At 33.4% G+C, this 68606-nt stretch overlaps 11 protein-coding genes and 1 long non-coding RNA gene across 18 annotated transcripts in view; 6 read left to right on the forward strand and 6 right to left on the reverse strand.

Annotated features, from left to right (window-relative positions):
* Positions 1 to 630: 630 nt before the first annotated feature.
* On the reverse strand, positions 631 to 6850 carry LOC146720392 (alpha-tocopherol transfer protein-like). Its single transcript, XM_085488525.1, has 6 exons — positions 6541 to 6850; positions 3650 to 3788; positions 2984 to 3143; positions 2794 to 2905; positions 2122 to 2485; positions 631 to 1260 (listed from the first exon to the last, which is right to left on the reverse strand). The coding sequence occupies exons 2-6, from the start codon at positions 3786 to 3788 to the stop codon at positions 1109 to 1111; spliced, it is 927 nt and encodes a 308-aa protein (XP_085344651.1). The 5' UTR covers positions 6541 to 6850; the 3' UTR covers positions 631 to 1108.
* A 2557-nt stretch (positions 6851 to 9407) lies between these two features.
* On the reverse strand, positions 9408 to 14281 carry LOC114934662 (uncharacterized). The gene is made up of 8 exons (XM_085488522.1): positions 13141 to 14281; positions 12405 to 12817; positions 11819 to 11972; positions 11482 to 11676; positions 10767 to 11044; positions 10212 to 10502; positions 9833 to 9865; positions 9408 to 9625 (listed from the first exon to the last, which is right to left on the reverse strand). The coding sequence occupies exons 1-8, from the start codon at positions 13214 to 13216 to the stop codon at positions 9476 to 9478; spliced, it is 1590 nt and encodes a 529-aa protein (XP_085344648.1). The 5' UTR covers positions 13217 to 14281; the 3' UTR covers positions 9408 to 9475.
* Positions 14282 to 14410: 129 nt separating this feature from the next.
* LOC146720393 (uncharacterized) lies at positions 14411 to 41280 on the reverse strand. Its single transcript, XR_014926072.1, has 2 exons — positions 41200 to 41280; positions 14411 to 16631 (listed from the first exon to the last, which is right to left on the reverse strand). It is a non-coding gene; the product is annotated as an uncharacterized LOC146720393 (long non-coding RNA).
* Positions 14847 to 22977, forward strand: Orco (odorant receptor co-receptor). The gene is made up of 9 exons (XM_029307356.2): positions 14847 to 15129; positions 15610 to 15744; positions 15902 to 16285; positions 16458 to 16712; positions 16953 to 17212; positions 20033 to 20132; positions 20311 to 20415; positions 20593 to 20748; positions 20877 to 22977. Exons 2-9 carry the CDS (start codon positions 15610 to 15612, stop codon positions 20925 to 20927), a joined length of 1446 nt encoding a protein of 481 aa, XP_029163189.1. The 5' UTR covers positions 14847 to 15129; the 3' UTR covers positions 20928 to 22977.
* LOC114934661 (ras-like protein family member 10B) lies at positions 27383 to 36125 on the forward strand. The gene is made up of 5 exons (XM_029307357.2): positions 27383 to 27573; positions 29897 to 30057; positions 31394 to 31630; positions 32642 to 32845; positions 34284 to 36125. Exons 1-5 carry the CDS (start codon positions 27504 to 27506, stop codon positions 34407 to 34409), a joined length of 798 nt encoding a protein of 265 aa, XP_029163190.1. The 5' UTR covers positions 27383 to 27503; the 3' UTR covers positions 34410 to 36125.
* Positions 36707 to 41142, forward strand: LOC114934568 (citrate synthase, mitochondrial). Its single transcript, XM_029307221.2, has 8 exons — positions 36707 to 36748; positions 36883 to 37095; positions 37703 to 38041; positions 38838 to 39043; positions 39378 to 39510; positions 39586 to 39780; positions 39878 to 39979; positions 40911 to 41142. The coding sequence occupies exons 1-8, from the start codon at positions 36707 to 36709 to the stop codon at positions 41106 to 41108; spliced, it is 1428 nt and encodes a 475-aa protein (XP_029163054.1). The 3' UTR covers positions 41109 to 41142.
* Positions 41281 to 41644: 364 nt separating the features above from the next.
* Rnft2 (ring finger protein, transmembrane 2) lies at positions 41645 to 45313 on the forward strand. 2 transcript variants are annotated; one of them, XM_029307282.2, is made up of 5 exons: positions 41645 to 41870; positions 42217 to 42472; positions 42558 to 43256; positions 43351 to 43566; positions 43639 to 45313. In XM_029307282.2, exons 2-5 carry the CDS (start codon positions 42224 to 42226, stop codon positions 43870 to 43872), a joined length of 1398 nt encoding a protein of 465 aa, XP_029163115.1. In that variant the 5' UTR covers positions 41645 to 41870; positions 42217 to 42223; the 3' UTR covers positions 43873 to 45313. The 2 variants fall into 2 exon arrangements, with proteins under 2 accessions (XP_029163115.1, XP_029163117.1); XM_029307284.2 differs by having other exon boundaries at positions 41645 to 41753.
* On the reverse strand, positions 43191 to 50638 carry LOC114934604 (mediator of RNA polymerase II transcription subunit 25). 2 transcript variants are annotated; one of them, XM_029307281.2, is made up of 15 exons: positions 50264 to 50638; positions 49846 to 49971; positions 49630 to 49675; positions 49436 to 49560; positions 49084 to 49303; positions 48354 to 48942; positions 47974 to 48272; positions 46919 to 47100; positions 46680 to 46842; positions 46405 to 46596; positions 46134 to 46325; positions 45474 to 45659; positions 45319 to 45378; positions 45121 to 45240; positions 43191 to 44961 (listed from the first exon to the last, which is right to left on the reverse strand). In XM_029307281.2, coding segments are annotated over exons 1-15 (2646 nt in total). In that variant the 5' UTR covers positions 50266 to 50638; the 3' UTR covers positions 43191 to 44817. The 2 variants fall into 2 exon arrangements, with proteins under 2 accessions (XP_029163114.2, XP_029163113.2); XM_029307280.2 differs by having other exon boundaries at positions 47974 to 48275; positions 50264 to 50637.
* A 207-nt stretch (positions 50639 to 50845) lies between these two features.
* On the forward strand, positions 50846 to 54080 carry Tango14 (transport and golgi organization 14). Its single transcript, XM_085488678.1, has 4 exons — positions 50846 to 51424; positions 52763 to 52882; positions 53508 to 53757; positions 53870 to 54080. Exons 1-4 carry the CDS (start codon positions 51127 to 51129, stop codon positions 53958 to 53960), a joined length of 759 nt encoding a protein of 252 aa, XP_085344804.1. The 5' UTR covers positions 50846 to 51126; the 3' UTR covers positions 53961 to 54080.
* Positions 53870 to 57324, reverse strand: Bap60 (Brahma-associated protein 60). 5 transcript variants are annotated; one of them, XM_085488676.1, is made up of 7 exons: positions 57174 to 57324; positions 56667 to 56792; positions 56325 to 56497; positions 55704 to 56034; positions 55427 to 55624; positions 55077 to 55335; positions 53870 to 54948 (listed from the first exon to the last, which is right to left on the reverse strand). In XM_085488676.1, the coding sequence occupies exons 2-7, from the start codon at positions 56778 to 56780 to the stop codon at positions 54542 to 54544; spliced, it is 1482 nt and encodes a 493-aa protein (XP_085344802.1). In that variant the 5' UTR covers positions 56781 to 56792; positions 57174 to 57324; the 3' UTR covers positions 53870 to 54541. The 5 variants fall into 5 exon arrangements, with proteins under 5 accessions (XP_085344802.1, XP_085344800.1, XP_085344801.1 ...); XM_085488674.1 differs by having other exon boundaries at positions 56667 to 56818; positions 57174 to 57323; XM_085488675.1 differs by having other exon boundaries at positions 56667 to 56896; positions 57174 to 57323.
* A 6175-nt stretch (positions 57325 to 63499) lies between these two features.
* LOC114934634 (ATP synthase, subunit G) lies at positions 63500 to 64481 on the forward strand. Its single transcript, XM_029307322.2, has 2 exons — positions 63500 to 63646; positions 64142 to 64481. The coding sequence occupies exons 1-2, from the start codon at positions 63607 to 63609 to the stop codon at positions 64399 to 64401; spliced, it is 300 nt and encodes a 99-aa protein (XP_029163155.1). The 5' UTR covers positions 63500 to 63606; the 3' UTR covers positions 64402 to 64481.
* Positions 64390 to 68606, reverse strand: part of LOC114934631 (tRNA (guanosine(18)-2'-O)-methyltransferase TARBP1) — a 5903-nt gene continuing 1686 nt past the window's right edge. Inside the window, exons 2-11 of the mRNA XM_029307319.2 lie at positions 67199 to 68606; positions 66902 to 67131; positions 66587 to 66806; positions 66343 to 66495; positions 66059 to 66223; positions 65785 to 65970; positions 65519 to 65696; positions 65125 to 65456; positions 64818 to 64954; positions 64390 to 64743 (exon numbers count right to left, since the gene is read on the reverse strand). The exon at positions 67199 to 68606 is cut by the window's right edge and continues 1498 nt beyond it. Of these exons, the coding sequence (XP_029163152.2) occupies positions 64590 to 64743; positions 64818 to 64954; positions 65125 to 65456; positions 65519 to 65696; positions 65785 to 65970; positions 66059 to 66223; positions 66343 to 66495; positions 66587 to 66806; positions 66902 to 67131; positions 67199 to 68606 (3163 nt within the window). The 3' untranslated portion in view covers positions 64390 to 64589. The remainder of the gene's footprint in view (positions 64744 to 64817; positions 64955 to 65124; positions 65457 to 65518; positions 65697 to 65784; positions 65971 to 66058; positions 66224 to 66342; positions 66496 to 66586; positions 66807 to 66901; positions 67132 to 67198) is intronic.

Consider the following 68606-nt stretch of genomic DNA (forward strand, 5'->3'; position numbering starts at 1 on the left):
AGTCTTGAAGTGGAATATCAATAGATATCTCAAATTGAAAAATATCGCTTGAACGCGATAAGTAATGTTTGCGTGCTACATTTTGCACGTCTGCACGCAATTCATATGGATTTATCAAACAAAATGAATGTAGAGAGCTATTATCTTTTCCACATTACATTCGTTTAAATAGAAACTGACTATCATTTAATTTTTAAACATTTATACATATTTCAATAATGACACAATCACATGTCGATGGTAATAATAAACTTGATAGCAATGTAGGACTTGGACATACTTTTGTAAAAGATCTCAATATATTATATATGCATATGTCTATTTTATGAGATGCTCTCTCTCTCTCTCTTTCTCTCTCTCTATGTGTGTGTTATAAATTTATTAATAAAAACTTTTTTTCAAGTATATTAGTTATATTCATTAACTGAATAAATAAAAGATGCTTTTGGTATTTTATCATTAATATATAATCTCACACATAAAAATATTACATATCAATCACATAAATTTCTCAGAGAGACGTGAAAATTTCAAATTATTATAATTTTATACATTTAATCAGAAGTAATCTCGGTATTGTTTGAGACTTTAAGGAATATAAAATTATATATGACAAGAAATAGACTTAACTATATAAAAAATACATTTTATTTTTACGTGATTTGAAGCAACGCTTTATAAAATTATCATCAATTTTAATTAGCGGGTCTCTAATTATAAAAATAAATAAACTATTTTGTCAATAATAAAAAAGTGTAAAATATAATCCATTAGCGTTTCGTTATTTCTTTTGTCAGAATATGTATTCGCTATCTCTATATTATTCTCCGCAAACGAGCTTTCCAATTAAATTATCTTATTGAATGTCGCTGTAAATTACTTGGAAGAAACTCGATATCATGTATAAATTCTGTACAAAAGTTTCTAATTCGATTATGATCGTTTGAAGGCAAGTTGCATTAAAATATTCATCACACGAGAATAACGTACGACCGATCCATCGAAGTTTCCTGCTCCTAACGCGAACGAACTTCCCAATTAACGGTTGCCGATCGGCGGTGATTACATTGAATTACATTGGGGCACACTCCGTGACGCGTTAATCAGTTTAATCGATGGTCAGTTGCCGGAAGGATCCGTCGATTCCGAATAGATCGTCCTGCGTCTTTGGTTTGTCTGGTCGTAAGGCTTCGTTGGTTTTCACGGATTCCTGCTCCGCGAACCACGGCCCGTATTCCGTCAATTTCTTCATCCACATCTCTAAAAGAAGAAGCAATAATTGTTAGAGAAATTTGTTTCAACATTACAAATATTTTTATGTATTTTCTGCGCATCCAAATTTATCCGTTTTATCCAAATTATTCCGATTTACAACTGCATGTCTTGTATAAATCGAAAGTCTTTTTGGAAGATGTTTAATGATACAAAAAGAACTTTGCTCATTTTTATAGGGGTTTTAGGGATCCTCCAGAGATGAGATATCAAATTGTATTACTGGTATATAAATTCATTCATTATGTATTAATTTTATTATCTGTGCTCATGCTTTTTATTTTGTAGTTGAACATGATTCCCGCAGAATTCTTGTTTTTGTATTTATCTTTTCCTAAAGATTTCTTTTTAATGTCCAAAGTATATTTATCTCGTGGAGGTATCTTGGATGTAAAAATGGTGCTCGTGTCGTAGACTCTTATTTCTCCATATCATATCGGTTATTTGATATATTAAATATTTTTTCAAAGGTTTATAGGTACTTTCTGAGAATGCATTTGCCATCAAACGAATAAATGATCTCTACCATTATAAAATTATATTGTGATTATATGACTGGGGGGTCCAAAATGGGCTCTTATTTCTTCATATCATATCGGTTATTTGATATATTAAATATTTTTCCGAAGGTTTATAGGTACTTTCTGAGAACGCATTTGCCATCAAACGAATAAATGATCTCTACCATTATAAAATTATATTGTGATTATATAACTGGAGGTCCAAAATGGGCCAAGTTCTTTAGTAGGAAAAATAGGATCTAAATATTGAGAAAATTCGAAGAAATTCTTAAAAATTCAACGGGGCAATTTACGTAATTTCGAATAAAATAAATATAAGATATCGTGCCGTGTATATCTCCGATGGATCCGGCGTCTCCGCCATATTCGGACGGCATTATCTCCTTGGGTATGTAATCGTATAGCGTCTCGATGTTGCTATGCGTGAAGATGCGATTGCGTATCTTTTCCTTCAGGAACGGCTTGACGAAGTTGAGAATCGTGTCGATGAGCGGACTGATGTTGATTATGTGCACCTCTTTCAATTTCGCTGGATATGCTTCCTGCGCGCAGACCAGAAACTTTTTCACTAAGGTAGGGGTGAACTTGGCGAAGTACACGGGCGTCGCGATGGTAGCGTCGAAGACGTAAACGTCCCCGGCAACGCCGTGGGTCTCCTCTTTCAGGCGTATGTCGCCGATCATGAACACCATCTTTAATAACAAGATTTTTTTTATTATTATATTTTTAGATATTTTGTTATATATATTTTTCTTAACTTGAATATAAGATATGACGATAAAATATTGACTCGATTAAGTTTCACATTGATATAATTTCAGTGAGTTTTGATACCAAAGATATTAAGAAATATAATAATAATAATATGATAAAAAATATATATATAATAAATATACTATAAATATATATATAATAAATATACTATAAATATATATATATATATATATATATATATATATATATATATACTACTAATAAATATCGAGAAGGAAATTCGTACCTTCATAGCTTCCGTGATGTGGGAAACGGTTATTGGCTGGTCTTTAATGAGACCTCGCATTAAGATCACACGACGTCCATTTTTTGTTAAACCGGGCAAAGGAGGTATCTGTCTGCAAGAGAAATATCAAGCAAACTAAATTAATATTTATCTTCTATTATTTTCTCTGATTCAGCACATATTTCCTTACACATGTTTCGCTACTTCTTGCATCGACGGCCTCGTCACGTCACGATTAGAAAAAAATTCGGGAATCACCGCGCGCATTGTAAAATACATATCCAGTTTTTGTTTGCATCTTTCCAAGGAGAATTTGCATCCGCGTAAAAATGTCATTATTCTTTGGTCATCTGAAAAGAAATCAGATTGCATTGTATCTATATAATTTATTAGTGATTAAATTATATATTTATTAAATTTATGCGAATCTTTTGTAACATTTTTTTGGGAATAATTGAAAATTTTAATTATTAAAATTTAAATATATAATCAAGTACAAAATATATATATTTTTATTGGCTCTCATGCAGTATTAATAGTAATAATATAAATATGATATTTAAATATATAAATTAATATAAATAATTATATAAATATGATTTTAACTATATAAATTTTTAATAATTATTTTATTATTTTTTTAATTATTAATAATGTATCGTACGATTTCAAAATATATACTGTCTTATACATATTTTATTACTTTCGATGACTTTGTATCGGGCATTTATTATTAAATGCCATGATAACCCGAATCAAACGTTTGTATCATATTCTAACACGCATAAAATCACGGAATTCTATTCTGTTTATTTAATGTTTCACTTCTATTTATTGAATTATCGAAAAATAATACCATCAAAGTGAGGTAAATGAGGTTGTTTAGCGAGCCACTCTTTAATCATCTCGAGGTCTTTATCGCGAGTCGCTGGATTCTCATTCAGCTCGACTTGTATCTGCTTAGACATTTCATCTTTAGGTTGTACGAGCAACATCTGGAAACGAAGATTATAATAAAGAAATATTACGTATGCAAATGTACTCGAGAATTCTCACATAATAAAAAAATATTATTAAATTATGACTTGAACGGTCTCCTTTTTTCTAAATTAGAAAGCGTAAAATTAAATTACTAAATAATAAATCGGACACACACGCACACGCACGCACACATACGTATTCTCACGCATACAGTTTTGCAGGTGCATAATGTCTATGTAATTCCTTCTCGGTTTGCACGTGTTCGGTTGCATGTAATGTGCACTACATGGATTACGCAACCGGTTAAGATACCCATCGTTCTTATGTCAGGAATTAATGCTGACCAAAGCGACTTGCTCAACCAAACTTTCTCTAAACTCGTCGCGGCTTCGCGGCTTGAGAAGCAAAGAGAATGTTTCTTAGCCTTTATCTTTTCTCGTTTTGGAAGCGATGACATTGTTCTCTCTTTCTCCTCATATCTTTTTTATCTCTTTTTTTATCTCATTTTTTTAGATGCGAAAAAGTTTACAATATCTCATTATTTTTTGCGTATAAAAAATTTTGTTATGATTTTTACATAATTTCATTTTAATATCCTTGTTAAGAGAACAATTGTGCGTAAAGTTCGATAACAAAATTATTGTCGCGTTAAAAAGTCTAAAGTTGAAAAACAAAAAAGAACAAATGTGAAAAAGTTTTAAAACGTTTATTATTTTCTACAATTACTTTCTCAATTTCTCTATAACGTAACATAATCTTCTCTCTTCAGAATAATTACACACACCATATAAGCATCCTTGGCCACAAGATAAAACGCGGAGAATTTGGCAAGCGTGAAAGTTTACGAGGGTTTTGAAAGTGACAGAATAAAGTTTGTAATATTGTAACCTTGCGACGAAAATATGTAAATTCAAGAAATTCAATGGCAATATCTATTTTTCAATTATATAATGTAAGATATTTATGCTAATTTTAACTTTTAATTAACTTAAAAATTTTAATCATTAATATATTCTATTATTATTATTATTATTATTATTATTATTATTATTATTATTATTATTATTATTATTATAAAACAGCAGCAGTTACAAAATAGTTTTTTATGATTTACATTCTGCATAATAATTAAATCACTAAAAGCGATAAAATTTAAATTGACAATGAAAATAACATACTGAATTTTAATGCTTTAATGCTTCATTAATCATTAAATGTTTTGACTCTAAAATTAATCAGAATGTGTAAATTTATTTGTTACAAGTAAATATTAATTGTGCTAAAAAGGAATTTAAATACGATTTAATAAGTTATAAGTTATAAAGCTTTTGAATTTTCAGATCTATAAAAAATGTTTAATATTTAATGTTTTATATGCCTGTTTGATATTTCTATATTGTGAAACAAGTTGAAAGCGTAACAAAAACACAGCAAATTCTACATCTTTGCATTATATCATATGAAAAATGGTTTGAAATTGCTAGTCATCTTGCGTGGTATTAGAAAGTTACAAGAAGGATTCCCTCAAAGAGTTACATCAAGATTAAGGATATATGAATGACTGCAATCTCTTAGATTTTTTAAAATTAATAAGATAATTTAATTAATAAGACATTTTGTATAACATGTGTAGTAGATCTCGATATTTCCAACAAGATAAATAAAATCTAAGATCTCCAAAACGTTAATAATTATTACAAGACATTTTTATTGTGACAATATAAAAAGACAAAATTGAGTGCAACGTTTTATTTATTTATCTGTATAATAATATATTTCTTTTATTGGAAGAGTTATATTATTGTTAGAAAAATATTATGTCAAATATTATGTCATATTTATGTTTTATTTATTTATCTGTATAATATAATTCTTTTATTGGAAGAGTTAAATTATTGTTAGAAAAATATTATGTCATATTTAAAATGTCCGAAAATATTTTATTATGTGCGTCCAAGTCTTCTTTAATGTAATAAGAAGAGAAAATTAAAATTAATTAATGAAAGGCTCGTATAAATTAACAAAATTTAAAAAAAGGTAAATATTGTAGGCCAACTAAACGAGCAATTAAATAAGATCTAAAGATTTATTAATAATTAAATAGTTAAATTCTCATTCCGTTAGAGAAACAATATACAGCGTAAACGTTTCGACTGCACTACAGTCTTTTTCAATACATAAAAATCAAATATTAAAATACAAAGTTGGTTAAACATTAAAATACAAAGTTAAACGATTCTTCGCTGATGACCAATAGATGAGTAAGACGATTGGTCTGAGATTCCAAGTTTTGTGACGTTTAATCATGCTGTGGATATTTTAAGAAGAGGAAATACTTTTACGAGCATTTTAAGCAAATTTTTAATTTTAATTTTAACTATTTACGTTTTACGATCTTCACACTCTTTGGTCCATGCAAAATATAGATGATACTATCTATTTCAATTTGAGAAAAATTAAAATTTTAATCAGTTAATACAGAATTAATATTTTACATTGGCATATATCGAGATATTATTCCTAAGTTTTATGCAAACACAAAAATGGAGCGCGACATCGGAAGCAAATATATATATTTGATAAGAATAAATGGTAACATCATGTACACACGCGCACGCACACGCACACACACACACGCGCGCGCGCACACATATGAAATTTAATTTATTAATAACATTTAATTGTTTAAATTTAATATAATGGTATAACGTAAAATTGCGACATAATTTGAGAAAAAAGGAAAAAAACCTTTTTTCCAAAACTTACCTTGACTGATGTTCAACACAAATCAGACGCACAGACACACTCGACGTGCGAACGATCGCGACGACGATGACTTTCGGATTGTTGCGGAAAGAGAAATGAACGGAGCGGCAAACTCGAGAGACGGCAAACGAACAACAGAGTGGGAACCACGATTACCTCGTGGACCGGTTCTCCTTTATACACCGTAGGGATACCCCACTCTCGCTTCTCTTACCGTTATGATACGCGGGAGAAAGAAAATCTGATCAATAAGCGATTTTTCGGGGAACTCCTAATTAATGATCGCGCGTTCGTTACTTTACAGTGAGTTAGGACAGATTTTCAGCCGTATTCGCATCTAAAATGGAAAAGGAGCAGTAAACTACGCGTAGTGCAGATCTTGGAGAGTACAGATGTCTCATAGATTGCAACAAAAAATTGATAACGTGTTTGCAATAATTTTAATAAAAAAAATTAATTGCGAAGCAGCTCATTATAAAATCAATTCAAAGAATTTTCATATTACATGAGAAAGATTTTTTAGTCCTTGAAGGATTTGTTTTTAATTCTGCTTCTTTTCGAAAAAGAACGATTACTTACTACATATGTATTATAAAATGTATTTTTTAAGAATAACGAAACAATAATATAAGGTTCACACTTTTTTTCTTTTGCTTGATATATGCAGCGATAATTAATTATGAATGCGCATCATGAAAAATAATTAAATATCAGGAGAAGAATATATTGTGCTTTTTGCATAATAAATGGCGCGATGTGCGTTCGTAATATAGTCAATTCATAATAATTACACCAATACAATCTCTCGTTATGTAAATGCGTATTACTTTTTGTGGCTGGGAAGATAAGCAGAAGCATTGAAAATAGCTACTTAAGAACAGCTGAGAAAACAAGGAAATATATGGAATCGACGCACTCGCGAATTCGCACTCGCTGTCACGTCGTAACGCAACAGCAACGATTTCGCAATCTCAATCTCTTTGCTTTCCAGCGAAACTCAGCGATAGCGACTGTTGCATTTAATATAATTCCGCGATTTTAGAAACTTTATGAAATTGTACGCTTGCGTAACGCGAAAATTCTCGCCCAGGTGAACGCGCACAACATATATCTTGGTCACTCCGCTCTGATAAACAAAATCAAAAACTTTCTTCTCAAGGGGGATCGATCTATGCGCCTTCAAACGCCTCACCTGTATGTTGAGACAGTGGAAAATAATATTCAAATCGGACATGTTGAAACGATTTACGATAAAAGAACTTATTGCAACTCACGCTCTTTTTTTTGCGAATAATATTTTTTGCGCGGTTTTATCATTCTAATTATCTCATATTTATCGAGCGAATTATTTATTGTTATTTATTATTATCGAGATTTATGATGTATTTTATTCTTCCAGTAAGCTCAATAACTGATGCACGAATATGTATAATATGTGATTAGATAATACATAGTCCTGGTTTCTGTTCGCGTGATGCGAGAAATAATGACTTAATTGGCAGCAATTTAAATATTGTATGTCTCCACTAACTAACGAAGATGATGATCGCGATATTCTCTCGATTTTTCGTACATATACTCGTATATGCGCACTTCCGAAGTTCCGAGTGCATATAGAAATGCATGCTGACTAATCGCGGTCAGCGCCCAATGCCCTCGTCTTACTTTCTTTCGCGAGTATAATAAACCGTGTACGTGTGTTGTTGGTTGCTACCTGTCGTTGTTGCACCAGCGTAAAATTACGGCGAACGTCATAATCGAAGGAATTCGCGTGTGCATAAAAGTCAGCGGTTGCAATCGCGCGATTTTGAAACTGATCGAAATGAGCAAAAAATTGCCGAGTAACACACACGTGGTAAATGCTGCAATTACATCACAGTACGAGATAGATATTACACGCGTCGTGTGTTTATTTTTCTCTATACTCGATTTAATTTTAGTATATCACGGATTTTGTGCTCCGGCGAATTTATGCCTCTTCAACATGTAAAATTGTAACGTCGGAGGCAAGAAAATACACGTTGAAAATTTTTGCGCGCCATTTTTAGATCAAAAGTTTTTTTGATGAAACACAACTTTATATATTTTTAAAATATTCCGAAAACTAATCTTTCTCCTTTATAATCAATCAACAGCTATAAAATGATTGCGACAAGAGATCTGATCCGTATATAGCCTTTTTAATTATGTTATAGTTTTTGATTGACTGTCAAGGGAAAAAAATAATTTTCGGAATATTTTTAAAAAATGTGTTAAAACCATATCATATTTAACATGGCCGCAGTGAAAACTAAGGAGTCTTAAAATTAATTTTTTTTTCCTTTAAAGGGAACATCGCAGAGAGATGGATTACTTTCCTAACACGCTTACATTAAAAAGGTTTTGCGAGCAACTGGTAAATTAAACTCTTGCCGAAATAAAGTTGTTGGGAAATTCAACGAAGAGTATAAAGTTTCGTTATTTGTTCGAGCCAAGTTAATTGCTCCGTTATTTAAATGCGAGTCGACAGAAATTGAATAACGCTTTGTATATATGAATAAACTAATTGTGATGCAATAGGGACAACAATACATCAAATGTATACCGTATTAAGGTTTATTTGCGAATTTGGTAATAAATATATCATGATATCGCATGACATATTATTATAATTTCCCTGAATGCTTATTCGTTATATATTCCCGCTCGAAAAAAATGACAAGAATACGAAAAAATTACTGATATTACAATAGTTCTTTAATAATACATTATCGATATACCAGTAATTTTTTTGTATCTGTAGTTTTTTTCGTTAAGGTTCTTTCTCGTAATCGATACATTTCTTTCTCTTTGACAAAAAAAATGATCAAAATTATCAATTGGCACATTTGTTGAAAGTGATTTCTTCGCATGAGAAATAGAAATATCAATAATAAAAATAATTGTCTAGCTGTCTTCACGAAGAAGCCCAGACGGCTGCGACGACCGAGGCCGCGACACTGAACATTGTAGCAAAACCACATGGCATTGTCTTGGACGAAGTCGAGGAGAAACTGGCTTCTTTCTTTTTCTCGATAATTGTTGTCTCTACATTGCTCACAGTATCCTAAGAAAAAGATACAGATACCATAAAATGCTCGTATTTATGTGTTCAGGAATGAAAGATTTTTTTTAGATTAAATTTTTTTCTTTCATCTTTGCAAAACTGATTTTTTGTCGATGAAAATTTTTATTGCGAAACGATTTTAAATTCAGAATAAAATCAATTTAATGTTAAACAATTAAATTCAGAATAAAATCAATACAAACTTACCTTGACATTTGTGTCAGTCGATTTATTTGTCTCCTGCGCAAAGATAAAATGATTTAATGATATTAACATTGAAGTTCTTATACATATTTACATATTTTTTGCAAATAATCACTTATAATAGCTAATAATATACATAATTAGTTATCCTAATACAAGTCGAGTTTTATTTATATTTAATATATGTATGTAATTCAATACGTGTTGCTTTACGTGAGAAAAAAAAAACGAGATTTATATTAATAAGCGTTACCAGTTCCTGGTATCGAAAAAAAACGCCGATATTATAAATGTATGCAGTTCATAATATTATAATAAAGTAGTGAGATTTAATAAAGTAGTTCTTCTTGTAATTATTTATTATTACGATAATCAATCTCACCGATTGTTCCACGGCATCCTTGTCTCTGGTAAATCGTTTCCGCACTGGCAGTTGTGAGAATATCGCGATGGGCAAATGCGAAACAATGGGAATATCGCGTTTATATCGATTTGTGCATCCCGAACCGATGCAATCGCTCGCGATCGCTTTTCTAATCGCGATCGGAAGCTGCTCGATCGTCGCTGCCTCTCGAAGAATTTCCTGATTCGGTCCTTGCGCGACGAACGGTACAGATTCTTCATCCCCGGCACGGATTTGCGTCACGATTAATAGAGTATCTTTTAGAGAAATCTGCGCCAATTGTGCAAATCATATTTAATGTGTATGCGCATTTTTATTAATGTGTAAAAAAATAATATGTTTTTTTATCGTTTTATTTGCAATATTTATATTAACTTTTTTGCATTTATTATAAGTTGATATAACTGTTTTTTAATGTAGATATTCTAGTAATTACTAAAGTATAGAGGCAAACACATTTCTTATGTTTTAAAATTATTCTGACCCAGATTTGAATAAATTATGTTATTATAACGTTAATGAAACAAGGATTACCTCACGCGTCACGAGATCGACAGCGATGATTCCCTCATTTCTCGGCACGATAGCGATTAACATATAACCATTGTTATTTGGAATGGACTTGAGACTCTTGATAGTATTTTCGATTAAATTAGTTACAGTTGGTTTAAGAGGAAATGATTTGTGTAATGAAAAATCGTCTTCGATTGCACTAGGGTTTCTACTCCACGATTCGAGCAGAGACCGGAAGATGTCCATACCGACTTTGGAAAACATATCGAAAACATTCCACGCGCCGTCATTATTCATCGCTAAAAGATCAAAAAAGATCAAATTCTTTAATAATTTTGTATGTTTCCTTATATATTAAAAAAATTACAAAATTTTTCTATTGCTTAATGTTTTATGTTTAGAATTGTTGTTATATTATCTGAATGAATCATATTATTGGTTTTCACTTAATTATTTCATTTTTATTTTCTTTCATGTCCTTTTTCAGTTTTGGATATATTTCTAATATATTAAAATAAATTAAAATTTAAATGTTTTATACGAATATTATCAAAACTGAATTAGAATTTAAACATTAAAATTTTTGAATATATTTTAATATATTAGAAATATATCCAAAACTGAAAAAGACATAAAAGAAAATAAAAAAGTAAATAATTAAGTAAAATACAACCAATAACATGATTAATTTTTTTTATTTCTTTATTTGTTACTTGTTCCATCTTGAGAGACTCACTCTCTGTTTTAGGATCAGCTGTACCCAAAGAAGAAATTGATTTCTCTCGGTTGGAGTGATCGCCAATGATTTTCCAAATGTCATTTAAATCACGTTTGTTCTTATGTATATCTGACTTTATATCGCTTTCGTTGGATACATTAAACTCTTTAGGGTATAATGGAGAGATGAAGAAGTTGCTATTATGCACTACACCTATAAAATCGATTATATGAAATTATAGCTATATGGATATGAAAAATATATACATAATAGTATATTTTATAGCTATATATATTTTTAGATATTGAATTTTTTTATTTAAAATTTTCTTATTTTAAACGAAATATTAAAAAACCTGTTGTCATTCCTCTCGTTTGTCTCGCCCAGGTCACCAATTCTCCGATATTCGCACGAAGAATACGCTCACGATCGCAATCTTTTCCTTTGTTTTCAGAGATTAACGCACCATCCAAGGAGATACTAGGAGTCTCTATCTTGCTACGGCATCTCTAATTAATATTGTACATGACATACATAAACATTTATGGACATACATAGGCAGAAGATATTAATTTCGTAAATAATTCAAATCTCAAATTAAAATCATGAAATATGAACAAAAACTTTAATATATATATATAATTCAGATTTCCCACAATGCAAACATTATATTATAATTCTTTCTTAAATATCATGAACCAAAAAATGAATGTATTTTTGATTATTTCCTTAATTTATGAATATTATATTTTTATCACAAAATATATAAATTTCGCTATTATAATTAAAAGCGTTTAAATATATTTTTGCAAAAAATAATATATTTTATTTTAATTATTGTAAAATGTTAGAAAAGAGTTGAATAATAAAAGAAAAGCCCAAGTATATTTATTTTTTGTCATTCTTTTTAGAAAATATAGTTAATATGATTAAGGAAGTACTTGAAGAAATCCTTCAATCGCGAATCTGTCAATCGGTAATCTGTTTTTGTAGTGTTCCCATAGACTTTCTTCCCTTTTCTCATCCTGATCCCTCTCGTCGATCAAAAGCAGCATGACATTTCGCGGAATAATATTAACTTTAGTGTTCTTTTCCGAGGAATTAGACGTGTCATTTCTCATTGTTGACGCCGCTGTATTATTGACGAATTTGATCTCTGTACTCTCAGTCGTCGCTCTCTTTTCTCGCGTCCCATTTTCTGCTATTCCTTCCAGATTTGCCGACACTTTCGCATCCGCAGTTTGCAATATTCTGTCTGTACCTGTCACTTGCATCTTGTCATTCAACGCGGTGTCGACCCTTTGATAAGTGTCCAAAGACGGTGCTGTATCCCATGTAGACGGCACAAGTGCAACTTGTCAAGTGGAAAATAAATCATTAGTCAATAGTAATCAATCATTCAATCATTAGTATAACAGTTTAGTTTTCTAAGAAAAATCTATTTAAAAAACGCGCATTACGCATTTGTATAATATACATATTTTCTCGGAAAAAAGGGAGGAGAGATATAAGAAACGCATAGAAATGCGATCTGACATAAATATTAAAGATGCTAAGAGTCAACTGAATGATTATAATTTGTGTAATTAATGCACTCTGTATTCTTTCTTGTTGTTAATTATAATTACAAATGTGGCTATTCAAACGTTGCGAAGACGAGAGCAAAGATTGACGTACCTGAACGATCCATCGTAAATCCAAAGGAACACGTCATCACCGACCATAACACCGCAAAGACACCAGGATGAAACATGGTGTTTTCTTTTCAATTTCTGTATTATATCAATCAAATAATAATTTAACGTGTTTTTATTACTATTTAGCAACGATATGTAGGACGGATTTCCTTGTCGTGTAATTTAATGTATACATAATTTAATGTATACGTAATTTAATGTATACATCACTCACCCCGGGTAATCAATTTCTGACAAAAATGCAAAGTTGAAGCGATTCTTTGCTTTTGGATCGTCGATCTCTGCAATTACGTGAGAAAATATGTCCGACTTGTTTTTTTCTTGAAAAAAAAACAACTAGGCTATACTATTGTCAGTTATCAAAATCGGTTGCCTGTACAACCAAACAAATTATTATCTATATGGTAATCAAAAAGTATACTACATTTTGCCAAATTTTTCGATTACATAATTACCGCTAAATTTAGATTTTTAAGCATGTATATACTTTTATAATAAATCAAATCGTCTGATTTGTTACGATAAATTTAAACCAAAGGATAAAATAATATTTTTATACTTTAGAGAACAGAATTGAAATACGAGATTTTCGTGTTAAACACTTGACATTGAGCGAATCTTGTGATTTCATAGGACAAGAATTCATAATAAATATAATTAACTATAAGTAGTTGGGATGGGAATTATCGTCCTAAATAATAAAATATTCGTCGGAATATGACTTTCGCGATCCATGTTCATAAGTTGTAGCGCAACCCCTGTTTCAAGTCGATATGTGACATATTTAACCGTTGAGACTTACATAGGTCAGTTGACGGTGAACTACGCTCAGCCGATTTATACTATTTGTTTTACGTCATTCATTTCGTATGCATCCACACGTTACACACAAATCATTTATCTCCATCGATTAACCCCGACTTACGTACGTGATGACGGTACTACAGTAAATTGCCACTCGTCCGTAAGCATTTGCACGTGGAATTTTTTCGACGCAAAATCTTCTGTATACATTTTTAAAAAATATGACAATTTATCGATCTATTTTTTACGGAAAAAATTGATTATATATAATCTTATTTAAAACTGATCATTGAAATTAAGTTTGGCTGTTGTAAAAAATATAAATAGACATAAAGAAAAAATGATAAATTGTCATTAAATTCTGTTTGCAAGATATGCTTGCACACGAGTCGCTTAACAAAAAAATATACATAGTAGGAGAAAATATCAATATTATATCGAAGGGGTAAAAATGAAATTTTTTATTCTAATGATACAAGCATGAGATATTAATCACGTCCTTCGGTCTACATCATTATACCCTGCAAAGTATTTCGAAATAATTTTACGTATACAATCGAGTCTACGCGCCGAATCTCCGATAAGCGGAAGTTTCATTCTCACCAGTTGCTGCTGTAAGGCATCTTGGAACTTTTAGAATGTTTTTCTTCGGTAAAACTTTCTTTATGTTGAAAACTGCATGGAGAGCACACGACAGCGTACGGTCTGAATTATTAAGAAGATTATAGACCCTCGGGGATGGTGCAAGAAGCGACATGGCGTCGGAGGAACGTCGCGCAGCGCGCGACCAAGTGGTCTGCGCCTGGTTACCAAGCCGCGATTGGTCCACGTTTGGTAGCTACCCTACTGGAAGGGGTTTCCTGCCGACGGGGGTGGTGGCGGTGGCGATGGTCAGGTCATAGCCATAGGGGATTGGAAGAATACAGGGTAGGAGCAGAGGGCACCTTGGGTCTCAGTCGGAGAGACGTCCGTTCACAAATAACGAGGATCTGTCGCAAAACGACGACTGATGGGGGGCCGGTTAGTTAGTTTGCTCTTCTTCGTTCTTCTCGTATATTTGGCACGATTGCTGCAACGTAATCGCGAGGCGCTGAAGGCCGCGTCATAATTCATCAGCGGAACCGAGTTCTTGCCGAGTGATCTTGGACACATCGAAGCTACCAAGGTAGGACTTAACCTTCGAAACAAGTGCTTGAAGATTGTTTGAAAAACACTTAAAAATTGCCGGAAACTTTTAGAGTATTGCACTTGCATTGTCTAGAAAGCTAAAAGTATGTAAATGTCCAAAGCAATCGTCGTAAGCATCGCGAAAAGTCTTCGCTAAATCTTGTGAACGTTTTATATCGTCTGTCAGGAAAAAAATGTCTAAAGATTGCCTAAAATATCGAGAAAATCTTCACATTCCCAATTCTTTAGTAGTATACACGTTTTTATTGTTTGCTGACTAAATATTGAAAAAAATTTGAATTAGCGACATATAATTTTACACGAAAGAAGAGTCGCTTCTAGAAGTTTCACTAACTACTTTATGTACGTCTAGTGGCCTTGCGATAAATAACGCAGGTCACGAAATGTGGGCGTTAACGTAAACGCTAGTAACTATGGAGCTGCTAACAAATTTTAACGACGATCCATTTCCCCGCAGATGATGAAGATGAAGCAGCAGGGCCTTGTGGCCGATCTAATGCCCAACATCAGGGTTATGAAGATGTTTGGGCATTTCGTATTCAACTATTATGACGATAATTCGTCCAAATATTTACATAAAATATTTTGCTGCGTAAGTAATCATGCGTTTTCGTTCGATCTAATTAAAAATGTCGAGGTTTGTTGGTTTAACAAATTTAATTGAGCTAATCATGGAAAGCGATATTATTACTCGTCCACCTTCAAGTATTTGCGGCTCAGCCGGAGACACGTAACATTATTCTTTCTAGGTGAATCTATTCCTCCTGCTGTTGCAATTTGGTCTGTGTGCTGTAAATCTAATAATCGAGAGCGCCGACGTCGACGATCTCACAGCCGACACGATCACCCTTCTCTTCTTCACGCACAGCATCGTCAAAATCATCTACTTCGCTGTCAGGAGCAAATATTTCTACAGAACGTGGGCGATATGGAACAATCCGAATTCCCATCCGCTCTTCGCCGAGAGCAACGCCAGATACCACGCGATCGCTTTAAAGAAGATGAGGCTGCTGCTCTTCTTAGTCGGCGGCACCACCGTGCTCGCCGCGGTAGCTTGGACCATTCTCACCTTCTTTGAGCATCCGATCAGGAAACTGGTAGATCCCGTCACGAACGAGACGACAATAATCGAGGTAATAATTCAGACTTGTAAGAAATTATTTTCCAATGCAAAAAAATTGAGACTCGATTTAAATGATAATGCTAAATACATAACTAAGAATTATGCACAAAAGTCGCGTTCGTTCAATTTTACTTTACATGTATAATAAAATGATTTTTTTTTTTTTTTTTTACACATTCTAGCTACCACAATTGTTGGTCCGTTCGTTCTATCCGTTCGATGCCAGGAGAGGGGTGACGCACATTTTGATACTCATATACCAGTTCTATTGGGTGTTCTTCATGCTTGTTAACGCCAATTCGTTGGACGTTCTCTTCTGCTCATGGTTGCTATTTGCCTGCGAACAACTGCAACACCTGAAACAGATCATGAAACCTCTCATGGAGCTGAGCGCGACTTTGGATACTGTGGTGCCTAATAGCAGCGAACTCTTCAAGGTATATCGAATTTCTACAGGATAATACAATATAGTATTTTAAATTTTATTAAAATTATTTATATTTTTTTATTATAGTTATTGATATTTTATTATTTATATATATATATATTATTTATTTTATTAAATTTTTATTAAAGTTATTTATAAAGGAATAAAAAATAAATTTTATTTTTTATGCATCTCTTTTTATGCTCTCGAATTTGATATGCAAAACAATTCTTTTCTCTTGCGCGTTCAGGCCGGTAGTGCGGATCATCTTCGCGAAGAATCTGAGAACAATCAACCTCCACCACCAGTCCCGCCTCAAGGCGACAGCATGCTGGATCTCGATCTTCGCAACATTTACAGCAATCGACAGGACTTCACGGCGACCTTCCGGCCGACTGCTGGAATGACCTTCAACGGCGGCGTAGGGCCAAACGGATTAACGAAGAAGCAAGAGATGCTCGTGAGAAGCGCCATCAAGTATTGGGTGGAGAGACACAAGCATATTGTAAGGTGAGTCCATTAAGTTGGAAAGTTCGTCATCAACTGTCGATCGCGAGCCAGTTTCTCATGAATAGTATTGTATAAAAATGAGGAGTCGCAGGATAAATCGCTTATCAAGACCGAGTGCGAGATAAAAGATTCAGTATCGAGGGTCGCGATGAGAGATGCGAGTCGTCCCCGTACTCTACTTACCTACTGAAGACGTATAGTTAATTCATGCGCGATTCCTCTACTTTATGAGTCAACGACGGATCACTTCTTTGAAAGTCATCTGCATCTTGCGTGGACTAGTGACCCAGAATCTTGTAAATTGCACGTCTTCTCGGCATGTATAAAGAATTTAGTATATAGAGGCAACATATTGACCCCATACAGAAACGTGCTAACTACTCCCCTCAATTATTAAGAGACGACAAAGTTATCAAACGTTGCGCGATCAAACATTTAAATTAGGAATATTTTATAATATATGCGGAAGCTTTTCTCAGAAATATTTTTCAATCTAATTTGATAACGCATCGATCGAATAAACCATTTTTATGACTTTGAACGGAGAACAGAAGAGTAACGAGGAAACAGTCTCTAATAAAAAAGATTACGAAATTATATACACTACTTTAACACACATATAGTAACATAACTGTAACAACGTGGTTTACTTTTCAAGGTTTATCAAACTCCTAATATTTGTTTTGGTACTTTCGTAGTATTTTAACAACCTGTTATTGACCATAGTTGTATATTATACTACTTGGTCGTACACGTGCAGTAAAAGTATTTAACACGAATGATCAATAAAAAGTTTATTAAACATGACAATATGAGAATGTTCGCGAAGACTTGCATTTCAATATACAGGGTGTCCCAGACCTACCGTATCACACGCTAATGGGAGATTTTTGAGGCAATTTTTCCTCAGCAAAAATGTCGAAAAAGGTCATCATTTTTTTAATGTTCCCAATTTTTGAATTCATGTATCTTTGTAACTAAGCCTTAAATTAAAATTCTATTAAAGTAAACTTTATCTGAAATTAATTGAAAAATGTAGTTTTGTTAATCATTTATTTTTACAAGACTTAGTTTACAAAAAAGCTTATTTTCAATAGTTTATAACTCGAAAATTATTGGTGCCTGGACATTTTCGCTGAGAAAAAATCATCTCCAAATCGCTTCAGGAATCTCCCATTAACGTGTGATACGGTAGGTCTGGGACACCCTGTATAATTAAATTTTGTCTAAGTTAATTGAAATTATGACATTTAACGCATTAAAGTCACTCGTTAAGAGAAACTTTGCAATTTTGAAATCGAATAAAGCCACCTATTAGAAAAAAATATCAATTGTCAATGTCTTTTTTTTATACATAGCAATCTAAATATTTTCAAGATATATGGTGAGCATTTTACCGAAATGAAACCCCTAACAGTTTTACAAAAATTGACAAAGTACACCATATATATATATACTTGATAAAATTGTGCATATCGGCGCAACGCAAAATTGCACCTCGAGAGAAAGAACGGCGCGAACGGATGTCGTGTTTCCTCCCTCTCTCACCCCCTTTCTCCGTAAGTTCGCGAGGGGGTGCCGAAGCCACTCGTCGGTTGGCGCAAGGGATGCGCGTGTTCCCACGGTGGTGAAGTATTTATTCTAAGAAAGCGCGATATTGACCGCAACGGGGGTCGTGTATTGTGTATGGACTGTGCGATCCGCGAGAGAAGGGGATGATTCGCCTCTGGTGTTCACGTGAATGCGCACACGTGGTTCGCGTGCCCCACGCGCGCGGCGATGACAGATTTTCGTCCAAAATCTGCGATCTTTCAGATGACATTTCGCGCCTGTTTTTTATGACATATCATTCTTCCTAGCATGACAGCGGGATTTAAATTCGTCGATATATTGATAAATTATTATTTTTTATTTTTTTTTTATTTTTTTATCGCATTTTTTTTTGATAAATTAATCTCGATGGCATATATAATTTCGATATTCGAAAAATTGAATGTGTCCCTTCAGTTCTTGTGTGAAAATTCTCTTTAATAAAGCTTGAAGTAATTTTCTACTTTAATTTGTAGCCTTTTTATATCATCGATAATTATAAAATAATTTTTATTGCAACAAGAAACAGAAAAACATTGCGAATTAATATCTCAGAATTGTTACAATATATAAATTTTATGGTTCAAACAGGAGAATTGTGTCATTACCTTCGCAATATAGGAAGTAAAAGATATTGACCGCAACGGAGGTCATGTCCTATAGGTCAAACTAAGTGGTCTAAGGGGATGAAAAGTTTTTACTAAAAGTATCGCACTGGAAATTTAATTTAGAATTTCAAGAATTTCAGATCTTCACACGCACACACATACGCGCGAAGAATAATTTTTAAAAAATGTCAAACGTATTCGCGTACGCGTAATTTTCCAGATTTGATTTTTTACGATAGCGATGACCTCAGCGTATAGACCATTACATTTTCTTCAAGGCGTTTCGACATATCGATCATTCACTTACAGGGAATAGCGTTAACTCGACGAACGGTCGGTGAAATAGGATATATAATACGTGGTGAAATGAAAGACACACGAGCGATCGTTCGTCCATCGTTGTTCAACTTTGTTCTAATCACATAGCTTAGTATGAAAATCAAGGGTGGCGTGCCTATGGACGAAAGAAAATGAATATTACGAATACATCTTTCATAAGCCGCTTGTCAACGGCTCGTAATGGCCGGTGTAGGTCATTCGTAGATGTCATTTGTTAATTTAGCAATTAATTATTAATTAGCATTTAATAATAATAACAATTGTTTGTTTCATTACGATTTAGATTGGTCACCGCAGTCGGGGACGCTTATGGTTTCGCTCTTCTGCTTCACATGTTGACGACGACTATTACTTTGACATTGCTCGCCTATCAAGCGACCAAGGTAAGTTGCCTTGTCTTTTTCAAGGTGGTGAACAAAAGACTTATCGATCGTATATAAATTAGTAAAGCAAGAAATGACAAAGTCGATGAATTTAATGCGAGAGCTTGAATATATATATATCAGAACATATTAGGAATTAAAAATTTATACTAATACGTTCGAGTTTTAAATGTTACAGGTGAATGGTATAAACGTTTACGCGGCCTCCACCATCGGTTACATTCTCTACACATTCGGCCAGGTCTTCTTGTTCTGCATATTTGGAAATCGATTGATCGAAGAGGTACGTAAAACGCGAGAATTTCATATTTTATTTCAAAGAGCAAGAAAAAATATCATATAAATTATTACGGACGCGTAAAAAGGATTAGATGTTTCGACGTAATTAAAAAAAAATACATCGCCAAGAATCTTAGAATTAATTTTCGCCGAGTAATTAAAATCTCTGCGCTTTCTTTAGAGTACTTCGGTGATGGAGGCAGCTTATTCTTGCCACTGGTACGACGGCTCGGAGGAGGCTAAGACTTTCGTGCAGATCGTGTGTCAACAGTGTCAGAAAGCTATGTCAATATCAGGAGCGAAATTCTTCACGGTGTCTCTAGATCTCTTTGCTTCGGTAAGATTGAACATTTATATCTCTCGATTACTTTTTCCGAATACATTTTCGTCAATTTCCTCGTCCATCAAGATTACAACGAAATGACACCTTTTTTCTTCAAATGTTACAACTCTCCAATTTTACAGGTATTGGGTGCCGTTGTAACTTACTTCATGGTGTTGGTGCAACTGAAATGAGCATTTGGCTTTGTGCGTTTCAAATGCGAACGCGGCATTTCGTATTGCACGCGGCTGTGCAAATTTATATTTTTTAAGACATTTACAAGGGGAACCAAATGTGGAGTATTCATGTTCGAAAAGATCTCCATGGGAAGAGAGTCCTGCATTTTTACGGGCGAGTATAGTGAAAATATTAAGTGAAAAATTCGAAGAGAAAAATTTGCAGAAAAACAATTATTTAAAATCATATAGAAGCAATAAATATCTTTTTTATCATTACATACAAGTCAAAGAGAAGAATGAGCAGTTTTTTCGTTCAAATGTAAATTTTTCACATAGATCTCTATATATGATTTTCTTCTTTGCGTTAAAAAGATTAACATAAGCATTTGTCGCGATTTATTTTCGTCAATTGTGCAATTCTAATTTGACGTTTATGGGGAAGATATACGCTATTATAATATATCGTTCGAAGTACCGTGGCGATAATGCGATCGTCATATATTATTATAATAAATAAACGCGAAAGATGTTATCGTTTTTGTTTAGCGTTGTTCAGCATTCTAACGTTATTATGTTCTCAACCATTTGTATTTCGAAAATCGCGTCATTTCTGAAAACGGCGGGATAAAGCGGCGCATGTACATTAACGAGATAGTCTGAATAACGTGTAAATAGAATGGTTATATTTTCTAGGAATAGGGCAGTAATCCGCTGAATTGTAATGTTAAATTTTAGGTAAAGGCACTCGCTTTATCGTACGTACGCAAGAAGAAATAGCATTTGTCTTGATGCAATTTAGACGCACGTTAATTTATTTACTAGTTATATTTCTTGCATTCGATATGAAAAATTAGATTACATAAAAATATATATATATATATATTGTTATTTATATAGATAGCTGTTATTATAGATTATATAAATGTTTTTTTTATTTTATGTGAATTTTTTTGTGAATTTTTTTGTGAATTTCGGTATTTCGTAGCTTAATTAATTGTTACACAATTTTTTTATTTATTTGCCTTCTGTCCCTTTCCAGTCTGTCTCTCGATAATGATAAAATTTTAGGTTTCAGATACATTTTTAGGCTCTCTAGCACAGAAAATGCGTTTTGACACGTAATACGATTTGTTAATCTCCATATTTATTGTCACTTGACCCTTCGAGGGGATAGGAATTAAACAGTCCATCGATTTTGCTTCTTATCACGCATCTACGAGAAGATTAAAACAAAAGATTTCATCGATCAATGAAATACGCGAGTTGAATAAAAATCTTTGCCGCTTCGGGAATAGTGTAAAAAATTATAGTTTCTTGTTTCTCGGCGCATAAGAGAAAAATGGCGACATATATACAATTGATGTGATACGTCAATTATTAAATATGGTACAATTATCGAGAATGGTACTTAGGGATTTAATATACATACATATATAAATATATATAAATACAGAGAGTAAGATATATATAACATATATATATTTTCATTATATATACGTAAATACACCACTTGCGTGGATGGACGAACGTATACCTAATGTACCTCGTTTTTTATATTTCATAAAATATATCTCGGTGTCTCAAGTAAAAGATAATATCTCGTCACAATATTTAGTCCAAAATGTCCAAAAGGATGTTTGCACCGTGCATGGCTGCTCATTCTGACCGTTATATAAATATGTACCTTTTATCGACGCGGATATCGTTTTACGAGACGACGTGAGATATTTTTATATCCTTTGTCCCGGGGATACAAGAACAAGAAATCCGTATACATCGTTGAAAGAGAAAGAGAATAACGTAAAATATATAATATATATAATATATATTCTAAAGCAGAAAGGCACCGTTTTATAAACGCAAATAGGCGAAAGCGTGTCCGACGATATCCGAGCTCGATCTACTTCGATAATTAACGTGTAATTAACATATGTGTACATTACCGTGTAATCAAAAGTTTAACCGACGACAATCACAGTATTATCAAATATAGTTTTTCTCTATGTAAAGCTATGTACTATATATTTATTTAATAAAATCTTGATATAAACGTTCATAATAAAAACTCCGGAGTGTTGGAGCAGGAGAGTTCAAATTTTGTATTTTCGTACGCGATCGAGAAAGTTTCGAGAAAACTACGTTTCCGCCGAATAAATTTGTTGCAAAATTTACTCTTTCACGTCTTGAATCACAGCACTTGATAAAAATTCGTTACGCCAGTGCGCTTCGTTATAAGATACATTTGTAAAAGAAAAAATTATATGGAAGAGACGCAATTTATCTCTTCTCGAGAAATTTAATACATTATTATATAGCGAGAAACGCGGATTTCTCCTTATTTGATTCGATAGTTGCTTTCAAAAGAACATGATTCTTCTTCCGACACAAAACATTACAATTTCATCTTAAATAAACATAACGAATTTACAAGGGGATTAAATATAATTGCGTCAGAAAATACATGTTCTGAGGAATTAACGCGAAAATAGGATCATATAGGGATAAAAAGGGATCATATACCGTCGCTCTTGCTTACTTAACGAGAAAACTCTTTGAGAGATATACAAACAAAAAGAAAATGGATCTTTGCAGCAATCTTTTATATACATTGTGTGCTTTCCTACTATTAATAAAACTTGGTTGCGAGATAAATCGAGATAAATACTTGAGTAGAGCGAGATGACATACGCGACTGCGCACTCTCTCTCTCTCTCTCCGCTTCGCGTTTTTTCCAATATTAATAAAATATCGACGTAAAGGTCGCGAGACTTGGAGACATTATATATCTCGAAAAATGAAAGGACAGTGTTTGCTGTTATCTAAATAAAATTATATAGATGATCATTTAGATAAAATTTTCACGTCATCTTATCTTTATATAATAAAAATATGTTTATTATTTTTATCTGCATTTTAAATAAAAAAAGTGTTATTAAATTATATAGAATCAAGAATAATGTTCAGATAATTTGGTTTGGGGCCATAACACAAAAATACTTAAGCAATAAACGGTAAAACTTATAAATAAAAGTATGAATATGTTTTTACATCTCTTTAATAATTTATGTTTTTTTTTATAACTGTATTTATACATAAGTGATCTTAAAAATAATATAATATTATCTGGAAGTTATCTAGATGAATCACCACATAATTTTATCTTTTATCTAGATATGCATATTTATTTATTTATTTATTTATTTAACAAGATATTTAAAACGAAATCATCCTTTATCTACAATAAATTAACGTATTTCAATCTCATCTTTATCTAGCTAATTAAAAAATCACCTAAGCACAACACCGCGAAGAGACGATCTATTGACAGCAGTCGTGAAAATAATAAGCATTTAACAAACCGAACGAGAGAGAGAGAGAATATAATTTTATCTTTTATCTAGATATTTATTTATTTATTTATTTATTTATTTATTAAACAAGATTTTTAAAAGGAAATCATCCTTTTATTTAAGATAAATTTACATATTTCGATCTGGCTAATTAAAAAATCATCTAAACACAAGACCGCGAAGAGACGATTTATTGACAGCGGTCGTGAAAACAAGCTTTTAACAAACCGAACGAGAGCAGAGTCGGAGAGTCCGCGGCACGCAGGCGCAGAGAGCGAGCAGGAGGCATCCCCGAGGTTCTAGGGGTAGCTTCGATCGTCCGGGGGATGCCTCCCGAGACGTCTCTACCCTCGTGCGTGCTCTCGCGATGCTGCCTATCCCGAGATCTCGCGCCGCCGTCGTTTTCGTGACAGTGACACGCCTGCGGTGCCGATCCCGCGCGATTGCGTAATTCGTGGATTCGCGGTGAGAGATCGGGAGACGCGTCAGGTATAGTTCGGGAGAGAAAAGGGGATGTTTGCGGTCCAGCAAGGGGATTCTGCGATCGCGCATCGCCGTCGGTAAAGTAAGATGCACCCCGACCGCGGGATCAGCTGTTGGCTCGATCAAGGACTGGTCCAGATCTGGAAGGGTCTGGAATCGATCGTGCTTGACTGACGATCATCAGTGACCGATGATCATCATCATCAACATTCTCGCTCATTCTCACTGTCATTGGGAAGCAATATTCATCAAGCAATATACGTCTCGACCGTAACTACTTGATCACCGTTTTATCCTCGATTTACAATTACTAGACGCAAATGAAAATGATGTGACAAAGCGAAAGTGCAATGATGGTATGTTTTCTGGGACACTTTCGGACACCGAATCTGATCGCGAGTGCGACGAACGAATTTATTCGATCTAGACGCGCGTGATATGATCGATGATCGAATAAAATTGATTCGATCAATTATTTTCTTCATCAAATATAATCAAATTTAGAAATGACTTTAGTTAGCAAGATTCGAAATCAATGTGTAATTTTTTAAATTACACGAGGTGATTTTTGTAATTAAATCTCGATTCTCATATTCATATACGAGAACAATCGCTATATTTCTTCGGGACGCGAATAAATTAACATATACATGTTTTTTTCATCAACGTAAAAAATTGAACTTGTGTTGAAATGGCAATGGAAGTTCATTGACTCTGATGATACAATATTCTGAAGAATATAATTAATCAGATATATGATTCAACGTGGAAGAAACAATTTTGCAATCAAATCGCACAACGAGAACGTGTTTTCTAAACACTTTCTCGACAGAAGCGAGTATACGCACAATAAGAATTCGAATTCCTCTAGCATTCTAAAATCTATTACGTTTGTAACAAACAATACAACTGTTTGATTATGTGATGACAAAGGCAGTGATACACACATACATACATAAATACGTATGTAAGATGCAACGAGTTACATAATCTATATCTATAAAGTAGTAAAATATTATAGATGTCTCTTGGGGACGTTTTGAATTGAGAGGACGTAAAGCGAGGCAAAACGAACTCGGAGTATCTATTCGGGATGAAATAGAACCCAAAGGACGATCGAAACCTCTTTATTCGTAACGCGAGATTGTTGTAACAATGACATGTTAGCTTCTAAGGATTAAAAAATACAGTGAGAATTTTTATGGAAGAAGATAATTTACATTAGTATTTTTTTCAATTGTTATATACATATATATGAAATATATCAAAAATATAAGAAGCAAAAAAATGTTCAAGAAAAGAAAATTCGAAAGCACGAGAGTGTTGAAGACCCTGTTGGCGCAACCGACGAAGATTAAATTCATCTTTAATCATTAGAAGGCTCAAACAACGAAGTCGTACCGAAATTAAGCAAGACGGGGCAACTTGTGAGAACTTTTTGGCGAATCAGCGATAACCATAGGTACAAAAACTGCGAGCGGCTGGAGGAGGCGAAGCCTCCCGCCGCACAAACACTATCGTAAGTATTATTCGTTATTTTTTTCTTCAAATATCTTATTCTTATTCTCTAATTATTACTCATTATTACTCATTATTACTCATTATTACTAATTATTACTCATTAAGAGTCTAATTATTACTCATTGAGATGTGCACGAGAGAACATCGTTTCATTCCGTTGTCTGAAACGGTATATAAAATATATTTTAGATATATTAATTTGTTATTATTTCTCTATTTTTCGTCTTATTATAATGAGATCTTTTAAAATAATTTTAAAGATCGAAAAATACTAATCAAAATCTCTTTGTGATAAGAGAATTATGAAAGAGCTTTTTTAAGATTTAACGCAACAATCGCACTTTTATCGATTACTTTTAATTGTATTATATATTAATGTTATGAAAGCTAAAATTAATTAAAAGCTCCGATAAAAGCCTGCAGCTATGCATAATAATTAGAGTTTCTATACTATAACATTCTGTTGATGGAATAACAACAGGGCCGTCTTTCGCAAACTTTAACGTAATAATTTGTATAATTTAATCCGATTAATAGCCATACGTCAATGCGTGATGATCTCTTCATTCTGTAACCTGGCACGTGCACGGAATGATTTAATTATCATTCAAAGAGTCCGTCGTTCAAATATTAACAATTCGAGTAATTCGGACTTTGAAACATTATTATAATCAGGGTTGGGCAGGTACTTCGAAACAAAATATTTAAATACAAGATACAAGATACTGCTTGACATATATATTTAAATAATATTAAAATACTTTAGTTTTAAAATATATTTAAATACTAATTATATTTAAATGCATTTATAAATACTTTTAAATACAATTATTTTTTTAATTTTCTGATTATATACTATTTACTTAATATTAAAGTAATTACTTTAATATTAAGTATAATATAGTCTGACGGTAGAATTATATGAAAATAATATAAAAAATAAGTTAATTTTTTTTTTTAACACTTTGAAAGATAAGTTTATTTATTTGAACTTTAAACTTTATAAAATAATAATAATTACCTGGATATAATAATCGCAATTCTAATTCTCGGCATACACATACATATGTATATGGTCGTTGATCCCTGCCTGAGAAGAGACAGTATCCCAGAGTTTCTCGTCAGTCGATCGGCGAACTTCGACCGCGAAGGTCGTCGGAACGCGTCGACAGATGCGCGAGATGAGAGCATTCATCATTTATTACCACGATCGCGATATTATTTTTAATCCAATCTCATGGATAACACGCTTAGAGATAACGAGACGTCATCGAGCTCGATCTTGCAAGCGAACAGGCGACTCTTGGGTAAACGAGATTCGCTTGTCAATACACGTGACGTTTTGATAAGTTCATCGTACTCTATAAAAATGCATGTGAGATATATTTTTATTTTTTATTGTACGAAGAGAGAAAAAAAGCACTTTTGCGGGCAAAATTTATATATTGATTTTATTAAAAAAAAATTCCGTCGTAGATCTTTCCGAACGAATACGAACGAGTATCCGGAGCAATTTTAAATATTAAAAATGTGTCGAAACTTTTTCTACGCCCGAAACAAAATACAAAGGGCCTTTGTATTCGGAAACCTACTAAAATATAAATATAGCGGGAAAAAGTGTTCAATGCCTCCAGCAGCTGCTATAAAGAATGCCGCGGTGCAAAGTGTCAAAAACATGCAGTTGGTACCCGAGTATACCTAAACATTAATAAAAAGTTGAAAAATTAATTATCGGCAGAAGGATTAAATATAATTCGTCATTGTGCTTATTTTGCCATATGTAATGCCATATTATAAATGCCCTTAATTAATTCGATTATTTAATCACGAATTGGGGATTTGATTGATTTCCATTGTAAAGTGCATACCTGTCATTCGCTGCTTTTATTTGTGGCGGCATGAATTGACGCATCCTGTCAAGTTTAAAGAGCAGGATAAAATCTTGTATAATTGTATGCGTAAATATTAATTTATATATAATATATATATATAATATATATATGTATACATATATATTTTATTATTTTATATATATTTTTTTATAAGTGCATTATATGTAGCTTTTGATGTAAATTTATATAGAAATATAATTTACACAACACACACACACACAGACTTATTTTAATTTAATTTCGTAAATTGTAAAACTCTGACACGTCACTGGATGCTATACATCTTCATGTAACGTGTTCTTGCAATTGATACATCATCTATTTCTTTCGCAGAATTATATGTTGAAATTAAATCTTTTCAATCGTGGACGTGTGCTGCAAATGCATTTTGTTCGCGCGTGCGACCCCGTAAAATAAATACTTGAGTAAAGACAAACAAATCCGATCTCGATAGATACGCAATTTATGGATGCGTGAGTTGTGTGTGAAGTTTCAGCATAAAAATTTAGTCTCTCTCTCTCTCTCTCATCCTTTTATGAATAATATATATCTTTACGACGGAAGATTCTATATAGAATAGTATTATATACCTACTGTGAAATCGACAAAACAAATGTTCAGAAAATACTTTCTCGCGAAGTTTTCTACGGAAAACTTGGCACTTTACAATACGTGCGAAACAATGTTCTCGTGACTAACGGCTAAAGTTGCGATCTCATTATCCGTTTCTTCCGAAGCGGATTCTAAATACTGTTAATTAATTCGTTCCATCGGATCGTTGCGCATTTTCTCTCTCTGTTTTTTTTTTCTATACGAACATATCGTAAAAATCAAACCAATGTAGGAAACGAACAAGGTTTTTCAATCATTTTTTTGCTATCTACGTGGTATACTAATTAGATTGTGATATTTAACAATTTATCAGATTTATCAAATCCTTGTTACATTTACCACTTTATTGCACAAAAATTTTTCCTCAATAATCTGATTTTTAAATCTTAAAAAAGCTTCTGGGTTTAATTTATACTGATGAAATCTTGATTACACTCTTTATATAAATGTAAAATAGTTATGAACTTTGAGAATAATTTTGGTAGATTATACAATATACTATATATATATAATCTTTGATATTTCAGCGAAATTTAATATGATATACAGGATGATTTCTAAAACTATATTCAGATATTTAAGGGTGCATTCTAGGAGTCAAAATAAAAAAAATTCCTATAAAAATGGATTCAAAAATTTTTAAATCCATTTTTACCTAGAATACTTTACCTCCGAGTTACAGTCTCTTTAAAGATAAGTGAAAAAATCGAAAAATATATTGTATAGTTTTCGGAGATTTTTCGATTTTCTCCCCCAACTTTAGGCTATATAACTCGGAGGGAAAGCATTTTTTGACCCATGCATATATGTTTTAGAAACTTTATCTCTTATTTTGAGCCCTAGAATACGCCCTTAAAATCTGTGACATAATTTTAGAAACATTCCTGTATAATTGGCGAATATACACATATAATTTGCGGAACATACACATCGCGAAATTAATTCAAAACAAGATTCATTCGCATCGCAATATTCTCAAAGATCGGATCTCACAAAGTTAGTAAAATCCCTCGATACCGTGTACAACCGAGCAACAAGTTTTCTCTACACTGCATATGTCACACACATATATATATACACTATATATTTTCGTGTTTCACACAATTCGATTGCTTCTCTGCTACAGAGTTGGACCTCGATTATTTGGAAAGAAGAGGAGGAAATACAATAACCTACGAAGGTGCCGATGCCGGATCGAAAGAGGAGGAAAGTCCCGCAGACACATTAGATCGTGTTAAAGTTGTCTTCCTGGGTGCACCCGGCGTGGGAAAGACAAGTATAATCCGAGTAAAGTCCATTCCCATAACATGATCGTATCAATTACTTTTATATTTCGCGTGAAAATGTTCTCTACCCCGTTTTTCAATTAATTTACCGTGTATCAAACGTGTAGTTAATTAACGCGTGCGTCGAATTTCTATCAGTTTAATAGATTTATTCTGAAATCAAAACATATTTTCTAATTTAACATACTTCAGGCTCTTTAACATTTTATGAATAAATATATAAATTGCAATAGTTTCTAATTTTTTTTTATAAATTATTCTATTAATTGCATCGATGACTTAGAAAGTATTCCATGTACGAAACGCGATTTTGCATGCGCGCGCTTCAATGTACAATTGACGAAAAGGTGTCGGAATCTTTGTTTCAAAGCCAGGAAGGGAACAAATCACGGAAACGAGTCGCTGGAGCGCTCGATTCATTTCCGATAGCAGTTTCCGCTTATCGAAGGCGACGATTATCGACTCGCGAGATAATTAAAAGGCACGACGAATTTCCTAAGGAACGCCGTTCGCTTCCGACAAAAAAGTGTCAAATTTACAAACAAAATTTTGTACTATGCGCCTAGTGTTGTGCTTAGATGATTTTAAAATTAGCTAGATAAAGATGAAATAAAAATATATAAATTTATCTTAGATAAGATAAAGATGATTTTGTTTTAAATATATTTAGATAAAAGGTAAAATTATATATATGACGATTCATTTAGATAATTTTTAGATAATATTCTTTTTAAGAACTTAAGTATTTTTATGTACTAAGCTCTAAACCAAATTATCTGAACATTATTCTAGATAATTTAAAGTAAAGATAACACTTTTTTCATTTAAGATGCAGATATAGATATACCTAGTACATATTTTTATTAATTATACATAAAGGCAAGATGACACCAAAATTTCATCTATATAAAAAAGTAATATAATGGCTCGCGCTTTTTGCAATGCAAATAATTATATCAAATACAGGACCAATATACGCGAGCATAGAATTAGGTGTCATATATATATATACAAATTATGTTAATACGAAATGTTTAAACATTTAATAATATCTACTTAAAATATTAATATGTACATAGTAAATTTGATATTTTATTGTGATAGATATTATTATTTTCATTGTGATAAAAATTAATGAGAAGAATTCTTCTAAAATTCTTCTAATACCATATTGTCCATGATTACCATGACATTCAGGGTAAGTCCTAAGAGAAAATTCTCTCTGTGTGTATTCGATATAATTATTTTTATCTATATAATTTGATTGATTGATAACAGCAAACACTGCTGCATGCGCCTATTATTTTGACAAATCCCGTTTTTATTGATGTTTCCAGCAATTTGTTTGGAGCGAGTTCTCCGAGGAATACACACCGACCGAACGACGGGAGACATTTTATCCGAGTGTGGTGCTGGCCGATCGATTGTACGAACTAAAGATCACCGATCTGCCGACCATTCCGTACTTCCCGGTGAGCTCGCATCTGGAATGGACCGATTTCCGTTATTACGGATTACGGAGCGCGACAGCGTACGTGCTCGTGTTTGATCTCAGTAATCAGGACACGTTTCAGGTATGTACCCCGCTTGACGAGAAATTCGACATGAAAATGTGATAAATCGAACGCAAGAGATAGAATTTTATTTCGACAAGTCGACGTCAGAAACTTGCGACAAATGTCTTTCTTCGCAAAGTTCTTTTCGCGCGAGATTTTTTCCCCACGAAAGCTATCACTTCTGCGACTTGCAGCCGACACGAAGTTGCCGGCGTAAAAGTTTGATTATCTGAATGTTTGCCCGGGTGACGAAAGACCGGCCTCTTGGGGACAAAACCTAACGCAGAGTTTGCACAAGTTTTCCGAATCGATTTTTGCCGCCGACAAGTCAAAAGTATAGACGAGGAACGCGATATAATAATCATGTTATACGCGTAATCAAATAAACCAGTTGTTTGCAACATAAAATTTAGACTACCAAGAGAAGAGAAACTCTCCAACTCTCGTATTTTATCTATAGAAATATTTTAACCGTGCATTTCTTGAAGACTGCACGGTACATAAAATGATGCACCTGTATCCCAGATAGACAGGTATGCTGAACATAGTATGCAAACATTTTATATGTATACTTTGTAATGCAATTAGAACAGCATAAAATTACAAATCATTTTAATAAATTTTAATTGTGTATTATGTCATATTGTTAACATATATTTTATATATTTTATATAAAGTAGCAATATGTTTCTCTATATTATAAACGCAACATATATATTTCTGACAAAATAAGCAGCACATTTTCTCAATTTTCACAGCATTACAAGATCCTTTTACTTGCTGATAATACTCATGTCATATGAGAACGTATCTGTTAATGTTTATGCAAGCATTTTCAATTTTAAAATGTGTCATCATGCAGGCAATCTGCTGATATATGTCTATCTGGGATATTTCTTCAAAGTTACAAATTGAAATACTGCAAAATATACAACTTTAAAATATATATATATATATGTGTGTATACAAGGAGGAAAAATTAGCTAATATTTGTTTCCATGTACTCTCATTTGCGATCGATTTGTTCAGTACATCAGAACGTTGCGCGAACAAATCTACGAGGCGCGCGACATGAGAGGCGTACCGTTGCTGGTGGTCGGAAACAAGCAGGACGAACTGTCGCAGACCGTCGCTTCCGGGACCAGATACAGGGACATCGTGAATCTCGTCCGGAAGCACTGGAGATGCGGTTACGTCGAGTGCAGTGCCAGATTTAACTGTCGCGTCGTACAGGTGCGCTTCATATATTATTTATCAATTTTCTTGTCGAGAGACAATCCGCGTATTATTATTATCATCCCCGTTTGAATTAAACTTACCCTTACTCGCTCTTCTAGTTCCTTCATTATTATTCTATCATTTTCTGCATTTATTAGATTATTCCGTATGAAATGTCTCATTTTTCAATGTCAATTTTTTAAAGCTTTCTCTTTGACAATAAAAATCTTTATGTTTGTACATGTTTTATACAGGGTATTTTTAAAGCTATGTCGGAGATTTTAAGAGTGTATTTTTTAGGGAGCATAATAAGAGAAAAAGTTTCTAACATAGCCCGAAAATGCTTTCCCTCCAAGTTATAGCCTTCTAAAGATGGGAGAAAAATAAAAAAATGTGTTGTGATTCTCGAAGATTTTTTCACAGATTGTTGAAAAAATCTTTTTCTCAATTTGTGAAAAAATCTGCGAAAGCAATAACATACAATAAACATTTTTCGATTGTTTCACCCATCTTTAAGGGAGTTATATAACTCGCAGGGAAATTTTTAGAGCTAATGTTTATAGGAACTTTTTTCTTATTTTTATTTCTAGAATATATCCTTAAAATCTCTGACATAGTTTTAGAAACATCCTGTATCTCATTTTAAAACTCAAAATTTACCTTTTATTTTTTGGTTTAATTAATTTCAAATGTATTTTTTTCAACATTTTTTCAATATGAATAAACGTGATTTTCACGTACTTTTTTGTATAAAAAAAGTGGCCAAAATGCAGCAGCCGCTCGAAACATTATTAATGCTGCATTCGGCGAGAACTTTGTTAACGAACACACCACTATAAAAAATAAAAATCTGAAGACAAAAGCTTCACAAATGACGATCGCGGACCTGAGACTATTGTTGATGACATTAAAGGTTGAGACATTAAAAGTTGAAGCGAATCCACATCAAACTATTAGATATGCATGAATGATTCTTACTTTGATTAATAAAGTTAAATTTAAAAAGTATTATGTTTCTGGAAATTTTTTATTAAAAAATACTTTTAATACAAAAAAGTACGCGAAAATCATGTTTACTAATAATGAAAAGAATGTTGAGAAAAAGTATAATCGAAAATTAAACCGAAGACTAAAATCTCAGATATAAAAAAGCAAATGAGCTTTAAAATGATATATAAAACATGTACAAAGCTAAAGATTTTTATTGACAAAAAAAGTTTATATTGCAAAATTATGGAACAATCTAATACTACAACGAATAATAATTGATATTTTTTAGAGTTGAAAAATTTACCGAAAAATTCACAAAAATTAAAAGAGTACATTTTTTATGATAAAAATCGTGTTTAAATTGTTTCCTATAAAATTCACTTGTTATAAATTCGTAAAATAATAAAATAAAACGTTTCAAACAAGTTAAAAATGACTAACAACTTGTCTCGATAATTGCTAGGTATTCCGAGAACTGATGAAGAGTATTCAGGCGATAGAGGGTAGGCCGAATTCGCCATCACCCGCGACTTCGCAACCGATGCGAGCCTACCCGCACGACACCGGCGAGAAGTGCATTCTTCTCTGACATTGAGACTAAATCATATACCCCTGAGGTCATAAATAGATCTCGTGCGATCTCGTGCAAGAATAAAATGTGCGCTTTTCGATAGACATACAGATATATCCGGCGAGAGACTCTCGTCGTCTCTCGATTTAGCGTACTGCGGATCATTGAGTCTCAAAGCAATGAAAATTTGCTCAATAAAAGAGCACATCGATCGACGAAAGTCGAAAGCAATAGACGTCACAACATACAGATGATTCTTCTAAAGTTGCAAAGAGTCGTCGAATAACGCGCGCGAAAATGTTACGAGCCAGGAAACGTGATTTCGGAATAAGCGACAATAATAATAATTGAAATTTTAAAAATAATAATAATCGAAAATAACAAAAATGTCAAATGTCAAATTCGCAAATCTCAATCATATGTGTAAAAGATTTTCTAACGAATCATTCGCAAAAATTTCCAGATTTTAGTGGACTCATCTCTTCGCGGTATTAATTTTTTTTTGTATTCGCATTTGTACGTGTGTGTGTTTAAAGATTATATTTCTTTATATAAATCACACAAATTATGGCGTACATGTGTGATTTTTGACTAATCAAAATTATATATCGACTATTAAATTTCTCGGAAGAAAATAAAATCGTGCCAATAGAAATTAACATTCGATAATGATGGTGAAGAATGCTCGGAAGAGGATTATCGCAAATAAAAAATGACAAGAGAAAAAATAAGACGAGAAGATAGCAAAATGCAGCGGTCGAGTGCATTTTTTTAGCTCAATCCTTTCCTCGTGCTGCATTCGGCCTAAATATAATATTGACGTTGTATTAGGAAGATATTCGTAAAGGGCGAAGCAATAGTATATATACACATATATAATATATATACATACACATATATATTTTACTATACTCTGTTAAAAGTTAATCGATTATTAATTTAATGTTGAACATATAGTTAATCATTCGCGAAAGACGTAATCGTTAATATATATAAATATATGAGATGTTATAAATACTTAGTATTATAATACTAGCATATATCGTGTATATTAGCGTTATTACCGTTTGTATGTATTCTATGATAAATGCAACGTGTGCATATAGCCACATATACATACATATATACACGCGCGCAATTTTTATCTTAGATCTTGAAGTAAGACACATCTCCGTTCAATTCGTTATATAAACGCGCCATTTTAAAAAATCGCTCATATTCACTGCGTATAATATCACATATGCGTAGAACATTAGCAGAATAGAATGTTATCAATATTATTATTATCTATTATATTTGAAGACATTTGTTGAGAATAATCATACGAGCCTGACAATGATAAAAAATATACATAAATGCTCAATTACTCGAAATGCATTTTGTAATACGCGAACGCATGTATTTGTTAGACGTTTGTACGAATATCGTAAATCGACGTATTTTCGATGGTTTAAAACGAGAGAGAGAGAGAGAGAGAGGGGGAGAGAAAGAATTACAACTGTAAAGAAACAAAAAATCATTAAAATAATACACCGAAAATATGAGGCTGCGAATATCTCATATTTTTTCAGATGCGATTCTCTCGTTCTACACTATCGATTTGTGTCAGTGTGACATGTAACTGATACATACAAATACAAGAACGATATTGTACGAACTACAAGCGATGATCTCTTGTTTTGTATGTATTCGCACGATATTCGCAATAAAAATCAGCGAAATATTAGAAATGTGCATATCGATTATTTTTTTCTATATATAGCCCAAAAAATGCATTTCAAAATACATTTGAAAATTGCCTAATAATATTTCTATTTGCATAGTTATCATTTAACAGATTACAGATCTTCATCAGTTTGGTAAGTATTAAATAAAAAATCATACACATATATATATATATATATATGTGTGTGTGTGTGTGTGTGTAACGATATGCAAAACAGTAAAATCGAAAACTCTCGCTTCTAATTTCTCTTCGTCCGATTAAACGTCAAAATGTTTAAAGTAAGTTTAAAGTAACGCAAAAATTGCTGCGTTGCATTTCGGGTGAAAAAAATGAATTCAAGTGTTCAATTGAAGCAACAAATAAATTAAAATTAAAATTCAACACACGCTGCTTCCTTCGCTATATCTTTCATACGTAACACATATATCGTCGGTCAATTCAAACTCTCGAAGTGAAGAGATTATTAAAGATTACGAAAGATGTTTCAATCGTCAAGAGGATTCCGGTGTCGGAGAGTTCGTTTGCTCGCTCTATGGGATAAGGGAAGGAATTGCATCAGAGAAAGAAAGGCTAACTTTGGAACGGGAGAATGGCACGTATGACGGTTGGAATTGATTTATCGAAGTACGAGGTTGCGATATATAATTCGCGCGCGAGAAACTTGGCGAGGAACTCGCGCTAATTCCATTCCTGATTCTATTTAAATACGTAAACAGCTTTTCGAAATGTACGAGATGAACATTAAATCTGTCTGCTCTAACTAAGGTAAGCAAGACGAGAGGAGAACCGAGCACGAGCACGAACTTAAAGGAGGCTCTCTGCGAGAAGATCCCGGTGCATCACGATCTCCTGAGATATATTCGACGTTACTTCGGTCCAAATATTATCAGTCAGATTACGGTCGACAGTCTTTACGAAGGATTGAGCGACGTAAACTCAATCGTCAAAGAAACTTCGGAAATCGACCCTAAACGCGGTGTAAATAATCGCATACTCATTTATTGATATATACACTGTCCCAGACTTACTGTACCACTTGTTAACGGGAGATTCTTCAGACGATTTGGAGATGATTTTTCTTCAGCGAAAATGTCCAGGCACCAATCATTTTCGAGTTATAGATTATTGAAAATCAAAGTTTCTTTGTAAATTAAGCCTTGTAAAAATTAATTATTAACAAAACTACATTTTTTAGTTAATTTCAGATAATAAAGTACTTTAATCAAATTTAAAGCTTAGTTACAAAGATACATGATTTTAAAAATTAGGAACATTGAAAAAATGATCTTCCTCGACATTTTCGAGGTAAAATCGTCTTCAAATAATTTGAGGAGTCTCCCATAAACGGATGGTACGGTAAGATTGAGACACTATAATTATTTTATATCTCAAGAAAATGATATGCTGAAGAAATACAAGAGAATTTCTCTTTAATATAAAATAAAATATTTGCTTAACTTAGTCGTATTTTATTCTTATATTTTTTATAATAAATTAATTTACTCTCTTAACATTGATTTAAAGGAGCTTTAAGCTTGTTGGATAAAAATATCGATACTTTTCTTATCGTTCGAAACTTCTTTAGCTCGTGTACCGTGGATTGACCATACCGGAAGTAGTCACTCTATTGCCTCGTCAAGGAAACTCGCCGAGTGCGGAAGCTATCTTTTGGCTGCTCTTAACCGGTGACATTCCGACGCAGCAGCAGACAGCTTCGCTTATCGCCGACTGGACGTCGCGACGTCAAAAATGCACCGAGTGGTGGTCGGGATCGCGGGGTGAAATGATAATTTCAGTTTTGCGTTCTATGCCCGAGGCAATTACACCCATGCATAGATTATCGGTCGCACTCACAATTTTCAACATCAGTAAACAAGCGAAGGAGGCCAAGAGACACGGCGCTCTACCGTACACATATTGGGAGGTAATTGAAAAAAATGTATTGTCATTATGACAATTTTTACTCAATAAGCAGAAAATTGCGTTACTTCAAAATAACATCAATAAATAAAATTAATAATGGCTCTATAAAGACCAAATTAAGTTAATTGAGAGCTAATAAGAGCGGATATCCAGATATTAAAAAATAAAATTGACGTGTTCCTTTGATTAGATAACCGTTATTAATTATTTAAATAATATATAATAAATATTATTTATTATATCCTTAATATCGACTCTTATTAGCCAATCAGTTAATTTAAAAACAAAAATTGACATTTTAGAATTGATGAAAAAAAATCTTTATTTTCTTTGACAAAATGTAAAATATAAAATAAAATATAAAATATAAATATTAAAAAATGTAAAGTGCAAAGGATGCAATTAAATATAGATTAAAAATAAAATAGAAAATATTACAATGTAAACATAAACAAAATTTACAAAAAATAAATTATATTTTTTATTGTTAAAAATAAATTTGATGACTCTTCTTAAATCTTCATTTTATAATTAAAATTAATCGTTTAAGAGAAAGTAACATAATTAATATAAAATTGAAATTTAAAGTGTAAGAACAGCAACAAGAGCCAATCGCGGAAGACAGCGCGCTATCCCAACAAAACTAAATTTTTTTTTTTTTTAATATAAAATTGGTGCCTTTTTCTTACAAAACATTTTATATTTTTTAATAGATCTATTGTATTTCTTTTATTAAATAGATCTACTATATGTTTCTCTTAATGTATTTTATAAAACGTTTATTTTGACTTTATAAGTATACCTATGAGGATGGTATGGAATTTCTTGCAACCTTACCAGCAATCATCGGTCTAGTTGCAAAGAGAAAAATGTTGAAAAATGTGAGGAGTGACGGTGATTGGGTTCAATTTCTATTAGAATGTTTGACCAACGTGAACGAAAGCTTTGACAGCCGAGAATCATCGGTTGTGGATTTTCTCAGATTATACATCACTTTAAATGCGTAAGTATATACTTATAGTCGAATTTTTAATAAATAATTTTCCAATAATACAAATTTTCATGGATAAAAAATAAATTCAAATATTAAGTAATTCACACATTTAAAATTCCAATATTAAGTAATTCACACATTTAAAAACAACGAAGTTATCTAAAATATTTAAACAATTAAAAGTAAAAATTGGAGAAAGAAATTAGATGATTAAAAAGAGAAAAGTGATTAATCGAGAGGCGAAATTTCGTGCTAGATAGTGTTGGTTGAAATCCTGCCATTTTATCTTTCAAACTAACCAAGAATCGAGAAAAGAATAAAAGAATCGAACAATTGTTAACAGTGACGATGACGGAGGGGCTCCTGCCGCTCATGTCACCCATATTTTGGGTGCGACTGATCTCCATATAAATGAGATATTATCGAGCAGCGTTTTGGCGTACGTCGACGAGCCTAAAAGTGGAACGATGTCGCAGGTAACGAATCGTTGAAAAAATGGTTTAAAATATCCTTTACGCTTTTCTAGCTCTTTTTTCGCATATTATATGTAGTGGAAAGAATTGCAAACGAAAGTTCAGAATACGCTCGGTCGAGGATGGACGGAACACGACTTGAGGACTCGCGTGCTAAATTTATGGAGCAAAGATAAATTGATAGGACACATGGAGGCGGATTTCTCCGATCCACGGTACACGGCTCTCTTGAATTATGCCAGACAACATTTGCCCGATAATGCCGAAATCAAGGTACGCATATGTGCGCGCACGCGCGCGATAAGAAAAAACAGATTTGTCTTGGCTGAGATACGAGCCTAATAAAATTAATTGTAAGAAATCTTTATAGCTCTCGCAGGCTATCACACGAATATTACAATCGGCTCTAAAGAGACCAAAGAGAAAGAGTATATATCCGGAACAGAGTGTCATAGCTTCGCTTATTTTTCAGGTAAAATTGTAGACACGCTTTTATATATAGCAGGAATATAATTAAAAATAAAATTCTTAGGAGCAGAAGATTCAATATTTATGTTGTAATTTTTACATGATCCTGCGCACAATAAAAAAAATACTGGAAATAAATATTAAATATTAGGAATTATTTTTTAAAATAAAATAAAAAAATCTCTGATATACAAATAGAAATTCATATAAAGTAGCTCTTACTAGTTTATTAGCCCTTACTATATCCTCTTGTATTTTTATATATCACAGTCTTTTTGATTTTATTATTTTTAAATAATTTTTATTTCTAATATTTAATATTTGTTCCTAGTATTTTTTATTGTACGCAAGACCTATCTTTTTCATAATTTACCCAAGTAGCAAAAATGTGTATAAAAAATGTTAAGAACTCATTTTCAAAGATATTTTAGAAACGTTAAAATAATTGATTGTAAGTTTCTTTTTATTTATTGAAAAATATTAATTTTAACAATCAATGTAATATATTTTATTTAACGTTTTTATTAAATATTTATTTTATTAATATTTTATTAATAAAAGATTAATAATATATTAATAAAATAGATATTTAAAATAAACGCTGAATAAATATATTTATTTATATTACATTAATGTTAAAAAAATAAACGTTTTTTTAATAAATAAAAAGGAATTTAACCAATTATTTTCAGGTTTTTAAAATATCTTAGAAAATAAATGTTAAACATTTTTTGCTACTTGTGGGAAATTTTTTTTAAAGAAAAGATCGAAGAAAAAATAAGACAGCATTGTTTAAATAAATATATTCTAACAAATTGATGAATTCGCAGGTATCAAAATTATAGTCAATTTGACTTAATTTGATGTCAAAATAACGTCAAATAAAATCATGAATTTTGATAACCTGCATTACTTGCAATAATTTGTCTTTATAGTACTACGGATTGACGGACATGAGCTTGAATCAAACTATACTTTACATGGCGAGAACTTTGGGAATGATCGCCTCGATAATTTGGACGACAATTATAAATTCCCCTGTCGAGCATCCGATATCAAAGTGCACTTACAGTTACATCGAATCGGCTCGCGACGATATCATAAAAAAGCGAAAATGCAAGACGACCTTGTAAGCTTCCTTATAATTAAATAAATTTCACAATTATATTTTTTCTTACTCTTCTATAAAAGGATTAACCTATAAACTATTAATTACTCACTGACCTTTCCTCCATTTGCGTGTGGAATCCTGTACTTACGTAATCTCTTCTGGAAACTGGAAACTATTTGTGACACGACGCGCGCTTTTTCTCAATTAGTCGTGAAAAAAAGAGATGCATTTTCGTAATCAATCACGTGATCACTTTCACGATACACTATGCGACATCTATGAGCGAGACTCGATATATTGTTTGACAGGACGTGAACAGCTGATACAGCAGAATTCTTGTTTCAGCATTGATAATAATAAGAGTGCACGAAAATAGCACGAATGGAATATTTATTAGAACAAATGTGTACACACTTCTCTCTCGAATTCACCTAAAAAAAAGAACTTGCACTCGACAAGATGGAAAAATTGATCGAAGAGAGAAAAAAAAACGGAACACGCGCGCTTCAGCTTTCAAACCTCCCGGTTTTAGCACGCGTGCTCGAGCTGGATCCAATTACCGTCGTACAAATAATCACGAAGAAAATGGCGTGACACGATGTGCGTTCGCACATTTATAATTATGATAAACAGAGATTCGTGGAGAAGACGACAAAGAGAGGACACGGTACGAGAGACGCAAAATAGACGGACTAGAATATCTTAGATTGCAAAAAAGGGAGAATCGAAATGATTCGACAATCGTAGCAGAGAGCTTCTGTACGATTAGAATATATATTTCGAGGTATATTTACTTTTTCCTGCAACTTTAAAATTGTTAAAAATGTCAGGAAGCATCTGCTGTCATTGTTTAATTGTTTTCTTATCTCTGACATTTTTATATCATGACGTTCATCTTCGTTATAGAACTTGACGTTTAAAACATACAATGATATATTCACTTCAGTAAATTAATTGAAATAATGTTGTATTATATTATATAATATGCTATGCAGCACTCCATTTTTCTTATATCATTTAGATATCATTTTATAAAAATTGTGTATTATATATATGTATGCTGATGGAATACACAGAACTCTGATAAACTATTTTTTGTTGATAAATTGATCAAAATTTGTATGTTCTAGCTAAAATATGGATGAAAATAGACCAATAGAAGGTGCGTTGAGGGGTAATTGCAATTTGACAATATCAGATATGTCAAATTCAAATGAAAATGGACAAATTCAAGAGTCGTCAGATAGTACTAGATGTACATTGGAAAACATGAGCCCTGGAACAGCATTTAATTTTAGTGTCAGAACAGCAGAACGTTCTAGAATGTTTGCAGATAATATATCCTCCACTATCCAAGGAATTCGTCCTCTTATACAACATGCAGCGGTATGTACTATTAGCAACAATGCATTGTTGAGTATTAGAGAAAGACAATATTTTTTATCTTAATCATTTTTTTTTCTTGGAATAGCCTAATATATCATTGTCATCACTCTTGACCATACATGGACTCCGAAATCAAGTCCATCCAGTTCATCCACTATCAAGCGACAGCTATGTAATCGATCTAGAAGAACCTACAGTAAATGATACTCACAACGAACCTATGCACAATCACCACCATCACACAACATCGACAGTGTCAAGTAACTTGGTGAGCAACACGCCTGAGACAGCAAACGAAATTACAGAAAGCCATAATAATAATAATAGCAACAACAATGCCTTGGAGAATACTACCGCCAACAACAGGAATGTACAAATAGATCCGGAAATTCTAGCGATGCTGAAGCAGCTTCAACAATACATTCCCTTTGTATTTATTCTTCTTATTAAGGGTCTTTATGATCACAGAGCTGGAATATTCATGTTCGTCGTATTGCTGATCACATTCATACACGCCAATAATGATCTCAAACGCGAGATCGCCAAACAGCATAATCGTAATTGGTTGTTCTTAATGATGACTCTGGGTTACATCACCGCCTGTATCGTATTTGTGAGTTACACGTTCGATCTGCACGCTTTCGTTCCTTATGCTGAACCGCTCACAATCTGGGATTTGCTCTGTTACGTCATAGTGATGGACTTTTTCCTCAAACTCATCACTGTTATGTGCAAAGTTCTCTTGACTTGTCTACCAGTACGATTACTGGCATTCCAAAACCGCGTAAGTATTCTTACTTTGATTAGAAATTATGGTTTAAATTGTTGATTCTTATTTATGCAATACAAGATGAAATACAAATGTCGATTTATTTCAGGGCAAATATTATCTTATGGTGGAAGCGACGTCTCAGCTTTATCGTTGTGTCGCGCCTGTCCAACCATGGTTGTATTATTTGTTCGGGACGTATCAAGGTTCGGAAAAAATCATAGGAATTTTCTTATCAGTGATGTATAGCATGAGCAAAGGCAGCGATTTATTATCACGTCTCAAATTGTTTCGCACCGCCCTATGGAAGCTGTTCCAAAATGTGGTATGTAAAAACTTTTAAGTTTTATTTTCAAAATTGTCGCATTAATGCGTAACAAATGCTTTTTCTTTATAGAGCTTAGGAGTATCTCCGTCGAAGGAGCAGCTGATTGCATCTGGCGGTATATGCGCTATTTGCCACGAACAATATACTACGCCAGTCAGGCTTCATTGCAAGCATATATTTTGCGAAACGTGTGTCTCAACGTGGCTCGACAGAGAGCGATCGTGTCCGCTCTGTCGCGCGTCCATCACAGATGATCCGATTTATCGGGATGGCCATACAACACATTTTATCCAATTATATTGATTCCGTCTTCAGAGATACAATCTCTCTTGTACAGTCTTATTACCAAGTAAAAACGTACAAGTTTTTTTTAATGACAAAAACATGTTCACCCATTATTTGCCATTATTGAATAATTTTTAAATTTTTATATCTTTAAGTTACTTATGACTCTTAGAGTAAACTCTTTGATAACCTTTTCGAATTAGTAGCAAGTAACATAAACAATGTGATCTTTAAATAAACTCAATTCCAGCGGGACAAGATTTTCAGATTGAACGATTATATATGTTTGTGAACATATGTAAAATATTTTGTACATAAGTAGATACGTTTATATATAGGGATTTACTCTCGTGTTAATTGTGAAAATCGCAATAATCAGACAAGGGTTATAAAGGCTAGAAAAACTTTTAGAATTTTTGTTCATGATACGAAAAGAAAAATTTAATCATTATGTCAAATAATATGAGATTTATGCTTATATAATTATTCTCTTCACACAATTATAATTTTTTCCTCCAAATTTTTGTTTTATATACAACAAAAGTTGTCGGATACTACATTTTTATAACTGTACAATTTTTTGTCTTCCTCTCTTAAAAATCTATATATATTATTTAAAAATGATATATATTATCTTCCTTGTCTTGATATTACGTTAATGTATGAAACATACAATCAATTAATAAAGATTGCAATTAAAATAAATACATAATATTGTCCATATAACTTATCATTACACTCAACCCAAATTCATAGAATCTTATTCCAATATTGCAAATGTTTTAATACTCTTGTGCCTATTTCGTGCATGTATGTATTTTTTATAGATTCCTATATACAAATCCCTAGCCACTTATTAAAATGCACGAAATGTGAAAAAATCGTGTAACTTTTTTAAAATATTAAATACTACTAAATAATAATTTAAAAAAGAAGAAAAAATAAGAGATTTATCGATGATGCTCAGCCAAGAAAGTCATAATTCGATACATCCTCAAACTGTTGATTTTGTGCATTACCAGGTGCCATTGGCCTTGTTGCTATCTGTCCCCTTGGACCCACCATTTGTTGTTGCACTCCAAACACTTGTCTGTACTGAGGTTGTGGCTGTAAAATATTAATTCTTAATTATATATTTAATAAGTGTGTATTATATTCAATAAATGTGCGTATAAAATAGAAATTATTGCAAATATAAGTATATCTTTGATACAAGAAATAATGTGAATAGTTTTTCTAGAAAGCTTTCATTGAGATAATTCTTACTTGCTGTAATAAATGTCTGAGACCAAGATTGTTGGTAGAGACAGGACGCATTAATCTTTGAGTATTTGCCTGTTGATTGGACATAGCAGCAGGATTCAGACCTCTCTGTGCCTGCTGCGCCTATAACAATAATTATTTTTGTATCATATGTATTAAAAATATGTACATCTATTGATAAGATGATCAAAAATAACTTACCTCAAGTTGTTGTTTATATTGCATTTCCTGTTGTTGGGCTACTTCTAAATTTTGTTGAATCTGAAAAAATATATTGTATGCATACATAATCAAAACTTTTCAAAACTTTTTGAAAAGTTAGTTTCACGATTAAAAATATACAAGTTTATACTTACATTTACTTCCAATTGAGATTTATATTGGGCTTCTTGCTGTTGGGCAGCTTCTAACGTTTGTCTCAAATGTTGAATTTTCAACAAATTTTGATGTCTAGCCATCTCTATATCATCAAACGGAGGTCGTTGCTGTCCGATCATACCACCGGCACCAGTATTCGCTTGTGGACCACTTATTCCACTATTCTATAAATATATAATACATATATTAATAAAAGTAAATTGATAACAGGATTGGCATTTTGTCCACTTTTTTTTCTCCAAGGCACTGGACGAAAGTGGACAAAATGGACGAAATAATATAGAAATTTATAAAATGAGAAATAACAAATAACAATTGATACCAGTATTGACAAAACTGAGATTGATTTTATCATATTTAGTACTATTTTAGCACTACTGTAGACAATGTAGAAAATAGAAACTAATATCGATATTATCAATTAATGATTAAATAATATACTGGCAGTTTGTTTTTAAGAAATTTTTTCCAGTTTTGTTCATTTTGTCTAGCATATATATTTCTTCAGAGGCGAACAAAACTGGAAAAAATTTTTTAAACCAAAGGGATTTTTTCCACCCTGGACAGTGGATGCCAATCCTAATCGATAACTGATTCTACTTTTTAGAATTGTATGCTATAGCATATTTGCATGTTACCTGCATGTTCATTTGAGTTTGCGGGCCACTAGTCGAAGTTAAGGTTTGCGGAGGAGCATTAGTAGATACAACATTCTGCGTTATTTGGCCACCCCCCATTGCCATTGTATTCGTTTGAGACATAAGAATACCACCTTGCGTACCTGTAGTAGGCATAGGTGCGGGAATTGTATTTCCCGGACCAGGATTAGCCTAACAAAATCATATAAATATATTTTCTAATGTTTTTCATCAATTTATGAAATTGATTCGTATTTTTCATTATACTCACTTGTCCCTGCCTCATAGAAGCGTGAGACGTTTTTTGCTGTTGTATTACCTTGCGAAGACGATCTACAAAAGCCGTTTGATCGTTCGGAATAAAACCTAAATACGTTTTTTTTTCTGCAGTGTACAAAAGTATAAGTACTTTTATCTCACAAGCCGGACTCGATGGAACAGAGGTGAAGTGAACGCATCCTGCCTGAGATGTTTCGAATTTTAAACATTATTTTTGTTCAGAAAAACTTATCGTATAATATATACATATATAATGAATATATTTACAAATCCAGCGCTCATCATTTTCGTCAAGGATTCTAATGCTTCACACGGCGTTGGATGAAAAAGAACGGATTTAGAATTTTTTAGATAAGATCCACCGATATTTCCTATCAATTGTTTCGGCATCAATTGCATTATCAATTTCGACGGCCACGTATCAGCTTTCCTAAAAGATAAACAGTGTATAAAGTAAAAATAAAAAAGCTATCTCTATTATAAGACAGCGAAAAATAATAATTTACAATTCTGGATCTCCATCTTTTGAATTAGCCGAGACTTGACACGGAGCATGTCTCGTTTGCTTTTGCGCATCCGTAGGATTTTTAGCCTTTTCGATCCATTCCACGATGCCTTGCCAGATGGTTTGGCGTTCGCGTTGTTGCACGAGTTGTTGACTTTGGACAGTACCAGTAGATACGGTACCCTAAAAGATCATGATAGAATTGAAATATATTAACTTAAGTATTTAAATATTTTAACAATATGTAATTCTTACATATAAAATATTATATATTTACATCGTAACTTTTGAACAATTTTTTTGGACGAAAATCAGCACTTCAACTTTAAACAACCGCTATTTTGTGCCAAATTAATTTTTCGAGATAATGAAAATGATAACTAGATAAACTAATATACTAACTGAATTCGTTCGAATTTGTCAGATGAACGAACTCAAAGCTATAGTGGTTATCGCAAAAAAAAAAAAAAAAAAAAAAACTGTAGAATCCTCAAAATATATACAATCAAATGTTATTTTAAAAAACTTTCAGTCTTTTCAAAAAAAATTCCTAAAAATATGTTTTTTTTCGACACAGGTAGGTATAATCCCTTAAATGTAATATCAATGCAACGTTATTATTAATAATAACGTTACATTGATATTACATTTAAGATATTATACCAGGATTGGGAAATAACGCGTTACTTGTAACGCCATTATCGTTACATTTTTTGGTAACTGTAACGATAACGGCGTTACAAATTTTATTTGTAACGCAAAAAGTAATTTCATTGGTAACTTTTCTTGGTAATTACATAGTAACGAATTTAATCGTTACTTTTATCATTATTTTTTCTAAATTTACTCGGTAATTATCTAGGATAACTATAGCAATGACCTAAATTTAATATAAAAAAAAATGTTTAAAAATGTTAAAAATATTTATTTTATTCTATTTAAAAAATTTTTTATTAAAAAAAAGTTTTAATAACGAGTTACTTTTTAGAAAAAATAACGGTAAGGATAAGGAGTTACTCTTATAAAGTAACTTCTTCGAGCCTGGTTATTAAATACTTGGGTTTGAGGATGAGTAATCTGTTGTGTAATGGAAGACACCGAGACTGGCGCTTGTTGCGAAGCTGTGACAGTCTGTGGCACTTGAGTGGGCACGGATTGGCTAATGCAAGACACAGTAAGTTGTGATCCCTGTTGGCTGTGAGTCGGTTGTGTGGCCATGGACATGGTAGCCTGTTGAGCATTTTGCTGTTGCAGCTGCATTGTCAATCTTAACTGTTGCTGTTGTTGAGTGAGTTGTTGTTGCTGCTGTTGTTGCTGTTGTTGTTGTGGATTAGCCGCCATAACATTATTGCCAGCTACTAAAATAAATATTATATATAGTTTGCATTATTATAGGAAAGTAAAGAGTAAAATTTGATCATCGATGAAGCTCTTACTTTGACCAAATGCGGCTACATTGAGTCCCAACGACGAAGGTGGCTGTGTCAATTGTGCTATTAAGGCGCTCCCTTGTGCATTTGCAGGCGCAGTAGCACCCGGTGCTATAAACGGTGGTCGCATCCATCTAGCCCTCGTGGCTATGTTTACTCCTGGTGGATGATAATTCGATGGCGCGGCTATTTGTGGATTGTAAGATGGTCGTGCCGTGTTCATCGGTGCCGCCATGCTTGATGGTACGGTCTGATGGACCGCAATATTCTGAGGAGTTTGATTCCTGAAGGGAGGACCTTGCTGCTGATTCGGCGGGGCAATGTTCTGTTGTACTTGATTAGTGTTCGGACTGTCATTGCTCTGTAATGGACTTAGAGGGATCTGCGTTACGCTAGTTGTGTTATGAACATTACCGCCCATTTGCGGACTAACGGGTCTTTCCTTTAAGTTGTAATTTCGCAGCAGTACCAAATGTCGCGGATCTTTCGCATAGTTTTTCGTTTGCGATGATTGTAAATCTCCGCCAGCCTTTTCAAATAACTTGTACAATGCTGGAATCTTCCTTGGTGATAATATAGAAATGTTAATATTTCTCTGAAAAATTATATGTAAATAATTAATGTAATATTAATTAATATTAATGTAATGTTAATTAAACAACTAATGTAAATATATATTAGATGTGCACTTTGATGTGCTCACTTACATTTGACATAATTATTTTATATTGTTTACCTCTTGATAGATGGCAGCCAATTGTTCAATAGTATGACCAGCAAATTTATAAGATTCTTGAATCATAGTTTGATATGGAGGAGAATTACATATCAAGATACAATGTTTCTGCGATGCAGAATTTGGATCTCGTCTTACTTGCAAGTCTTCAAAACACTGTAATCCAGTTGCAAGGCCTTCACCTATGTTTGCATAGGATTCTCCCTTTCCACCAACCATTCTAGAAAATAGAATGTTATTAATAAAGTAAATTAATTGAAAGAAAAAATATCTAATTTTAAAAATATAATATATAATGTATTATTTCTTGGTTTGCACGAGGAAAAGGATTAATTTTATATTCTATATTTACTCAAGTTTATCCAGAATCATCAGTAACTTATGAGGAGTTGAATAAGGTCCAAAAGTGTCTGTACAAGGTGATGGTAAGCAATCGGCAGCATGATAAACAACTATTCCATACAACGTTGTGCTATTCTGTGTTATACAAATATCAATTAAGATAAATTATAATTCAAAATAGTATAAGAAATATAATTATATTACCTCAGAGACATATTCCCTGTCTTCTATGCCACCTTGACTAAAATATCTGTGCATAGAAATATAAGAATAAACTGATAAAAAGATGTCTTTTTATATTATACATAAAATAAAATTAACAATTGCAATATTTTTAGATTTCTACATTGTATAACAGGTATAAAGTCTAAAAGAATGTACAAAAAGTATATAGACATATATTTATAATTTGACACTTACTCTAATGTAGGAATAACATAATTTGTTTTAAGATCATTAAGGTACGCGCCATTAACGGCTGTTCCTTCAATGACAAATATAACATCAGCTTGTATTCCATGTTCAGTAGGTCCTGTTACCATTGTCCTAGAATATATAAGAAAAATTTTATATAATTTATATACTTTAAAACACTAATTTTTTGTATATATAAAAAGCATCTTTTTAAATATTTATGTTATTTAGCTTTAAAATAAAAATTGATAAATTTTATTTAGAGTACAGCTTTTATAAAATTATAGAACTACGTTCTACTAAAAGATAAATTTCAACAGCTTTTTGAACCTAACCTAATCTAAATTAAATATAATTCAATTACAAAAAAATATAATTCAAACTTATAATAATTGTTATTTAAGAAATAATTTTACAAACTTACATTCGGTAAAAATTGGCAAGTTTGATCAGACTCCTGTATGCCTCGATATATTTCTTAAAATGTATATATGTATACTCTGAGAGCAACACTTATTTTTGGTAAAAACCAGATTAAAAAATCAAGTTACATGGGAAAGCATTAATTATATATACGTTTGTCGTAATAATAAACCAACCAAATCACGCACAATAAGATTATCTGTAACTATTTAATATTAGAGAACGACGCGCAATCTGACAAAGAGTTCCCTCTTCCCCGTGCCACCACCATTCTGAAATCTCATCCCTAGTCTGGAATTTCTAACTCTAAAATGGCATATGCGTGAGATCATGAAAATTATTTGTCACCGTACATCTTTCACTTATATTTTATATATTTTTATATATTTACATATATTTTATATATTTTATATAATTTATATAAGAATAATATAATAATATTGTAATATATAAAAAAATACATGCATTTATACAGCGCGAGCTCTGCAATACCGAGGAGGCGCCAGCTGAGTTGCCTCGTTTCGCCGACAGATGTCGCTGGCGGCGCCTCGCGCGTGCGCGCGACTGTCATTCTTAATCACAAGTGATGAGACATAACCTCGGCGCGTGTTCGGCGTACATGGTACACGTGAGGAGGAGAATCGGGAGAAGTGGACGGAGGAGGTACACCTGTCGTTTTCCCGCGGCACTTATCTATTGTACATACATATATATACACACACCGTATCGATGGTGAACAGAAAGAGTGCACGTGTCGTCTCGTGACATCCCGGACGCCCGTTGGACAGGAGTACCGCCGCGAGTTTCACCCGGGTTCTTATACGTGATTATGCTGTATAGACGCGCGATCGAGTGTCGTCGACTATGTATATGTACACGTTGCATACGCTGTTGAAACTCGTACATTTCCTATATAATGTGTACCTCGAGATATTTTGCGCTTGCATTACGATGTATCAGAAGCTCGCGGCTCTCAGGCGCGAGACACCGGAGTTCGACAATGACAACATGCTTCTGTACGTGCACGCGAGAACCAAGAAGTTACCCGGGCACTTGGTGATCGTCCTAGGACTGTGCGACGAGTCGGTCCTGGACTGTGTGCGTATAATTGGATGGTGCATTGCACTTAATATACCTTACATCAGCTTCTTTGATCGTAATGGTAAAAAAATGATTTGAATTAATCTATGTATCTCTCTATGTTATGTAAAAACTTTCGTCTCATGGAAAAAAAATTATCGCCTTTTAAGTATCTTGTGTGTGTGTGTGTGTGTATGTATGTGCATGTATGTGCTTGTGTTGAAAATTGAAGGTCGAAGGTTGATGTTTCTGTCCCATGCAATGTACATTTATCTTGAAATATTAGCATACTTTGAAGGTTTTTGCCATCAAATGTAATATCTTGGAGCTGTTAAAGTACCTATTGTGTTGCTAGTTTTATTAAATTGCATTGTTTCATACATTTCATTATTACAAGCTCTATGTATATTTGTTGTATGTATGTGCAACGTATGATTATAGATGTGATCCTTCTGTTATATATTTATGGCAGTAATATTTATATTAAAAAAACATACTTTTATATATTATAACATTAATGAAATAATTATCGAACAGACAGTTATCAAAACAATCTTTTATTAGTTGTAACAAACTATTGCATTTCGCACAAAGGTTTAGTTATTTAATGAGAAATATATTTTATGTTTATTGTTTTTAATAATATTATTTTATACATTTTACTTTAAGTTTATTATTTTTTAATGCATCAGTCAATTTATTGTTATATTAATAAATAGTGCAATTATCATGGAAATTAATTTACTAAATAGTTGCTTCTTGTTGCATCATTCATTGCTATTTATAAGTTTAATTTTCAAATTGTTTTTTGAAATGTTGATAACTTTTGTGTGATAACTTTTTTCTATTGATAACAAAAGTAATTATTGATAACAATAATACACATAATGAATGTCCCTGAAAACTCACTCACATAACACATATCCACTACTTTTTCCTTACGCATGAATATATAATTATATATATTTCCAATGACATAAAAAAATAGATATTTGCAAACTCTTTATATAAAGTATACCTTAATATTGCAATAATAATCTTTAAATATTTTTAAGAGTCTATGTACCATTGTAATTTAATATCATATATGTACCTTAGTAATGAATTTTTACATTAGAAAAAGAGGCACATTATTTTTAATATATGTTGAGCTGATTTCTAAAATATTTGTTACACTTTCATATATGCAAATATCAACTCATGAAATTATAAAGAATACGAATAAAGTTCAAATTGAAGAGTATAATTTATGCAAATATAATTGTTCAATTATAGATAAAACAAAACCAACGTGAAATGTAATCAACATAAATTAAATAAATTTTAAGACGCATGAATGTAAATAATTTATGAGAAATCATAAATTTGGTTTATTTAAGATTAAATAATTGCTACAAAGTTTGTGTAATTTATTTTTCAGGTTTCTTAAAGAAAAATGAAGCAAATCTTAAAGAAGAATTTGCAAAAAAACGGCCTGATCTAATAGAACGTATTATTTGGAATTCACATACAAAGCTACCTAGTCAAAATGGAATAACTGGTAAATAATAATATATATTATTTGTATCTACTTATTTATGCTCGTTTATATATTGATAATTATTTACTATTATTATTTCCAAGAAGATTGAAAATTAAATTAATTAATGGTAACTGTTGGTTTTCACTCTTTTTTTCTTTTTTTTTTTACATGTGCACCAATAATAAAGCTAATACTAATTGTGCACATGCTGTAAAATATTTTTGGTATATTCTTGTTTGGTATCTTTTTATTATATTCTTTTTTTAGCTAAAAAGTAGAGGAAACCATTTTATTTCCATAGTTTATTAATCGGTTATGTTTAGCTGACGAGTAAAACTTGAAACTACATAAACTGTCTCGTTATTTTGAAATATATAATGACTTTACAATGATAATATATAATATATGCAATTCCTAATTGCGCAGTTCCATGCTGATATCAGAAACTGTACTCTATGTTATGTTATATAATTCCATGCATGGATGAAATATAATATTTTAACAAGTATAATATATTTCCCTCTCTCTCTGGAACTATAAATTATTAAGGTTTTACAAACTTCTGTGTTATTAAAACCATAAAATAAATAATTATTCTTTTTTTTAAGGGAATCATTACCATTTTATTATATTTTAATTGCAGACAGCAGGTGGAAAATAAATGTATCATTACTATCTGATATAGATAATAAAGGAAAAATAGCAACATTAGTTCAAACATTAGCAAGAGCCGTATCGTCGGGAAACTTTGATCCAGAAGACATTGAGGATCAAGTTCTTTCTGAGAAGTTTGACATGAGAGGGATGCCCAATCCTGATCTTGCTTTAATATATGGTTACACTTGTTCCACGCATGGTCTTCTCCCGTGGCACACAAGAACAACAGAATTTTTGTAAGACCATATGATATTATCATCATCTAAAAATAGTCAATATTTTTTCCAATATTTTTAAAGTTTAAATTTTATTTTTTTCTTAAACTAATCTTAATATAATTTTTTTCAGAATGTTACCGCTGTACGTTAGTATCTCACTGAAAGATTTCATGTATTTACTAGAGAGATATAGTAAAACTGTACAACGGTATGGAAAATGATATATATCTATATATATATATAAAATTTATATATATAAAACTGTGTCTTTATTTATATAAAAAATATTGCATTTCGGTAAGAAGAAATAAATTATCGTAAGGACTGAGCTTTTAATATAACTATTTGATATATGTCAATGTTGCAAGGGTAAAAATAAACTGTCGAAACTGTATCTCGTGAAATAATGTTAAAATTATGATATCAAGAGACGTGAAAAAGAATTATTGCCAAAAGGTCCAGCTGATCACTATAATCACATATTCTTTCACCACAGTTCAAAATTCACCCGCCAACAAAAAATTGGGTCAAGATTTGTGATATAGTTGGTACAACTGTATACATAAAAGAAAATAATTATTTGTTATATCTTTATTCTTATGCAAGCATAAAATTTGTAATAAATGTAATTTTATTTGCATAGTCTATATTAATATTACAAATTATAATATTACAAATATAGTTTTAAAATTCTCAATTATATTATAGTGTTGAATGTTGCAATAATTACACTGGCAAACACTTATGAATATCTTGTATAGCTTTATGTAATAAGATAATTGAATATATAGTTTCGATAGTTTTAAGAGTTCCTGATACCTAATGCTTGTTCCAATTCTGCCCGTTTCTGCTGAACTTTAGTATAAAAGTACCGACACACAGCTTCCTGCGCCCATGGTTGATAATAAAATTCAGCTCTTCGTTCTTCCTCTGGATTGCCAACAACATCCGTCATGGTTTTTAAATCTCTAGTTTGAGAGATGATCCATTTGTTAATAAATTGTTGCGGATCTTTGGCGAAACTGAGAAGGAATTCGCGGTTAGTCTTCAATTGATTAATTGTCTCGACAGTTTCGTGAATCTTGTTATCTAGACTCTGAATTTCCTGCTGGCTCGCGGTTGACAATAAGAAATTATTCATTTGTGCCTTCAGAGTATCATCAACCTCCACATCAATGTCGTAACAGGCAGTCTGCTTTGTTTCTGTGCCTACATAATGTAAATATTATCCACATCAGATACTTACAATTTTAAATTGTAATACAACTACAAATACTTACTAATTCGTGAGCTTATTTCTGTTACTATAATATTCAGATATAAAGTATTTTGTTTACCTTCTACACTTATGACATGATTTATTACGATAGGATCAGGCGGATGCAATAATGGATTCAGTCGTTGCGGTATTTCGGCAAATTTCATTCGCGCACAGGCAAATATCTGTTCCAAGTATTTATCACAATTGATAAATTCTCTCTCGTGACTGTCTTGTAGCTTGTGAGTCTTTATATACTGCCAAAGCGCAGATATAATTACGGGCCGTGTTTGCGTGTGCACACCTAATAATCGTGCTAATCTTGGATCCAATTTAAACTGGAATACACAATTAAACAGTATTAATAATGAAATTGAGTTATAAAAATGTGTTATTGTGATAATATTTACTCTTATAAAAAGAAAATACCTGCAATGGCTGATAATCGAGAAGAAGAAGAATTGTGCAACGAACATTTTTATCACCTGGCCTTTTAACTTGAAAGCCATCAGTTTCTTGAGTAGTCAATGTACGATGCCATTCAACTAAATGATTGTCAGGACCATATAAATCTTTATCTAACTCTATCACTAAACTTTTGAAGAAAGACGAGAATTTGCGTTTCACCTGCAAAAAATCACCAAGTTATTACATAATTATTAATGTTTATTAATATATTTATATATAATGTAGTATGATTACATACCTTATTGGGATCATTTTTAGTATCGTCTAAAAGACGTCCTTCGACTCTAAGTTCCCAGGATGCTACAGATCCTTCTTCTCCTTCACCTGCTTCTTTAGCGGGATAAAATGTATTTGAGATAAAAATGCGCAATTTTCGTTTTTGTTTCATTGGACGTTTCAAAGCTTCTTGAATATCGAGACGTTTTCGCATTATAGTTGCATCTAATTTTCTCTCAAACGCGAGTAAATCCATATAAGCTTGCGATTCCGGCACTAAATCGCGTACTTTCTGAGGCAATATTTTGTCTGCCAATTTCTTCTTTTTCTTTGATGTGGAATGTGAAAAATCGCTGTTCCAAAACAATTAAAAAAAATAAATTTAAACTAGATACACAAATTATAAAGTTTTATAAGTCTTGTGTCACAGATGGATCATTTCTGATAAAAGTTTGAACAAGACATGAAAAATTATCACAAATATAAATAACATTTTTTAAATATTGTAATAATTGAAAAAAAACATTTAGCATTTAATCGTTGAAATATGCTTTGAATAAAATTGAAATGCAAAATTTATATGGATACAATGCTAAATAAAGATAAATAGAAAGCAGATTTTTGTAAATTTTACTTGACTTACGGTTTTTGCTGTGACATAGGAATACGTTGATCCGCAGCTCTTTTTCCAGGTGGCGTAGGCATTGGACCTTGACGCATATTTGAGTAAGGTTGGTTCGGTCTCATTATCCCTCCTGGGCCAGGTCCTGCATTACCCATTTGTGGCGGTGGGGTAAATCCAGATCTCTGTTGCATCTGTGATAAAAGCATTTGCATGTATTAAAATATATACTTTGGAGTTGATAATTATTAAATATCATAAGTAATCGATTTCATTAAATGTAAAAGTTATATAATTTACAACCTTACTTTTTATAGTTCCTTTATACACTATTCTTATATCACAGTTAAAAGATACGCTTACTGGGAAATTGGGCCCAGAATACTGGCGCAAGTTTGGCGGCACCGATGAAGGTGGATATCGTTGAGGAGGAGGTCCATTACTTCCTGTATTTGGTACAGGAAATCTCTGTGCCATATTTTCTGGTTCCTTTAGAAGAGACGTTTATCAGCAACCTTGAATATATGTCGCAAAAAATCAGTTCACGAAATTGTAATGAAATAATCATAATCGATATCCTAATGTAACATAACCTGATAGCAACAGAAAAAAGTCTCAATTATTAACAATATGTGTGCAACATTGTGTAGTTATTATTTGTGTAATCAAAATGTATCAATAGGTAAGAGATAGAGAAAGATAGAGTATTTGTAGCACGAAATTAATATATCCGTGTTTCTGTGAAAATCACTTTGGAGTAGCCAATTTCTTCAGTTAACTTTCAATTATATTGCCCAGTAAAATGTGGAAAACCACATTTATAAGCATTATTTCTGAAGCAGACAAATAAAAAATATCACAAAATGTAACCTATGTAACAAGTCACGATTCGATGTTTAACAATATTTGTCACTCTTCAATTATTCCATATTTCTCCATATACTTTTTCCAGCGTCTCGATCACCGGTTTGAACACCAAACACTTTTCACAATGTTATCAACATGGCGTCTAAAAATTGTGTAGAATGCCGCCATTGGCTCTCGCTCTTAAACTGTCATTTACAATCATCGCATTCATTGGTTAGCTTGGTCCAACTTCATTCTGTGATTCGGTATCTCTTTCTAACTTGTCCTTCTCCGTATAATGTAGGTAGAGAAAGAAGATGTTTGGTTCATCGCGATATGTAACAAATTCTCACTAAAATTATCCTCATTCATGTGACAGAGTTTACAATTGACACGATGACGCAGTAGCTGTGGAATGCAGTGCGCAGCGCAGAGCGCAGGTGAGTAAGGGAGGGGCAAGAGCAGTGTTGCCACCGATCTAAAAGATCTTGTCCCTAGTAATCTAATAAAAAATCCCTACTTTTCCCTACGCTTTATTTTTTATAATTTAATTTAATTTTTATTATTTTTATTTTTATAATTTTTATTTTTTACGTAGTATATAATAAATTTTAGTTAAATAAAAACAAATTTTTTGGAAAAATAAAGATTTATTCATATATTTAAACATCGGTATTAATACACTGATAATGACAGATATAATAATAAAATAGTGCAGGCAAGTGGGGTGAGAGGGGAATAGAGCGGTGAGAAGGAAGAGAAGTGATGCAGGTAGAGTGAGTTGGCAGTTTGGAAGATAGATCAGGGGCACGAGGGGAGAGGAAGGTACTAGGAAAGAGGAGTGCAGGTGTAAAAGGAGAAGAGAGATAGGGGATAGGTGTAGGTGCGGGGAAAGTCTCTAGTGACAGAGGAACCAGTCGAGGATATAGGGAAAGTCACTAGCAGAGGAGAAAGTAACTGAGATAGGGTATAGGGAAAGTCACTAGGCATAGAGTAAAGGAGATATAGATGGAAAGAAAAGAAATAGAGGAGATAGAAAGATTAAAGAAGACGGAGAGATGGGAGAGAAGAGGGAGCACAGGGACGGCAGAGGAGGTTTTGAAAAGGAAAAGGGAGGAATTAGAGGAAGTAGGGTTGAGAAAGGAGAGAGAAGAAAAAGGGGATTTGGGGTGGGCGTTCAGGAGAAGTAAAAAGGTAATAAGGTCGCCGGAGGTTGAAAGGAGGGAGGAGGCAGGAGGGATAGGGGAGATATTGAAAGAGATGGGGAGGGAGTGGAAGGAGGAGATAATTCAGGAGATGAGAGAGATAAGAAGAGAAATTAGAGAAGAGATCAAGGAGGGAGTAAGAGGGCAGGAGGAGTTAAGGGAGGAGGTAAGGGGGCTGAAAAAGGAAATGGAGGAGAGGGAGAAAAAGTGGGAGAGAGAAAGGGAGGAATTTATGGAAAGGATTAAGGAGATGGGGAAGAAAATGGAAGAATTAGAGATAGGAAAAAAGGGGGAGAGAGAGAAAGGGGAGAAGGGAAAGGAGAGTGAGGAGATGGAAGATAGGATTAAGAGGATGGAATGGAAATGGGAGAGAAAGGAAAGAGAAGAAAAGAGAAAGAATGTGATAATAAAAGGAATTAAGGGAGGAGAAGGGGGGGTGAAAGGGGAGGTGGAGAAATTATTGAAAGAGATAGGGGTAGGGGGGCAGGTAGAGGAAGTGAGGAGAATAGGGGAGGGGAGAAGGGACGGGACAAGTATAGCTTTAGTAAGGGTGGGTAAGATGGAGGTTAAAAGGGAGATAATGGAAAAGAAAAGGAGGTTGAGAGGAAGGGAGGAGAGGATTGAAGAGGATCTAACGTGGAAAGAAAGAAGGATGATGTGGAGATTAGGAGAGTTGGCGAGAGGGGAAGAAAGAGAGGGAAGGAGGGCATGGGTAAGGTATGGGAGAATTTGGATGAGAGGTAAATGGTGGAGATGGGACGAGGTGAAAGAGGAACTAAAGGAGGAAGGAGCAGGGGATGAGAGGAGGGAAAGAGAGGAGAGAGGAGGGAATAGAAGGAAAGGGGATGGAAGCAATACAGGGGACGGGAAAGGAGGGGAGGGAAAGAGTGGGGAAGGAAGGGTGAAAAAGAGAAAGAGAGAGAGGAGGGAAGTGGGAGGTAAAGGGCAAGGGAGAGGAGGGGAAGAAGGAAAGGAGGAAGGAGAAGGGGAGGAAGGATGGAAGGTGGCATTCTGGAATGTGGCGGGATTAAGAAATAAGGACGCGGACTTCTGGGAAGCGGTGGGAGAATGGGACGTAATGTTTTTTCTGGAAACATGGGTAGATGAAAAAGGGTGGGAAAGGATAAAAGGGAGGATGCCGGGAGGATATAAATGGGAGGTGCAATATGCGAGGAGGAAGAGTAAAAAAGGAAGGGCTATGGGGGGAATTATAGTGGGGGTGAGAAAAGGGGTAGGAATAGAAGGAAAGTGTAAGGCGGATAAAGAGGGAATGGTGGAGGTGGGGATAGGAAAAGGAGGGGAGAGATGGAGGTTGGTGGGAGTGTACATAAATGGGGAGATGGAGAAGAAGCTAGGGGAGATGAATGAATGGATGGAGGAGGAGGGAGACAGAGTAAGAACGATAATAGGGGGGGACTTTAATGCAAGAACGGGAAATTTAGGAGGAAGAGTGGAGATAGGAGAGGAGGAGGGAGAGGAAGGGAAGGGGAGAAAATCAAGAGATACAAAAGTAAATGGGGAAGGGAGAAGGTTGGTGAAGAAGCTGGAGGAAAAGGGGTGGGCGATAATGAATGGAGGAATAGCAGGGGATGAGGAAGGGGGGTGGACATATATGGGGCCGAATGGGAAATCGGTAATAGATTACATAATAGGTAATGAGGAGGTAAGAGAGGAAATCAGGAAGTTAGAGATAGGTGAAAGGATGGACTCGGATCACATGCCGTTAATAGTGTGGTTAGAAGGGAAAGGAGGAGGAGGAGGAAGAAAAGGAAAAAAGAGGAGGAGATGGAACTGGACGGAGGAGGGGAAGGAGGAATTTAGGGAGAAGATAGGGGAAATTTGGGGGAAGCAGAGGGATGAACAAGATGAGGAGGGTGTAGAGGGAGAGTGGGAGGAGAAGAAAAAGAAGATACAGGAAGTGTTAGATAAGGGGAATGAGAGAGAAGGAAAGGAGAAGAAAGAAAAAAAGAGAGGGTGGTTTGATAGGGAGTGTAGAAGAGAGAAGGGGGAGGTGGTAAAGGAGTTAAAAAGGTGGAGGAGGATAGGGGGGAAAGGAGAAGAATACAGGAAAAGAAAAAAGAAGTATGAGAGATTATGTAGAAAGAAGAAGGAGGAGGAGAATGAGGAGTGGACGAAGAAAGCAATGGAAGCGAGGACGGAAGGGCAGGTTTGGGAGGTGGTTAGGAGGGAAAGGGGAAAAGGAAAAGGAGGAATGGGAGAGGGGATTGAGATGGAGAAATGGAACAGATATTTTAGAGATCTATTAGGAGGGGTAGAATCGAGAGTGATAATGGGAGGAAGAAGGACGGAGAAGGAGAGAGGGGAAGATCAGATAGAAAAGGGAGAAATTAGGAGGGCGATAGGTAGGATAAAGGAAAGAAAGGCGGTGGGGGTGGACGGGATTCCGGGAGAAGTGTGGAAATTTGGAGGAGAGGGAATAGAGAAGTGGGTATGGGAGTTGTGCAATAAGATATGGAAGGGGGAGGGGTGGATAAGGGAGTGGAGTGAGGGGCTGGTGGTGCCAATCTTGAAGAGGGGTGAGGGAAAGGAGGTTTCGGAGTACAGGGGGGTAACTCTGACACCGTCTTTATACAAAGTATATGCGACGGTGTTGGCAGAGAGATTGAGGGGAGAGATAGAGGAAAAAGGGATGTTGCCACCGAATCAAACGGGGTTCAGGAAAGGGATGGGAACAGTGGACAATATTTATGTATTAAATTATTTAATAAACAGACAAATAAGTAGGAAAGGAAAGCAAATGGTTCTACTGTTTGTGGACCTGAGAGCAGCGTTTGATTCGGTGGACAGAGTGAAGTTGATGGCGGCGTTAAAAGGGAGGGGGGTGAAGGAAGAGACGGTGAGGAGGTGCGAGGAAGTGCTAGGAGAGATAGGGTTCAGGGTTAGAATAGGGGAGGAGGTGGGGGAGAAGTTTTGGACGGGGAGGGGGGTGAGACAGGGATGCCCACTGAGCCCGATTTTGTTTAACATGTTGATGGCGGACTTGGAGGAGGAAATGGAGAAAGGGAGATGGGGGGGTGTGAGATTAGGAGAGGGCAAGATCTATACATTAGCGTACGCGGATGACGTGGTGCTGTTGGCAGAAGATGAGGGGGGGATGAGGTGTATGATGGAGAGGTTAGGGAGATATCTGGAGGGGAAGGGACTGGAACTGAATGAGAAGAAGTCGAAGGTGATGAGATGTAGAAAGGGGGGAGGGAGGTTAAAAAAGGCTAGTTGGTTTTGGAAGGGAAAAAAATTAGAGGAGGTAAAGGAGTACAAATATTTAGGATATGTGATTCAAAGGAATGGGGGGCAAGAGGGACAGGTAAGGGACAGAATAAAGAGAGGGGCAGCAATTATGGGACAGGTATGGGGAATAGGTAAGAGGAGATTTGGGAATAACTGGGGGAGGAGGTTGTGGCTCTTCGATGCGTTAATATGGACGGTTTTAGGATACGGGGTGGAGATATGGGGATGGGAAGAGAGAGAGGGATTGGAAAGGATACAAGAAAGGTATCTGAGATGGATGTTAGGAGTGGACTGGGGAACGCCTGGATATATGGTAAGGGAGGAATTGCAAAGGGAAAAGATAAGGACAAGGATGGGTAGAAGAGCATGGGGATATGAGAGAAGGTTAGAGGAGGGTAAGGGAGGATGGTTGGCGAGAATATGTTTGGGGGAGATTAAAGAAAGGGCAAAAAAAGGAGGGGAATTGTCAGGGTGGGAGAGAGAAAGAAGGGAATTTTTTGAGGGTAAGGGGATGGGATTAAGGGAGATAGAGGAAAGAAGGGAAAAGGGGGAGTTCAGATGGGAAGAAGTTGAGGAATGGGAAGGAAAGGAACAGAGGGAGGAGAGGGTAGGAAAAATGATAAAATCGGAATATAATAAGTGGTACAAACAGATTAAAGGGGAGGGGATTCCGGGCTATTTGAAGAAAGGGTGGGCGGAAGGTAGATGGAGGAGGATGGCAAGGTACAGACTGGGAAATGAAATGAAGGGAAATAGGTATTGGGAAAAGGAGGAGGATAGGAAGTGCAGGATATGTGGGAGAGGGTTAGAGACGTGGGAGCATGTGTGGGAGGAATGTATGGATTGGGGAAGGAAAGAGAGCTGGCAGGAAATGGTAAAGGAGATATTAGGAGAGGAGGGGGAAGGGGAAATATGGTTAAAAAGGTTAGAGGAAGCAAGAGGGAAAGGGGGGGAGAAGGAGAAGGAGGAAAAAGGAGGACAGAGGGATGAGAGAGGGTAGGAGATAGGGGGAGAGAGAGAGGGGGAGAGTGTGTGAGTGAGTGTGTGAGAGAGAGAGAGGGAGGGAGAGGACAGGAGTGGAAGAATAACGGTAACCGGAAGCGGAGGTCCAAAATAGGCTAAGTAGAATGTAAGATTGCGTAGGTTAAGATAATTTAGAATAAGAAAGGTTAGGGAAAGGCGGACGTGTGTGTGTGTGTAGGTAGGGCAGAATGAGAGAAAAGATGAGAAAGGCGGCGAAAAGGAGAGGCGTGGCGAGAAATGTAATTAGATTAAGTTTTAGGTATAAGTTTAGGCTAAGGAAAAAGGAAGGAAGGAATAAAGGTTTGGGAACGCTCCTTTAAAAAAAAAAAAGCGCCTTGTAATCCCCAATTGGGGCGGCAATAAATATATCTATCTATCTATCTATAATAATAAAATAAAATATACATTTTATTTATTAAACAAAATAAAAATTTGAATTATTTTATTCATAAAAAATAAATAGTAATTTGACCTTATAATAGATTTTTCAAAACTTATTCGTCATTAGACTGTCTTATTCAACATCTTTCGCTTTAGATTCTAAAATATCGGTACAGTTAAAGTTACTAAAGAGCATGCAAGCTCTTCTATTGGATCTCGAAAAATATGTTGAAAATTAATTTACTGAAGTGAGCGCTTGCATAATAAAAGATAATTCGAATGAAAATTGGTGCGAATTTAAAATATATTTGTAACATTCGCAGCTATTACGATTATTATTTGCATCAACGAACTCTAGAGATATTTCAAATTGCACTTAACGATCTAGTGTTTTTGGGCCATCTGTTAACCAACTTTATTTAGTGATTCGGTATCTCTTTCTAACTTGTCATTCTCCGTATAATGTAGATAGAGAGGGAAGATGTTTAGTTTATCATATGCGCGATATGTGACGGTTCTCGTTGCTATCGAACGAGATCTGGTGAGAAGGTCCATTTTTACAGCCTCTCCTTTACTAAAAAGCGTAAAATAGACAGGCGATGGCGAGTCTTGTTACAAAAACTACCGAATTGGTAAAAGGTATGAGCAATTTTTTTAAATGATCTATTTTGCATTTGTCTCGCTATTATTTCAAGAAAATTAATTTATCGTAACCTAATATATGCACCTCTTATTATATAACGTTTAGTTATTCATTTTCACAACATAATTATTTGCATATAAAAATCTCTCGAAAAATAAAAATTTATCGTTGACATTTTTGCCAAATAATTCGTGAACTCGTGTCTTTCCTGATAATCAATTTTATGTTCTGGTTATGTCGAGGTTATATTGATCTTGGACAGTATAAGAATATTATAGAACTTGCCTTTGATAAAGTTTCTGCAAAATATAAAATATTATCTTGAAAAGGTGACTGAGCAAATTAGAATTATCTCTGTTAATTGTACAGTAATGTTATAAATTAATAATAAGCAAAAATTTAATCAAATATTTACTCGCTACACATATGTAAGATAAGATTTTGCAACTAAAAGATAAAATAAAATTGACTGTGTATGCATTGAATTGCAGTTGGTGTGCAACACGCAAGGCCTGTGTTGCATGTATGGCAGCAATACGCCAGGGTAGAATTGACGCCACCTACGCTGAAAGATATTCCTGCGATTCGAAGTGGCTTTTCCAAGTTGATTCAAGGTGCAAAAACCGGTCGCTACCGTGAAGTTACCGTACGGGAGGCTGTTATAAACACCTTGGTGGCTGTTGAAATATATTGTTGGTTCTTTGTTGGAGAGTGTATTGGAAAACGACACATTGTTGGATACAAAGTATAAGTATGTCATATATTTAATCTCTTGCATAGATAATTCTGTATAATTATAGACTCGTAAATATATAAAAATATAAATCTCTATACTCTTTTTTTTTTTTTTATATAAGAGTTACGATCGTTTTACAGTAAATTCTTTTATTTCTTAAAAATTTATCTTGCATTATTTTGCACCTTACAAATTTGAGGAAACTATTGTTTTAACATGTGTTGACTCGCATACTGCCATATGCAAATCGCAGCAGTAACATGAACGTTTAACGATCGTATTACTCCTACTTGAGGTATTTCTACACATTTATCAAAGAGTGGTATAAAATTGGCAGGTATACCATCCTTCTCATTCCTGTAAAAAGTATATTCCTAATTATATTGACTACACAAAATGTAATAATGCATTGCAAGTCGAAATTTAATTACCCTAAAACGAGAATGGTCTTTTTCTCGAATTTTGTTTGCAGCAGATTTATACTATTGGCTGTTTGTTCAGCACCGATTAGAGACCATCCCGCGTTCTTCTTCTCGAGCAAGTACTTTTGTAACTCGTGTGGTTTCACCTAAAAATTTTTAAACATTAATATTTTCTGGGAACAGATTGATGTATGTATAGTTGATAGAAATTTCATAACTGAGAAATTTTCAAAAAAAACGAATTAAAAATTATAGTCTTCAATTTTTTAAGATATGAATTTAAGGCAATTTGCAGAATTTAAAGCTGTTTAAATACCTGTAGCATATTTATCCATCTTTCAGCTGATACACTAAGACTTTGAAACTCTTTATTCTTTATACAATCCAAATTTGCAATAACTAGTGCCTTGACTCCAAATATTTCGCATGTTCTGGCAATTCCACCTAAATTTGGTGGTCGATTGATAAAAGATGCTACAACTATCAGACCTTCTTCATATAAATCTTGTTGCTGTATGGATTCTTTCATTAATTCAAACATATCACTGTATAATGGAATTGTATTCTTGGATGGATCAATCTTTTTCTGAATATCGTGTAAACCTTCCAAATAAGTTTCAACATTGTTTGCTAATGATTCGGTATCACCTATAATATAATTGTTTTATATTTTATAAATTATACAATGTTTTATTATGTTTTTCAATTACCTGTAAGAGATTTTGCGAGGTATATAGAAGTTTTAATCTCAGACAGAAATAAATCAGTATTATAAAGTTGTAGAGGATGATTATCATTATGTTCAAACATGAAGGTTTTGAATATGTCTGGACTGATCCATTCATCAGAACTTATATTAGTCAATCGTGGTAATTCATAGTAAATTGTCTATAAATATCATAAAAATTTATGTTAAACGATATAATGTAATTTATCAAAATCAATTCTTTTTTTTAAACAAATGTGCAGTATATACCTGCAAACTGTAGTTTTCAATTGGATGAAAACTTGAAAAGTAAAAATCATCCTGTATCCTAGTCGAATTCTTTTTCAAACTATCTTGTTGCAAACTAGCCATAGCTGCCTGATATATGGCTTTGTATTCTGATAGATTATCATCATTTCTTTTTTTCATTAATTCATATAATTGTGTCAAAATAAACTACATTGAAAAAATTAAAATGAATGATATGGAATATACAGATATAAGGAAATACGAACATTACATAACAGTTAATTTTTTTACTTGCCTGATTATAAAGACGCACATTAAATTGCTGACCTAAACAGCATTGCGCTATGTATGGTAGAGCTGTTTGAATAAAATTTTTCTGATTATCATTCGAAAGAAGTTGCGCGACATGATAGACAATACTGGCTACAGAAATTGTGCATCCTGGTCGCTCTTCTATACTCTAAAAATATATAAAAGATAAGACATTCGAACAGAAATCTTTTTTTATTATAGAATTCATTATAATATAATTAAGTAATAATTCTGTAATTTATATTATAGAATTTATTTAGATTTTACCTTTATGAAAAATTTCCATAGGTTATTATGTAAATTAATATTTTTCTTAAAAATTCGTATCAACAGCCATTCTTGCATCAACCTCACACTATGTTGATTGCTTTCCGAAATAATTAAATCACATAATTTTTCCTGTAGTAGAACAACATGTTCCTGTAAAGCAATTAATTATTAATTTATATATATAATTTCTTCTACAGCCAAAGAGTTAAGATTTAATCGATTAAGCATTTGGTCCACTCACCTCGCTTAATATTGGTTCCAGTATCAATAAAATTTGCATTAATCTATGCTTTAATTTATGTACATAAGAATCATTAAAGTATCTCTTATTTTTGTATTTTTCTAATATTTCGAGTATAAGTGGCACAATTATTGCTGCATAATTTAATTCCAAATGGCTAATTATCTTATGTAGCAATACAGTCGCCTCTGCTCTAACTGCAGCATCATTATTATGATCCCTATTATGACAGCAGTTAACAAGTCATTTATAAGTCAATTTTAATAATTGCATTAAAAAAGTTTATAACATATTTGTATTGATAAACAGACTTACAATCCCAAGATATGCTTTGGATAATATTGGCCCAAATGCTTGATAATAAATAAATGAGCCTGATTTTCAATTCTTTTGTCTCGTCGAAGTACAGAGCCATGAAGAAGGCAACTCAATAATGGTCTTTCTAATTTCAGCAAATTACATTCGTCCAAGAGTTTCATTTTGGAAAGTAATATCCTCTTAAATTTCGGCGTACCATCTCCTTCCTCTATTAATTGATCGACAAACTGCAAAGTGAGATTATGAAAAAGCAATCGATATGTGTACTATGAATCATAGAAATTTTCAACTTACTTGTGTTATAAAATTTGCAGCATTGGGCAAAATCAAAAAATTATTATTAATAATAACTCCTATAAGGTTCTGCATCGCTGCCCAAAAAACATTGTTCTTTTTACTGACGAGGGTACATCTCCAGCAAGATTTAAAAAGATCTTCCAAAGTTTCTCTGTCACTCGTATGGTTTATAACTTTATTGTCGATCATCACAGTTAATATCGTTGCTATTTCAGAAATGATTTCTGTTCCCCCAAACTCGAGAAATTTCAGTAGATTAGACAACAGTGTGCTAGTAGAAATCCACGAATGCATAGAACAATTTGTCAGATATTGACGCATGAGTTTCGAAAGAAGCAAATAATATTTCGACGCAATTTTTCCTCTCAAATTTGCCTCATTGTCATCATTATTAACGTTCGTCGGAATCGATTGCATGTTTAACAATTCCACATAAAAAGCTGTCGCGAGTGGCAGAACCGAAACATTCTGGGAAAGATATAAAATGTGTAATCCGTACAAATATCGCGTATTTAGATGTTGCGTATCTCTCAACAAACGTATGCTTTCGTTTTGCAGGTCTTCCACATAATTTTTCACATCTTTCTTCGGCAGAAACATTGACGCGTTAACTATATGAGAAGACATAATGGCTATGTATCTCGTATAATCTTCATATGTTAATTCTTCAGTCATCTTTCTTACATTTTTAATTAGGAATTTAAAAGTAGTGGGTACGTATAATAATATCAAGTCCATCACGCTGTTGAAGGATTCCGTCGTGGAAAGATTTAATAAATGCGATATAAATTCCACTGCATTGATACTAGAATGGATGTCGGCGTAAGGTCTCATATTGACACCATTTAACGTACACAGCCAATTGTTTAATACTTTCTTGACGCAACATGCTTTACTCGATAGTATCAGATCCGCATCGTGTAATAGATGTATTAGCAACGCGAACGTCCTAAGATTTACTTCAGGATTGGTATCTTGGTATAAATATTTCGAACAAGTGTTCTTTACAAGAATTATGGCGTCTTCTTTCACTAATGTTTTTCTCAACCATGTTGTAACAACGTTCCAGGAAGCTGTTCCTCTTTTAAAACCTTCTTCGGAAGGAAACGCAGCTAAAGTATTAGCGAGCAATATCGGATCGTCTATCTTTTGCACATAATTGGGGATCGCTCTTAAAAGTTCAATTTGAGACGCAGTACGTAATATATGAGAATGAATATTCAGGTTTGTCTCCACTAAAGATTTAACGGCATTCAATTCGCTGGCTTGCCAATTATATATCTCCTTATACGAAATTATTCGTAACATGTGTAATATGTAAAATATCGCTACAGGACCCCAGGCTACCTTGCTAACTTTTTTCAGAAAATTATTTAGTAAATTACTTTCCTCGGCGCGTTCAAAG

The sequence above is a fragment of the Nylanderia fulva genome, unplaced genomic scaffold (assembly GCF_048542155.1).
Source record: "Nylanderia fulva isolate GAGA-0341 unplaced genomic scaffold, ASM4854215v1 Scaffold7, whole genome shotgun sequence".
Lineage (NCBI taxonomy): Eukaryota > Metazoa > Arthropoda > Insecta > Hymenoptera > Formicidae > Nylanderia > Nylanderia fulva.

What these genes read in the sequence shown, in the direction of transcription:
- LOC114934662 (XM_085488522.1), bottom strand. Translation starts at nt 13,216, where the DNA reads ATGTTTCATCCTGGTGTCTTTGCGGTGTTATGGTCGGTGATGACGTGT. An exon ending in ATTTACGATGGATCGTTCAG is followed by an intron (nt 12,818 to 13,140) that starts GTACGTCAATCT and finishes CCACTTGACAAG; the next exon opens with TTGCACTTGTGCCGTCTACA. An exon ending in CGACTGACACAAATGTCAAG is followed by an intron (nt 9,626 to 9,832) that starts GTAAGTTTGTAT and finishes TCTTTTTCTTAG; the next exon opens with GATACTGTGAGCAATGTAGA.
- LOC114934661 (XM_029307357.2), top strand. Translation starts at nt 27,504, where the DNA reads ATGGATAACACGCTTAGAGATAACGAGACGTCATCGAGCTCGATCTTG. An exon ending in GAAAGACAAGTATAATCCGA is followed by an intron (nt 30,058 to 31,393) that starts GTAAAGTCCATT and finishes TGATGTTTCCAG; the next exon opens with CAATTTGTTTGGAGCGAGTT. An exon ending in GTAATCAGGACACGTTTCAG is followed by an intron (nt 31,631 to 32,641) that starts GTATGTACCCCG and finishes CGATTTGTTCAG; the next exon opens with TACATCAGAACGTTGCGCGA.
- Orco (XM_029307356.2), top strand. Translation starts at nt 15,610, where the DNA reads ATGATGAAGATGAAGCAGCAGGGCCTTGTGGCCGATCTAATGCCCAAC. An exon ending in TACATAAAATATTTTGCTGC is followed by an intron (nt 15,745 to 15,901) that starts GTAAGTAATCAT and finishes TATTCTTTCTAG; the next exon opens with GTGAATCTATTCCTCCTGCT. An exon ending in ACGAGACGACAATAATCGAG is followed by an intron (nt 16,286 to 16,457) that starts GTAATAATTCAG and finishes TACACATTCTAG; the next exon opens with CTACCACAATTGTTGGTCCG.
- Tango14 (XM_085488678.1), top strand. Translation starts at nt 51,127, where the DNA reads ATGTATATGTACACGTTGCATACGCTGTTGAAACTCGTACATTTCCTA. An exon ending in TAGTCAAAATGGAATAACTG is followed by an intron (nt 52,883 to 53,507) that starts GTAAATAATAAT and finishes TTTTAATTGCAG; the next exon opens with ACAGCAGGTGGAAAATAAAT. An exon ending in ACAAGAACAACAGAATTTTT is followed by an intron (nt 53,758 to 53,869) that starts GTAAGACCATAT and finishes AATTTTTTTCAG; the next exon opens with AATGTTACCGCTGTACGTTA.
- LOC114934634 (XM_029307322.2), top strand. Translation starts at nt 63,607, where the DNA reads ATGGCGAGTCTTGTTACAAAAACTACCGAATTGGTAAAAG. An exon ending in AACTACCGAATTGGTAAAAG is followed by an intron (nt 63,647 to 64,141) that starts GTATGAGCAATT and finishes ATTGAATTGCAG; the next exon opens with TTGGTGTGCAACACGCAAGG.
- LOC114934604 (XM_029307280.2), bottom strand. An exon ending in TGGCTGCCATCTATCAAGAG is followed by an intron (nt 48,943 to 49,083) that starts GTAAACAATATA and finishes ATAATTTTTCAG; the next exon opens with AGAAATATTAACATTTCTAT. An exon ending in TCAGACATTTATTACAGCAA is followed by an intron (nt 44,962 to 45,120) that starts GTAAGAATTATC and finishes AATATTTTACAG; the next exon opens with CCACAACCTCAGTACAGACA.
- LOC146720392 (XM_085488525.1), bottom strand. Translation starts at nt 3,788, where the DNA reads ATGTTGCTCGTACAACCTAAAGATGAAATGTCTAAGCAGATACAAGTC. An exon ending in CAAGAAGTAGCGAAACATGT is followed by an intron (nt 2,906 to 2,983) that starts GTAAGGAAATAT and finishes TTTCTCTTGCAG; the next exon opens with ACAGATACCTCCTTTGCCCG. An exon ending in ACATCACGGAAGCTATGAAG is followed by an intron (nt 2,486 to 2,793) that starts GTACGAATTTCC and finishes TTGTTATTAAAG; the next exon opens with ATGGTGTTCATGATCGGCGA.
- LOC114934568 (XM_029307221.2), top strand. Translation starts at nt 36,707, where the DNA reads ATGGCACGTATGACGGTTGGAATTGATTTATCGAAGTACGAG. An exon ending in AAAGTGGAACGATGTCGCAG is followed by an intron (nt 39,511 to 39,585) that starts GTAACGAATCGT and finishes TATTATATGTAG; the next exon opens with TGGAAAGAATTGCAAACGAA. An exon ending in TAGCTTCGCTTATTTTTCAG is followed by an intron (nt 39,980 to 40,910) that starts GTAAAATTGTAG and finishes TTGTCTTTATAG; the next exon opens with TACTACGGATTGACGGACAT.
- Rnft2 (XM_029307282.2), top strand. Translation starts at nt 42,224, where the DNA reads ATGGATGAAAATAGACCAATAGAAGGTGCGTTGAGGGGTAATTGCAAT. An exon ending in CTCTTATACAACATGCAGCG is followed by an intron (nt 42,473 to 42,557) that starts GTATGTACTATT and finishes TTCTTGGAATAG; the next exon opens with CCTAATATATCATTGTCATC. An exon ending in GGAAGCTGTTCCAAAATGTG is followed by an intron (nt 43,567 to 43,638) that starts GTATGTAAAAAC and finishes TTTTCTTTATAG; the next exon opens with AGCTTAGGAGTATCTCCGTC.
- Bap60 (XM_085488676.1), bottom strand. Translation starts at nt 56,780, where the DNA reads ATGGCACAGAGATTTCCTGTACCAAATACAGGAAGTAATGGACCTCCT. An exon ending in CCTATGTCACAGCAAAAACC is followed by an intron (nt 56,035 to 56,324) that starts GTAAGTCAAGTA and finishes GTTTTGGAACAG; the next exon opens with CGATTTTTCACATTCCACAT. An exon ending in TCGATTATCAGCCATTGCAG is followed by an intron (nt 55,336 to 55,426) that starts GTATTTTCTTTT and finishes TGTGTATTCCAG; the next exon opens with TTTAAATTGGATCCAAGATT.